General features: G+C 43.7%; 1 long non-coding RNA gene across 1 annotated transcript; it reads right to left on the bottom strand.

The window, feature by feature from the left end:
- Positions 1–37,731: 37,731 nt before the first annotated feature.
- On the bottom strand, positions 37,732–57,561 carry LOC140492553 (uncharacterized). Its single transcript, XR_011963580.1, has 3 exons — positions 57,478–57,561; positions 54,551–54,637; positions 37,732–50,079 (listed from the first exon to the last, which is right to left on the bottom strand). It is a non-coding gene; the product is annotated as an uncharacterized lncRNA (long non-coding RNA).
- Between the last annotated feature and the right edge of the window lie 14,528 nt (positions 57,562–72,089).

Here is a 72,089-nt window from a genome sequence, read left to right as displayed (position 1 = left end):
GTTTCCTGAAAGTGGCAATGTAAGCAGATAAAGTGATCAAGAAGAGTGTGTCTATGTCTGTGTGAGGGAGAGAGGCAGTGTGTGATATGAAGGAGTGACCCAGTGGGACATTTCTCTGAAAAATAAATACTGGTTTCATTCATTTGGACAGTGGTTGCTGATTTCTCTTACTGGACACCAGAGGGAGGCACACTGCCTTGTCTGAAGGCCCTGGTCCAATTCATCTCTTGCCTCCTCCCACTTCTTCCTTGTCAGTCCTTCTCCATAGGGGCAGCCATCTTGCGGTGACATCACCATGCAGCCCCTTGAAATAACAGGAAGAACAGAGACAGGAGCAAATTGTCTCAGAATCAAAAAACTGCTGCTTATGCAGTGGCACAGGAAGGCCAGCAGAGGGTGGCATTGTATCACTTTAAACACAAGAGGGACAGAGTCAGAGACATTGATTCCTTGCTTTTTAATTAATTAATTAATGCAGACTTCACTCCAGGACAAACTGTGTCTCATTGCAGGCAGAGGTGGGCGGGCACGTGCACACACACACACAGACATACATCAATATGAGTAACAGCACTGTATTACTTTGAACACAAGAATAAACAGAGAGTCAGACAGTGGATCGGGGGGTCGGGGCTAACCCTGTTTAAATGGATACAGTCCCCAAATCAACAGAGACCCCGATGCACAGAGACTCTGACACAAAGAGACACACAAACATAGAGGCACACACTAATACATACAGAGCCACACTAACACACTCACACACCTATATACACAGATAGACAGAGATAGACAACACAGAGACACATATGTTGACACACAGACACATGAATGCACACACCACCACAACACCCCCGCCACCTCTCTCTAACCAAGGGCTCACTGGGCAATGATCAGAATCAGTCCAAAGATGTGCAGATTGGGTGGATTGGCTGTGCTAAATTGCCCATAGTAGGTGGAATAGCCATGGAAATGGGGGGTTATGGGCATTGGGTGAAGGTCCAATTCTAGGAGGGTTGTTGCACACTCGATGGGCCAAATTACATCTTTTGGATTTCTTTTGAGAAATGTGGGTGACTCCTTTGCTTTTGATATTGATGGCATTTTTCAACATCCCTTCATTGTGTCAATCTCCGGAAGGAATGAGGCATGACCAGAACCTACTAAAAATGGAATTGGGGACGAATCTGTCTCTGTGACTCTGTTCACCTTTCTGAAGTCTGTACAGAACCTAATGCATCTGCTGAGGAACTAACAGTGCTGGTGAACGCTAGGTTTGACTAGTTTCAACTAAGTGATGTTCCTGCATGTATTAAATCTGTTTCCTCTTGAGATTGACCTTTTGGGCTCAGTTGATAAGGATACCGTTTTACGAATGTTGACTCTCCCAAGTCCACATCACGTCATGTCTGCCTGACATAGTAGACCCAGGTCTATCTCTCCAGATTATCTGGTACTTCTACATTGTCTTACACAAACATCCAGTGACCTCTGCCAATTAAGAGAAAGCTAATGTTTAACTGCCTTACTATTTGTGTTGGCTATTTGAATTGCACTTAGACACCGTCTATCCCTCTTCAATTGAACTCTTATTGCCTTATCATTCCTGACCTCACTTCCCTCGCCAATTCCATTCTTCTTTTGTCTGTGATGATACCAATTTGGTAACATTTATATGACATTACCCATTCTCCTTCCTGTGATTGGGAGAATCTATCAGGCAAGTCAATTTACACACTAATCTGGTACTGAATCTTGTTTTCCAAGGTTCCACTTGCAAACTGAAAAACAACACGATTTCATTTCCCACGTGAAATATTCTCCTGATGGATAATATAGAATATGTAGATGTGCACTGCTTCAATTTCACTTGCAAATCCTTTAAATACTCTCCTGCTACCTTACACACTGTCACAAATCTTTCTACAATCATGAGCCTGTAATTCACCACTCTCCAGAATAGACCTCTGATCTCATGGCCATGAATCAATTCACATCGTCATAGACACAGTACAGGCACGATTCGCCAAGGATCAGCTGGTGCAGTTACTGACAAAGGGCAGCACATCCCCATGGACAAAGCGCAGGCGCAGTACATCACCACTCAACCAGTGCGGTGAACCGACACAGCAGACAACACGCGCAGACGCAGTTAAACATGGATCAGTAAGGTCATAGTTAAAAATCACACAACACCAGGTTATAGTCCAACAGGTTTATTTGGAAGCACTAGCTTTCGGAGCGACACTCCTTCATCAGGTGATCACCCAGCTATCACCTGATGAAGGAGTGTCGCTCTGAAAGCGAGTCAATTGAAGACGGATGATACATTCATATATTCTTACAATGCAGAAAAGGTCCTTCAGCCCATAAAATCTATACTGAAATAACGACAGCCAAAACTGCGTGAATCCTAATTTCCTGCACTTGTCCCATATCCTTGGATGTTGCGACATTTGAAGTTCTCATCCAAATAATTTTTAAAGGGTGCAAGGTTCTATACCCTGGAACATATAGTTGCCCGATCATCATGCCCTTCCTTCAACCAAGTCTCTGCGATTGCAATAACATCATACTCCCAGGCACCAATCCAAGATCTAAGTTCATCTGCCTTACATACTCCTTGCACCTGCTCTCCGCCTACTTTTCCCTTTACTAATGTTATCTTCATAATTCTTATAGTCTCCAGTCTCCAGTTTCCACCTCGCTACCTTCTTGTTTTCTCTTCAGGTTCCCAGCCCCCTGACACATTAGTTTAAAACCTTCCCAACAGCGGTAGCAAAAACTCCCTCAAGGACATTGGTTCTGGCCTGGTTCAGATGTGGATAGTCCATTTTGTAATAGTCCTACCTTCCCAAGAACCGGTCCCAATGTCCAACAAATCTGAACCGCTCCCTCCTACACCGTCTCTCAAGCCACATGTTCATCCTGCCTATTTTTTCATTTGTTACACCGGCTAGCACGTGGCACTGCTAGTAAACCCAGGATCACTACCTTTGAGGTCCTCCTCTTTAACCTCTCTCCTAGCTCCCTGAATTCTTCTTTCAGGACCTCATCTCGTTTTCTACTTATATCGTTGGTGCCTATATGCACCAAGACAACTGGCGGTTCACCCTCCCCTTTTAGAATGCTTTGCAGCCGATTGGTGACATCCCTGACCCAAGCACCTGGGAGGCATCCGGGAGTCCCATTTTCGGCCACAGAACCACCGATCTACTCCCCTCACAATAGAATCCCTGATGACTGTGGTCCTACGATGCTTTTTCCCACCCTTCAGAACAGCAGTGCCAGCCACAGTGTCATCACCCTGGCAACTGCTGCCCTCCCCCTGGTGAGCGATCTCCCCCAACAGTATCCAAAACGATATACCTGTTTTGGAGGGAGATGACCACAGGGGACACCTGCACTGCCTTCCTACTCTTTTTCTGTCTTATGGTCACCCATTCACCGTTGCCCTTAGCAACTCTAACCTGCAGTGTGACCAGTTCGCTAAACATGCCATCCATGACCTCCTCAGCGTTGCGTCTGCTCCACAGTGAGTCCATCCCCAGCTCCAGAGCCGTCATGCCGTCAAACAAGAACTGCAGCCGAACTGATGATCTGAAGATTTATTCTGAGGATATTTAGAGTTTACTTAAACTGCAAAAATGTCCAGAATTGATTCTTTGTGTGGATCAGAAACATTAATCCCAATTGTCGCTCTTCTCCTCTGAGCTAGTCAGTCTCAACAAATAGAACATTACAGAGCAGTAGAGACCCTTCGGCCCTCAATGTTGTGCCAACCTGTGGAACCAATCTGAAGCCCATCTAACCTACACTATTCCATACTCATCCATATGCCTTTCAATGACCATTTAAATGCCCTTAAAGTTGGCAAGTCTACTCCTGTTTACTCAAAGAACCTACCAGAATCTGTCCTATATCTATCACCCCTCAATTTAAAGCAATTTAAAGCCTCGTGCTAGTCATTGCCACCAAGGAAAAATGCTCTCACTATCCAACCGATCTAACCCTCTGATTATCTTATATGTTTCAATTAAGTCGCCTCTCAACCTTCTTCTTTCCTTGTAAGACCCTCCCTCCATACCAGGCAACCTTCAAGTAAATCTTCTTTGAACCCTTTCCAAAGTGTCCACATCCTACCTATAATGCGGTGACCAGAGCTGTTCGCAATACCCTAAGTGTGACTGCAGCAGAGTTTTGTACAGCTGCAGCATGACCTCATGGTTCTGAAACGCAATCCCTGTACCAATAAAAACGAACACACCGTATGCCTTCTTAACAACCCTTTCAAGAATCAATACTGGACACCGAGATCTCTCTGCTCATCTACACTACCGAGAATCTTAACATTAGCCCAGTACTCTGCATTCCTGTTACTCCTTCCAAAGATATGGAGTGGCGCAGGGGTGGGATGAGTTTGCAGAGGATTGGAGGGCCTGGAAGGGACTGGAGGATGTTACAGAGACAGGAAGTGATGTAGATGGCAGAGTTGGTCCCATATGTAGGACCGACATAGGTGCTGGAGGCTGATGCAGAGATAGTGAGGGATGTCAGGGCAGAACACTTTACACAGACAGGGAGAGATGTCGTTGCTGGATGAGATTTTGAGTGTGGGTGATCAAGGAGGTTACAGAGATAAGGTGGGTTTATATCTTTGAAGGGGATAACAAAAGTAGAGTGGTGAGTTGGGGCTGAATTAAATTACAGACATATGGAGTGATGCAATTTTTACAGAGTTAGAGAGGTCTGTAGTTGCTGGAGCAGGTTACAGAGATAAGAGGGAGTGTATGTGCTGGAGGGATTTACAGACATAGTGCATTTTATAGGTGATGAGGAATTTTACAGACAAATGGAGGGGTGTTGGGAGGTTTCAGAAATAGATATGTATGTTGAACTGGAAGTTGTTACAGATATATGGAGGGGTGTAGGTGCTGGAGAAGATTACATGGATAGAGAGGCATGTCGATCCCAGAGGTTGATACAGAGATCGAGGCACTTGCAGGGACTGGGGGAGATCACAGTGACAGGGAGGGATGGAGCAGCTGGAGAACATTACAGAGACAGGGAGGGGTGCAATGGCTGAAAAAGTTTACAGAGATAGGGAGGGATGTAGACGGTGCAGAAGCGTCCAACAGCAGGGAGGTGTGTAGGGGCTGGAGAGGGTTACAGAGACAGAGGGTTACAGTGGCTGGAGGAAATTAAATAAGAAGGGGTGTAGCTGCTGTCAGAGGTTATAGAGTGGATGGGTCAGAGGGGGTGGGGGCCTCTAGGAGTTGGAGATAATTACAGATTCACCCAGAAACTCAACTAATGCTCACATTCTAATCCCACCACAGCAGATTACAGAATCTGAATTCATTAATAAATGCTTGGTATTAAAAATCCACTGATGACCATTGTTGATTGTTGGAAAAATCCACTTGGCTAACTGATAGCCTTCATGGAAGGAAATCTACCATTCTTGCCTGGCCTGACCCACATATGGATCAGACCCACAGCAATGTGGTTGACTTGCCCTCTGAAATCTCAAGCCACTCAGTTGTATTAATAGCTGCAAAATCTCAACAAAGAAATGTTAGCCCACATGACAGACTGGTTAACAAGGTGAGATCACAGGGAGAATTAGCCACTTGGATACAAGACTGGCTCAAAAGTAAGAGACAGAGATTGGTGGTGGAGGGTTGCTTTTGCCCAGGGAGAGGGTTTTTTAAAATTTTCCCTTTGTTCTGAATTTGGACACCTTGGTGGATCAAGGGACTTTTATTTTAGTTCCATACTGTCCCTGTCCCAGATGGGGATCAGTATGAGGGGCATTTTATCTTTAGTTGAAATGAGCAGGCAACTTCCCCTGGATTCTAAACCATTGTTGTCCATGTCTGGCAGTGTTGTTCGGCCAGAGCTGATGGGATTAATTTATTTGCTTTATTTGATTTTTGTTGAGTTTATTTTACTTTGCCTCCCTGTGGTCCCAGCCCAAAAGAGGTTGATGGGGCTGAAATCAAGGAAAGCTATTTTTATTTCTTTATTTGTTTATGTTTTTCCCACCAAGTAATAGGGTCCTTATTTTTGTTCAACAAAGTCACAGCAGTCTGTTTTGAAAGTGCAGAATGGACTTTGCTCTATGTTTCATTTGGTTCTGTCCCTGTCCTGGGAGTGTTTAATCGGAACAGATCCGTGAGGTCTTGGTTTTCTCAGTTTATTAACTTTTGTTTAAAAGAGTGGAGGATTGCTTCTCAGACTGGAGGCCTGAGACCAATGGTGTGCCACAAGGATCGGTGTTGGGTCCACTCCTTTCGACATTTGTATAAATGATTTGGATATGAATATACAAGGGATGGTTGGTAAGTTTGCAGATGAGACCAATATTACTGGTGCAGTGGACAGTGAAGAAAGTTACCTCAGAGTATAACGGTACCATGATTGATGGGAAGAGGAGTGGCAGGTGGAGTTTAATTTAGAAAAAATATGAAGTGTTGCATTTTAGTTGGCAAATCAGTGCAGGATGTGTACCCTCAATGGTAAGATCCTGAGGAAGGTTCCCAAGCAAAAAGACCTTGGGGTACAGAATCATAGTTCCTTGAAAGTAGAGTTGCAGGTAGACAGGGCGGTGAAGAAGTGTTTGTTACGCTTTCTTTTATTGGTCAGCGCATCGAATATAGGAGTTGGGATGGCGTGTTGTGGTTGTACAGGACGTTGGTTCTGATTAAGCAAGGTCTTTTTCCCCAGGATAGGCAAGTCCAAACATACAGGGCACAGGTTTAAGGTGGGAGAAGAAAAATTTACAAGGGGACCGAATGGGCAGCATTTTCATACAGAGGGAGGTTCGTGTCAGAGGAGGTTGAGGCAGTGGGTGAAATTACAACATTTATAAAGCTTCTGGATGGGCATATGAATAGGAAGGGTTTAGAGGCCAAATGTTGGCAAAGGGAATCAGATTAATTTAGGATATGGACGAGTTAGACTGAAGGGTTTGTTTCCATGCTGTAGAACTCTATGACTCTGTGATCCTTTAATCATTCTTAAAAACACCTTTATCATGATAAATTAAATGGAGTCAGTTTGAGCTACTGAAGATGATATTAGGTCAGGTGACAATAACTTATTCAAAGTGGTAGATTTTAAGGAGCATCTTAAATAGGAGAATGAGCTGGTTGATCAGAAGGACCTTGAGAGGATGTCCAGACATTCAGACAGCTCAGTGATACAGGATCGTTCCCAATTGTCAGACTTACTGTTGTCTCCTCCCTACTATTTCATTTGATGCAATTCTATGAAATCTGTAATTTTTTTTTACCATCACACCAGCTCGCCAACATTTACATCACAGCAGAACATCAAACACTTTCATGGAGATTTTACAAAAGAAGATTTCCACCAGTCCAAGAAAGCAAAGAAATCAATGAACAACTTAGGTATGTTTTGACAGATGAGTGGGAACTTAAACTTTAGAATTTGGAGGACAACTTGTCTGAGTAGGTCACTGCGGTCAGTGGATGATCAGGAAACGGGGTTTGTTGGGAAATTAAACCAGGAGGCCAACAGAAATTAAAACAAAGTAAATGTATGGAGTTTATAATCTGGTGTCAGATCATATGGAATACAAGGGTCTAGAAGTAACAACAGAATGAATGACTGTTTCTTGGAGATCATGAGGACTGCAGGTACAGGAGAGTCAGAGTCGGTAATGTATGGCGTTGGAAAAGCACAGCAGGTGAGACAGCATCTCAGGAGTAGACAATCGATGTTTTGGGCAGGAGTCATCATCAGGACTGATGAAGAGTCCTGCCAAAAAGTTGACTTTCTTGCTCCTTGGATGCTGCTTGACCTGCTGTGCTTTTCCAGCAATACAATTTATCGACAATGAATGATTGTTTCCCCAATTGTGAGCTGAGGAAGGAATGGGTTTAGGAGCTGTTTTACAGGTAGAAACAATAATTATAGAGTCAGAGAGATGTACAGCGTGGAATTGTACCATTCATCACTTCTTTTGGCACCTCATTCCATACACGCACCACCATCTGCAGGAAAAAGTTGTCCCTTAAGTATCTTTTAAATCTTTCCCCTCTCACTGTAAATGTCTTGGTGTTGGTATGAATATCTTTTTGAATTGATCTCAAACTCCATTCTAAAGCCAGAAGCAAACAGGGTTCATCCAGCGTCAGTTCCCGCTGAGCTCCATGGAGTCAGCGAGAGCCATGAAACCTTTTCATGGAATGCTGGTTCATCTGCCACATCCGACCCTATTCCCAGGCTTTGGACCCCGTCTGTCACCAAGCCCTCTCGTTGGGTCTTGGATTCCTCATCAACACAGCAGCTGATTGGTGGAAAGAAATGAATAAAGAACAGGAGTGATGTCAGCATCAAGGCTCGGGGGAACTGAATGGGGAGAATACAGTATCGCTGAAAATATATTTGTAATCAAAAGACACATTTTTCAGTCTATTTTTAATCTTTATGAGAAGAAACTTCTCACGTTTTTATATTTTGTGTGGATCAGAGAATTCAGTGGGGAAGCGTGGTCAGGACCCTGACATTACTGTTCCCACTCTGACCTGCAGTGAGCAATGATACTTCCACCAGGTCATTGCTTGTGCATTGGTTTCACTCACTGACAACTGATTGCTTGGGATAATGGAATTGGGTACAAATTTGTTTGGGATAAATATGTCTTTGGTCCATGACTAATTTCTCTTTTGTCTTTGCTTTTATTGTTCATTTTTCTACTAACTGTTGCTCATTACTGACAGCGCTTTACACTGACTTTGCTCCCGCAGTTTCTTTCATTTTCTCCTCAGATGGAGGAGAAAATTGTCCATTTGAAAAGGAGTATTATCACGTTGTTACTGCTCCTTCTCCTCTCGGCCTATTCCTCACATGGACCCCTCATTCCATTATCTGCTGCATCTAATTTTAGCTCTCAGTTACTTGATTCATTCATCAATTAAATTATTTTTATAATGAGATATTTCACAGCATACTTTAACTGGTCTCTGAAAATGTTCGGCATCACCACATTAAAAGTGCATTTGTGCAGTGTGCATGCAAATAGATAATAAACAGCAGAATGCAAGGAATGACCAGTACTGAAGAAATGTAAAATATACCCCAACCAGAGAAACATGAAACTGACAGCTATGGCAAAGAATAAAACCATAGATTTCTTTCTGATCTCTATCTCTGGTTAATTCTCCATGTTTCTCTGACATCTCAGTCCCTTACGCACCTTAACAGCCTCAAAGATATACCTCACAGTCAGAATGTTGATAAAGAGAATAAAGAATGGATGATAAAAATGGTGTTAAAGTTTTTTTGAAATGTAGAAAACCTGGCCACCGTCAGTAATATTTATAACTTACTGGTAACACAATCGTTGGAGCATTATTGATGATATTCCAAGCTTGAAATTGAAAGTAGGTGGGAATGTTTTTGAAAGAAAAGTAAGTGCAGTGTTGCTAGAGCCCTGTTTTCTCTGTGCAATACTGAGATTTTATTTGATGAAAACAAATGTGGCAAATCGATCAAAAGAAAAAGCGACAGTGAACCAGACAGAGGAATCAATGTTCAGGCAGGAAAAGGCATTGATAATATTACAAACAGGAGTGATGTCCAGGAAACACAGTGGATAACAATAATACATAAATCGATCCAAGTACGACTTCAAACACACTGAACAGTAGATCTGACATTGCCATGGCCACCAGATAGCGAGTACTATATGCAGACCTAACATAATTTCCCAAGCTGACTATCACCACTGGGCTAACTGTAAGCGAGAGAAAGGGAAGAAGAGACTTCAAGTTACTGACCAAACATTCTCTGTGCCTGAGCCCAGACTGTACATAATGACACAAAGATAATTGTTGCTCCGTGTCATATGAAGTTTAAGGGATCTGAACCACAGCAGCAACCTCTCTCTAAACAAATCATTTGCACTTTTAAAAGACAGAGGGAAGAACATGAGCAGCAGATTGCTCACAGAAACATGGTCATGTCCTCAATGTTTTTTTGGAGGGTTGGCAGTGGTGGATTTCACCTGCTTTCTAGGTTACTCTGACTGACTGGAGTTTCTCCTAACACCACAGCATTCACACAATGACATCTAGGATCAGTAAAACAAAGAATGGGAGACACCTAACACAGACATTGATCGCAAACTTCCTGCATTCGGTTTTGGAGTCTCCACAGCTCAGATTGCATCCAGAACTGTATACCCGCACTGTATGAACAACAGTACAGGGCACTGAATTACTTCAAAATGTCTAATAATGAATACCCTCCAAAATATGGATGAAGAAATGATCAGCTATTGAGTCCCTTACTTCTGCACAGCAATGAACATCCTGACAATCTGAACTATGAAAGTATTCAGCAGTGAATCCAACCATTCTGCCCCAGGGTGGTTGGATTCAGAAGAGCAATCAGAAAAGCTCCAAGATTTGGTATGACTCCCCAGTCATGTTCATGACCCCGACCCAAATAAATCCTTTATCTACGCAGTATTTATCATTGCAATGTTCTCGTTTATTCATCAGACACATCATCTGGAATGAAGCAAAGCTTCCTGTCTGATGTCCAGGCTCATGTACCTAGCTCTTCTCCTTCTGAACACAGAGCCCCCTCTGCCAGATTTGGAACACACACCAGACCGGGAAATTCCCATAGTTGACCGAGCACTCCCCATAGATATCACCAGAATTGTACCACAGCTTCTTCTGATTGTGATGTGGAGGTGCTGGAGTTGGACTGTACTTCCAAATAAAACTGTTGGACTATAAGTGGTGTTGTGTGCTTTTTAACTTTGTTCGAGGAGACCCAAGCATTTTCTATTGATAGAATCAGAGACACTGCATAGATGCAGGCCAATGCTGAAAATTAGGGGAGATAGCCTCATGGTCTAATCACCATACCATTGAAATTTATAGGAAGCAAGAGGCCCCCGGTATTTGAGGTTTATAGGGAGCAAGAGGCCCCCAGTATTTGAGGTTTATAGGGAGCAAGAGGCCCCCAGTATTTGAGGTTTATAGGGAGCAAGAGGCCACTGGTATTTGAAATTATAGGGAGCAAGAGGCCCCCAGTATTTGATGTTATAGGGAGCAAGAGGCCCCCAGTATTTGAGGTTTATAGGGAGCAAGAGACCCCGGTATTTGAAGTTTATAGGGAGCAAGAGGCCCCAGTATTTGAAGTTATAGGGAGCAAGAGGGCCACGTTATTTAAAGTTATAGGGAGCAAGAGTCCCCCGGTATTTGAAGTTATAGGGAGCAAGAGGCCCCTGTTATTTGAAGTTATAGGGAGCAAGAGGCCCATGGTATTTGAAGTCTATGGGGAGCAAGAGGCCCCAAGTATTTGAAATTATAGGGAGCAAGAGGCCCACGGTACGTGAAGTTTATAGGGAGCAAGTGGCCCCAGGTATTTGAAGTGATAGGGAGCAAGAGGCCCGCGGTATTTGAAGTTATAGGGAGCAAAAGGACCCCCGGTATTTCAAGTTATAGGGAGCAAGACGTCCCCGGTATTTGTAGTTATAGGGAGTAGGAGGCCCCGGTATTTGAAATTATCAGGAGGAAGAGGCTCCCGGTATTTGAAGTTATAGGGAGCAAGAGGCTCCTGTTATTTGAAGTTATAGGGAGCAAGAGGCCCCTGGTATTTGAAGTCGATGGGGAGCAAGAGGCCCCAAGTATTTGAAATTATAGGGAGCAAGAGGCCCCTGGTATTTGAAGTCGATGGGGAGCAAGAGGCCCCAAGTATTTGAAGTTATAGGGAGCAAGAGGCCCCTGGTATTTCAAGTTATAGGAAGCAAGAGACCCCTGGTATTTGAAGTCTATGGGGAGCAAGAAATCCCTGGTATTTGAAGTCATAGGGAGCAAAGGGCCCCCGGTATTTGAAGTTATAGGGTGCAAGAGGCCCCTGTTATTTGAAGTCTATGGGGAGCAAGAGGCCCCCGGTATTTGAAGTTTATAGGGAGCAAGAGACCACTGGTATTTGAAGTTTATGGGGAGCAAGAGGCGCCTGGTATTTGAAGTTATAGGGAGCGAGAGGATCCCGGTATTTGAAGTTATAGAGAGCAAGAGCCCCCTGGTATTTGAAGTTTATAGGGAGCAAGAGATCACTGGTACTTGAAGTTATAGGGAGCAACGGGCCCCCGGTATTTGAAGTTAAAGGGTGCAAAAGGTCACCGGTATTTGAAGTTATACGGAGCAAGAGGGCCCCCTTATTTGAAGTCTATGGGGAGCAAGAGGCCCCTGGTATTTGAAGTCTATGGGGAGCAAGAGGTCCCTGATATTTGAAGGCATTGGGAGCAAGAGGCCCCCTTTATTTGAAGTTATAGGGAGCAAGAGGCCCCCGGTACTTGAAGTTATATGGAGCAAGAGGTCCCTGGTATTTGAAGATATAGGTAGCAAGAGGCCCCCGGTATTTCAAGTTATAGGGAGCAAGAAGCCCCCGGTATTTGAAGTTACGGGCAGCAAGAGGCCTTCGGTATTTGAAGTCTATGGGGAGCAAGAGGTCCCCGGTATTTGAAGTTATAGGGAGCAAGAGGCCACTGGAATTTGAAGGTATAGGGAACAAAAGGCCCCTGGTATTTGTAGTCTATGGGGTGCAAGAGGCTCCCAGTATTTGAAATTATAGAGAGCAAGAGGCCACCGGTATTTGAAGTTATACGGAGCAAGAGGCTCCTGTTATTTGAAGTTATAGGGAGCAAGAGGCCCCAAGTATTTGAAATTATAGGGAGCAAGAGGCCCCCGGTATTTGAAGTTATAGGGAGCAAGAGGCCCCTGGTATTTGAAGTCGACAGGGAGCAAGAAATCCCTGGTATTTTAAGTTATAGGGAGCAAGAGGCCCCCGCTATTTCATGTTATAGGGAGCAAGAGGCTCCTGGTATTTGACGTTATAGGGAGCAAGATTCCCCTGGTGTTTGAAGTTATAGGGAGCAAGAGGCCCCCGTTATTTGAAGTCTAGAGGGAGCAAGAGGCTTTGGTATTTGAAGTGTATTGGGTGCAAGAGGCCCCCAGTATTTGAAATCATAGATAGAAAGAGGCCCCCGGTAGTTGAAGTTATAGGGAGCAAGTGACCCCTGGTATTTGAAGTTACATGGTGCAAGAGGCCCCTGAGTTAAAGGGAGCAAGAGGCCCCCAGTATTTGAAGTCAAATGGAGCAAGAGGCTACTGGTATTTGAAGTTATAGGGACCAAGAGGCTGCTGCCATCTGAAGTTATAGGGAGCAAGAAGCCCCCGGTTATTGAAGTTACAGGCAGCCAGAGGCCCCTAGTATTTGAAATTATAGGAAGTAAGAGGCCCCTGGTATTTGAAATTATTGGGAACATGAGGCCACTAGTATTTGAAGTTATAGGGAGCAAGTGTCCCCTGGTATTTGAAGTCCATGGGAAGCAAGAGGCCCCAAGTATTTGAAATTATAGGGAGCAAGAGGCCCCCGGTATTTGAAGTTGTAGGGAGCAAGAGGCCCCTGGTATTTGAAGTCTATGGGGAGCAAGAGGCCCCAAGTATTGAAGTAAGAGGGAGCAAGAGGCCCCCGGTATTTGAAGTTATAGGGTGCAAGAGGCCCCCGGTATTTGAAATTATAGGGAGCAAGAGGCCCCTGTTATTTGAAGTTATAGGGAGCAAGAGGCCCCTGGTATTTGAAGTCTATGGGGAGCAAGAGGCCCCCGGTATTTGAAGTTTATAGGGAGCAAGAGACCACTGGTATTTGAAGTCTATGGGGAGCAAGAGGCCCCAAGTATTGAAGTAAGAGGGAGCAAGAGGCCCCCGGTATTTGAAGTTATAGGGTGCAAGAGGCCCCCAGTATTTGAAATTATAGGGTGCAAGAGGCTCCTGTTATTTGAAGTTATAGGGAGCAAGAGGCCCCTGGTATTTGAAGTCTATGGGGTGCAAGAGGCGCCTGGTATTTGAAGTTATAGGGAGCGAGAGGATCCCGGTATTTGAAGTTATAGAGAGCAAGAGCCCCCTGGTATTTGAAGTTTATAGGGAGCAAGAGATCACTGGTACTTGAAGTTATAGGGAGCAACGGGCCCCCGGTATTTGAAGTTAAAGGGTGCAAAAGGTCACCGGTATTTGAAGTTATACGGAGCAAGAGGGCCCCCTTATTTGAACTCTATGTGGAGCAAGAGGCCCCTGGTATTTGAAGTCTATGGGGAGCAAGAGGTCCCTGATATTTGAAGGCATTGGGAGCAAGAGGCCCCCTTTATTTGAAGTTATAGGGAGCAAGAGGCCCCTGGTACTTGAAGTTATATGGAGCAAGAGGTCCCTGGTATTTGAAGATATAGGTAGCAAGAGGCCCCCGGTATTTCAAGTTATAGGGAGCAAGAAGCCCCCGGTATTTGAAGTTACAGGCAGCAAGAGGCCTTCAGTATTTGAAGTCTATGGGGAGCAAGAGGTCCCCGGTATTTGAAGTTATAGGGAGCAAGAGGCCACTGGAATTTGAAGGTATAGGGAACAAGAGGCCCCTGGTATTTGTAGTCTATGGGGTGCAAGAGGCTCCCAGTATTTGAAATTATAGAGAGCAAGAGGCCACCAGTATTTGAAGTTATACGGAGCAAGAGGCTCCTGTTATTTGAAGTTATAGGGAGCAAGAGGCCCCAAGTATTTGAAATTATAGGGAGCAAGAGGCCCCCGGTATTTGAAGTTATAGGGAGCAAGAGGCCCCCGGTATTTGAAGTTAAAGGGAGCAAGAGGCCCCTGGTATGTGAACGTATAGGGAGCAAGAGGCCCCAAGTATTTGAAATTATAGGGAGCAAGAGGCCCCCGGTATTTGAAGTTATAGGGAGCAAGAGGCCCCTGGTATGTGAACTTATAGGGAGCAAGAGGCCCCTGGTATTTGAAGTTTACGGGGAGCAAGAAATCCCTGGTATTTTAAGTTATAGGGAGAAAGAGGCCCCCGCTATTTGAAGTTATCGGGAGCAAGAGGCCCCCGGTTTTTGAAGTTATAGGGAGAAAAGGGCCCCCGGTTTTTGAAGTTATAGGGAGCAAAAGGCCCCCGCTATTTCATGTTATAGGGAGCAAGAGGCCCCCGGTATTTGAAGTTATAGGGAGCAAGAGGCCCCTGGTATTTGAAGTTATAGGGAGCAAGAGGCCCCCGTTATTTGAAGTCTATGGGGAGCACGAGGCTTTGGTATTTGAAGTGTATAGGGTGCAAGAGGCCCCCAGTATTTGAAATTATAGGGAGCAAGAGGACCCTGGTATTTGAAGTAATAGGGAGCAAGAGACCCCCGGTATTTGAAGTTATAAAGAGGATGAGGACCCCGGTATTTGAAATTATAGGGAGCAAGAGGCCCCCGGTATTTGAAGTTATATGGAGCAAGAGGGCCCTGTTACTTGAAGTCATAGGGAGCAAAGTGCCCCCAGGATTTGAAATCATCGGGAGAAAGAGGCCCCCGGTAGTTGAAGTTATAGGGAGCAAGTGACCCCTGGTATTTGAAGTTACATGGTGCAAGAGGCCCCTGAGTTAAAGGGAGCAAGAGACCCCCGGTCTTTGAAGTTATAGGAAGGAAGAGCCCCCTGGTATCTGAAGTTATAGGGACCAAGAGGCTGCTGCCATCTGAAGTTATAGGGAGCAAGAAGCCCCCGGTTATTGAAGTTACAGGCAGCCAGAGGCCCCTAGTATTTGAAATTATAGGAAGTAAGAGGCCCCCGGTATTTGAAATTATTGGGAACATGAGGCCACTAGTATTTGAAGTTATAGGGAGCAAGTGTCCCCTGGTATTTGAAGTCCATGGGGAGCAAGAGGCCCCCAGTATTTGAAGTAAAAGGCAGCAAAAGGCCCCTGATATTTGCAGTTATAGGGAGCAAGAGGCCCCTGGCATTTGAAATTATAGGCAGCAAGATCCCCCTGGTATTTGAAGTCATAGGGAGCAAGAGGTCCTTGGAATTTGAAGTTATAGGGGGCAAAGGGCCCCCAGGATTTGAAATCATAGGCAGCAACAGGCCCCCAGGATTTGATGTTATAGGGAGCAAGAGGCTCCCGCAATTTGAAACTATAAGGAGCAAGAGGCCCCCGGTAGTTGAAGTTTTAGGGAGCAAGTGATCCTGGTATTTGAAGTTATAGTGAGCCAGAGATCCCCAGTATTTGAAATTACAGGGTGCAAGAGGCCCCTGGTATTTGCAATTATAGGGAGCAAGAGGCCCCCGGTATTTCAGGTTAAAGGGAGAAAGAGGCCTCCGATATTTGCAGTAAAAGGGAGCAAGAGGCCCCCGGCAATTGAAATTATAGAGAGCAAGAGCCCCCTGGTATATGAAGTTATAGGGAGCAAGAGGCCCCCAGTATTTGAAGTTATCGGGAGCAAGAGGCCCCTGGTATTTGAAGTTACAGGAAGCTAGAAGCCTCCGGTATTTGACGTTATAGAGAGCAAGAGGCCACCGGTATTTGAAGTTATACGGAGCAAGAGGCTCCTGTTATTTGAAGTTATAGGGAGCAAGAGGCCCCAAGTATTTGAAATTATAGGGAGCAAGAGGCCCCCGGTATTTGAAGTAATAGGGAGCAAGAGGCCCCCGGTATTTGAAGTTGTAGGGAGCAAGAGGCCCCCGGTATTTGAAGTTATAGGGAGCAAGAGGCTCCTGGTATTTGAAGTCTATGGGGAGCAAGAGGCCCCAAGTATTTGAAACTATAGGGAGCAAGAGACCCCCGGTATTTGAAGTTATAGGGAGCAAGAGGTCCCTGGTATTTGAAGTCGACGGGGAGCAAGAAATCCCTGGTATTTTAAGTTATAGGGAGCAAGTGGCCCCCGCTATTTCATGTTATAGGGAGCAAGAGGCCCCCGGTTTTTGAAGTTGTAGGGAGCATAGGGCGCCCGGTTTTTGAAGCTATAGGGAGCAAAAGGCCCCCGGTATTTGAAGTTACAGGAAGCAAGAAGCCTCCGGTATTTGACGTTATAGAGAGTAAGAGGCCACCGGTATTTCAAGTTATAGGGAGCAAGAGGCCCCCGGTTTTTGAAGTTGTAGGGAGCAGGGGGCCCCCGGTTTTTGAAGCTATAGGGAGCAAAAGGCCCCCGGTATTTGAAGTTACAGGAAGCAAGAAGCCTCCGGTATTTGACGTTATAGAGAGTAAGAGGCCACCGGTATATCAAGTTATAGGGAGCAAGAGGCCACCGGTATTTGAAGTCATAGGGAGCAAGAGGCCACAGGTATTTGAAGGTATAGCGTGCGAGAGACCCCTGGTATTTGAAGTTATAGGGAGCATGAGGCCCCCAGTATTTGATGTTATAGGGAGCAAGACGCTCCTGCAATTTGAAACTATAGGGAGAAAGAGGCTCCCGGTAGTTGAATTTCTCGGGAGCAAGAAGCCCACGATATTTGAAGATATAGTGAACAAGAGGCCACTGGTATTTTAAGTTATAGGGAGCAAGAAGCCCACGATATTTGAAGATATAGGGAACAAGGGGCCACTGGTATTTGAAATTATAGGGAGCAAGTGGCCCCTGGTATTTGAAGTCTATGGGGAGCAATATGCCCCCAGTATTTGAAATCATTGGGAGCAAGAGGCCCCTGGTATTTGAAGTTCTGGGGATCAAAAGGCCCCTGATATTTGAAGTCTGTGGGGAGCAAGAACCCCCTGGTATTTGAAGCTATAGGGAGCCAAAGACCCCCTGTATTGGAAGTTATATGGAGCAAGAGGCCCCCGGTATTTAAAGTTTTAGGGCGCAAGAGGCCCCAGTATTCGAAGTTATAGGGAGCAACAGGCCCCCGCTATTGAAATTATAGGGAGCAAGAGGCCCCCGGTATTTGAAGTTATAGGGAGCAAGAGGTCCCTGGTATTTGAAGTTATAGGGAGCAAGAGGCCCCCAGTATTTGATGTTATAGGGAGCAAGAGGCTCCCGCAATTTGAAACTATAGGGAGAAAGAAGCCCCCGGTAGTTGAAGTTATAGGAAGCAAGTGACCCCTGGTATTTGAAGTTATAGGGAGCAACAGGCTACTGCTATTTGAAATGATAGGGAGCAAGATGCCCCCGGTATTTGAAGTTATAGGGAGCAACAGGCTACTGCTATTTGAAATGATAGGGAGCAAGATGCCCCCGGTATTTGAAGTTATAGTGAGCAAGAGACCCCCAGTATTTGAAATTACAGGGTGCAAGATGCCCCCGGTGTTTGAAGAATAAGGGAGCAAGAGGCCCCCGATATTTGCACTTAGAGAGAGCAAGAGGCCTCCGGTATTTGAAGTTATAGGGAGCAAAAGGCACCCGGTATTTGAAGTTAAAGGGAGAAAGAGGCCCACGGTATTTAAAGTTATAGGGAGCAAGAGGTCCCCGGTATTTGAAGTTATAGGGAGCAATAGGCCCCTGGTATTTGAAGTCTATGGAGAGCAAGAGGCCTGCAGTATTTGAAATCATAAGGAGCAAGAGAACCCAGTATTCGAAATTTATAGGGAGCGAGAGGCCCCCGGTATTTGCAGTTATAGGGAGCAAGAGGTCCTTGGAATTTGAAGTTATAGGGGGCAAAGGGCCCCCAGGATTTGAAATCATAGGCAGCAACAGGCCCCCAGGATTTGATGTTATAGGGAGCAAGAGGCTCCCGCAATTTGAAACTATAAGGAGCAAGAGGCCCCCGGTATTTGAAGTTTTAGGGAGCAAGTGATCCTGGTATTTGGAGTTATAGTGAGCCAGAGATCCCCAGTATTTGAAATTACAGGGTGCAAGAGGCCCCTGGTATTTGCAATTATAGGGAGCAAGAGGCCCCCGGTATTTCAGGTTAAAAGGAGAAAGAGGCCTCCGATATTTGCAGTAAAAGGGAGCAAGAGGCCCCCGGCAATTGAAATTATAGAGAGCAAGAGCCCCCTGGTATATGAAGTTATAGGGAGCAAGAAGCCTCCGGTATTTGACGTTATAGAGAGCAAGAGGCCACCGGTATTTGAAGTTATACGGAGCAAGAGGCTCCTGTTATTTGAAGTTATAGGGAGCAAGAGGCCCCAAGTATTTGAAATTATAGGGAGCAAGAGGCCCCCGGTATTTGAAGTAATAGGGAGCAAGAGGCCCCCGGTATTTGAAGTTGTAGGGAGCAAGAGGCCCCCGGTATTTGAAGTTATAGGGAGCAAGAGGCTCCTGGTATTTGAAGTCTATGGGGAGCAAGAGGCCCCAAGTATTTGAAACTATAGGGAGCAAGAGACCCCCGGTATTTGAAGTTATAGGGAGCAAGAGGTCCCTGGTATTTGAAGTCGACGGGGAGCAAGAAATCCCTGGTATTTTAAGTTATAGGGAGCAAGAGGCCCCCGCTATTTCATGTTATAGGGAGCAAGAGGCCCCCGGTTTTTGAAGTTGTAGGGAGCATAGGGCCCCCGGTGTTTGAAGCTATAGGGAGCAAAAGGCCCCCGGTATTTGAAGTTACAGGAAGCAAGAAGCCTCCGGTATTTGACGTTATAGAGAGTAAGAGGCCACCGGTATTTCAAGTTATAGGGAGTAAGAGGCCACCGGTATTTGAAGTCATAGGGAGCAAGAGGCCCCCAGTATTTGATGTTACAGGGAGCAAGACGCTCCTGCAATTTGAAACTCTAGGGAGAAAGAGGCCCCCGGTAGTTGAATTTCTCGGGAGCAAGAAGCCCACGATATTTGAAGATATAGGGAACAAGAGGCCACTGGTATTTTAAGTTATAGGGAGCAAGAAGCCCACGATATTTGAAGATATAGGGAACAAGGGGCCACTGGTATTTGAAATTATAGGGAGCAAGTGGCCCCTGGTATTTAAAGTCTATGGGGAGCAAGAGCCCCCTAGTATTTGAAGTTATAGGGAGCAAAAGGCCCCGATATTTGCAGTTATAGGGAGAAAGAGGCCCCCGGCATTTGAAATTATTGGGAGCAAGATCCACCAGGTATTTGAAGTCATAGGGAGCAAGAGGCCGCCGGTATTTGCAGTTATAGGGAGCGAGAAGCCCCGCTATTGAAATTATTGGGAGCAAGAGGCCCTTGGTATTTGAAGTTATAGTGAGCAAGAGGCCCCCCGTATTTGATGTTATAGGGAGCAAGAGGTCCCTGGTATTTGAAGTTATAGGCAGCAAGAGGCTCCCAGTATTTGATGTTATAGGGAGCAAGAGGCTCCCGCAATTTGAAACTATAGGGAGAAAGAAGCCCCCGGTAGTTGAAGTTATAGGAAGCAAGTGACCCCTGGTATTTGAAGTCATAGGGAGCAACAGGCTACTGGTATTTGAAATTATAGGGAGCAAGATGCCCCCGGTATTTGAAGTTATAGTGAGCAAGACACCCCCAGTATTTGAAATTACAGGGTGCAAGAGGCCCCTGGTATTTGCAATTATAGGAAGCAAGAGGCCCCCGGTATTTGAAATTATAGGGAGCAATAGGCCCCTGGTATTTGAAGTCTATGGAGAGCAAGAGGCCTGCAGTATTTGAAATCATAAGGAGCAAGAGAACCCAGTATTTGAAATTTATAGCGAGCGAGAGGCCCCCGGTATTTGCAGTTATAGGGAGCAAGAGGTCCCTGGAATATGAAGTTATAGGGAGCAAGAGGCCCCCAGGATTTGAAATCATAGGAAGCAACAGGCCCCCAGTATTTGATGTTATAGGAATCAAGAGGCTCCCACAATTTGAAACTATAGGGAACAAGAGGCCCCCGGTATTTGAAGTTATAGGGAGCAAGAGGTCCCCGGAATTTGAAGTTATAGGGAGCAATAGGCCACTGGTATTTGAAGTCTATGGAGAGCAAGAGTCCTGCAGGATTTGAAATCATAAGGAGCAAGAGAACCCAGTATTTGAAATTTATAGGGAGCAAGAGGCTCCTGGTATTTGCAATTATACGGAGCAAGAGGCCCCCGCTATTGAAATTATAGGGAGCAAAGGGCTCCTGGTATTTGAAGTTATAGGGAGCAAGAGGCCCCCAGTATTTGATGTTATAGGGAGCAAAAGGCTCCTGCAATTTGAAACTATAGGGAGAAAGAAGCCCCCGGTAGTTGAAGTTATAGGAAGCAAGTGACCCACGGTATTTGAAGTTATAAGGAGCAACAGGCTACAGCTATTTGAAATGATAGGGAGCAAGATGCCCCCGGTATTTGAAGTTATAGTGAGCAAGAGACCCCCAGTATTTGAAATTACAGGGTGCAAGAGGCCCCTGGTATTTGCAATTATAGGGAGCAAGAGGCCCCCAGTGTTTGAAGTTAAAGGGAGCAAGAGGCCTCCGGTATTTGAAGTCATCGGGAGAAACAGGCCACCGGTTTTGAAGGTATAGGGAGCAAGAGACACCGGGTATTTGAAGTTACAGGAAGCAAGAGGCCTCCGGTATTTCAAGTTATAGGAAGCAAGAGCCCCCTGTTATTTGAACTTATAGGGAGCAAGAGGCCCCCAGTATTTGAAGTTATAGGAGGCAAAAGGCCCCCGGTATTTGAAGTTACAGGGAGCAAGAGTCTCCTGTTATTTAAAGTCCATGGGGAGCAATAGCCCCGTGGTATTTGAAGTTATAGGGAGTAAGAGGCCCCCGCTATTGAAATTATAGGGAGCAAGAGGCCCCCGGTATTTGAAGGTATATGAAGCAAGAGCCCCCTGGTATTTGAACTTATAGGGAGCAAGAGGCCCCCGGTATTTGAACTTATAGGAAGCAAGAGGCCCCCGGTATTTGAAGTTATAGGGAGCAAGAGTCTCCTGTTATTTAAAGTCTATTGGGAGCAATAGCCCCCCGGTATTTGAAGTTATAGGGAGCAAGAGGTACCTGGTATTTGAAGTTATAGGGAGCAAGTGGCTCCCAGTATTTGATGTTAATAGGGAGCAAGATTCTCCTGTTATTTAAAGTCTATGGGGAGCAATAGCCCCCTGGTATTTGAAGTTATAGGGAGCAAGAGGCCCCTGCTATTGAAATTATAGGGAGCAAGAGGCCCCCAGTATTTGAAGTTATAGGGAGCAAGAGGTCCCTGGTATTTGAAGTAATAGGGAGCAAGTGACCCTGGTATTTGAAGTTATAGGGAGCAAGAGGCTCCTGCAACTTGAAACTATAGGGAGAAAGAGGCCTCCGGTAGTTGAAGTTTTTGGGAGCAAGTGACCCCGGTATTTGAAGTTATAGTGAGCAAGAGACCCCCAGTATTTGAAATAACAGGGTGCAAGGAGCCCCTGGTATTTGCAAATATAGGGAGCAAGAGGCCCCCGGTATTTGAAGTAAAAGAGAGCAAGAGGTCCCCGATATTTGCATTTATATGGAGCAAGAGGCCCCGGGTATTTGAAGTCTATGGGGAGCAATATGCCCCCAGTATTTGAAATCATAGGGAGCAAGAGGCCCCTGGTATTTGAAGTTGTGGGGATCAAGAGGCCCCTGGTATTTGAAGTCTATGGGGAGCAAGAACCCCCTGGTATTTGAAGCTATGGGGAGCCAAAGGCCCCCTGTATTGGAAGTTATATGGAGCTAGAGGCCCCTGGTATTTGCAATTATAGGGAGCAAGAGGCCCCCGGTGTTTGAAGTTAAAGGCAGCAAGACGCCCCCGATATTTGCACTTATAGAGAGCAAGAGGCCCCCGGTATTTGAAATTATAGGGAGCAAGAGCCCCCTGGTATTTGAAGTCATAGGAAGAAAGAGGTCCCCGGTATTTGAAGTTATAGGGAGCAATAGGCCACTGGTATTTGAAGTCTATGGAGAGCAAGAGGCCTGCAGTATTTGAAATCATAAGGAGCAAGAGAATCCAGTATTTGAAATTTATAGGGAGCGAGAGGCCCCCGGTATTTGCAGTTATAGGGAGCAAGAGGTCCTTGGAATTTGAAGTTATATGGGGCAAAGCGCCCCCAGGATTTGAAATCATAGGCAGCAACAGGCCCCCAGGATTTGATGTTAAAGGGAGCAAGAGGCTCCCGCAATTGGAAGCTATAGGGAGCAAGAGGCCCCCGGTAGTTGAAGTTAGAGGGAGCAAGTGATCCTGGTCTTTGAAGTTATAGTGAGCAAGAGACCCCCAGTATTTGAAATTACAGGGTGCAAGAGGCCCCCGGTATTTCAAGTTAAAGGGAGAAAGAGGCCTCCGATATTTGCAGTTAGAGGGAACAAGAGGCCCCCGGCAATTGAAATTATAGAGAGCAAGAGCCCCCTGGTATATGAAGTTATAGGGAGCAAGAGGCCACCAGTATTTGAAGTTATAGGGAGCAAGAGACCCCTGGTATTTGAAGTTACAGGAAGCAAGAGGCCTGCGGTATTTGAAGTTATAGGGAGCAAGAGGCCACTGGTATTTGAAATTATAGGGAGCCAGAGGCCCCTAGTATTTGAAATTATAGGGAGCAAAAGGCCCCCGATATTTGCAGTTATAGGGAGCAAGAGGCCCCTGGCATTTGAAATTATAGGCAGCAAGATCCCCCTGGTATTTGAAGTCATAGGGAGCAAGAGACCCCCGGTATTTGAAGTTATAGGGAGCAAGAGGTCCCTGGTATTTGAAGTTATAGGGAGCAAGAGGCCCCCAGTATTTGATGTTATAGGGAGCAAGAGGCTCCCGTTATTTGAAACTATAGGGAGAAAGAGGCCCCCGGTAGTTGAAGTTATAGGGAGCAAGAAGCCCACGATATTTGAAGATATAGTGAACAAGAGGCCACTGGTATTTTAAGTTATAGGGAGCAAGAAGCCCACGATATTTGAAGATATAGGGAACAAGGGGCCACTGGTATTTGAAATTAGAGGGAGCAAGTGGCCCCTGGTATTTGAAGTCTATGGGGAGCAATTTGCCCCAGTATTTGAAGTCATAGAGAGCAAGAGGCCCCTGGTATTTGAAGTTATGGGGATCAAGAGGCCCCTGGTATTTGAAGTCTATGGGGAGCAAGAACCTCCTGGTATTAGAAGCTATAGGGAGCCAAAGGCCCCCTGTATGGGAGGTTATATGGATAAGTGGCTCCCGGTATTTGAAGTTTTAGGGAGCAAGAGGCCCCCAGTATTCGAAGTTATAGGGAGCAAGAGGCCTCCGCTATTGAAATTATAGGGAGCAAGAGGCCCCCGGTATTTGAAGTTATAGGGAGCAAGAGGTCCCTGGTATTTGAAGTTATAGGGAACAAGAGGCCCCCAGTATTTGATGTTATAGGGAGCAAGAGGCACCCGCAATTTGAAACTATAGGGAGAAAGAAGCCCCCGGTAGTTGAAGTTATAGGAAGCAAGTGACCCCTGGTATTTGAAGTTATAGAGAGCAACAGGCTACTGCTATTTGAAATGATAGGGAGCAAGATGCCCCCGGTATTTGAAGTTATAGTGAGCAAGAGACCCCCAGTATTTGAAATTACAGGGTGCAAGAGGCCCCTGGTATTTGCAATTATAGGGTGCAAGAGGCCCCCGGTGTTTGAAGTTAAAGGGAGCAAGGGGCCCCCGATATTTGCACTTATACAGAGCAAGAGGCCCCCGGTATTTGAAATTATAGGGAGCAAGAGACCCCTGGTATTTGAAGATACAGGAAGCAAGAGGCCTCCGGTATTTGAAGTTATAGGGAGCAAAAGGCACCTGGTATTTGAAGTTAAAGGGAGAAAGAGGCCCACGGTATTTAAAGTTATAGGGAGCAAGAGGCGCCCGGTATTTGAAGTTATAGGGAGCAATTGGCCCCTGGTATTTGAAGTCTATGGAGAGCAAGAGGCCTGCAGTATTTGAAATCATAAGGAGCAAGAGAACCCAGTATTCGAAATTTATAGGGAGCGAGAGGCCCCCGGTATTTGCAGTTATAGGGAGCAAGAGGTCCTTGGAATTTGAAGTTATAGGGGGCAAAGGGCCCCCAGGATTTGAAATCATAGGCAGCAACAGGCCCCCAGGATTTGATGTGATAGGGAGCAAGAGGCGCGCGCAATTTGAAACTATAGGGAGCAAGAGGCCCCCGGTAGTTGAAGTTAGAGGGAGCAAGTGATCCTGGTATTTGAAGTTATAGTGAGCCAGAGACCCCCAGTATTTGAAATTACAGGGTGCAAGAGGCCCCTGGTATTTGCAATTATAGGGAGCAAGAGGCCCCCGGTATTTCAGGTTAAAGGGAGAAAGAGGCCTCCGATATTTGCAGTTATAGGGAGCAAGAGGCCCCCGGCAATTGAAATTATAGAGAGCAAGAGCCCCCTGGTATATGAAGTTATAGGGAGCAAGAGGCCCCCAGAATTTGAAGTTATCGGGAGCAAGAGCCCCCGGTATTTGAAGTTATAGGGAGCAAGAGGCCCCTGGTATTTAAAGACTATGGGGAGCAAGAGCCCCCTGGTATTTGAAGTTATAGGGAGCAAAAGGGCCCCGATATCTGCAGTTATAGGGAGCAAGAGGCCCCAAGTATTTGAAATTATAGGGAGCAAGTTCCCCCTGGTATTTGAAGTCATAGGGAGCAAGAGGCCACCGGTATTTGAAGGTACAGGGTGCGAGAGACCCCTGGTATTTGAAGTTACAGGAAGCAAGAAGCCTCCGGTATTTGAAGTTATAGGGAGCAAGAGGCCCCCGCTATTGAAATTATAGGGAGCAAGAGGCCCCTGGCATTTGAAGTTATCGGGAGCAAGAGGCCCCTGGTATTTGAAGTTATAGGGAGCAAGAGGTCCCTGGTATTTGAAGTTATAGGGAGCAAGAGGACCCCAGTATTTGATGTTATAGGGAGCAAGAGGCTCCTGCAATTGAAACTATAGGGAGAAAGAGGCTCCCGGTAGTTGAAGTTCTCGGGAGCAAGAAGCCCACGATATTTGAAGATATAGGGAGCAAGAGGCCACTGGTATTTTAAGTTATAGGGAGCAAGAAGCCCACGATATTTGAAGATATAGGGAACAAGGGGCCACTGGTATTTGAAATTATAGGGAGCAAGTGGCCCCTGGTATTTGAAGTCTATGGGGAGCAATATGCCCCCAGTATTTGAAATCATAGGGAGCAAGAGGCCCCCGGTATTTGAAGTTATAGGGAGCAAGAGGTCCCTGGTATTTGAAGTTATAGGGAGCAAGAGGACCCCAGTATTTGATGTTATAGGGAGCAAGAGGCTCCTGCAATTGAAACTATAGGGAGAAAGAGGCTCCCGGTAGTTGAAGTTCTCGGGAGCAAGAAGCCCACGATATTTGAAGATATAGGGAGCAAGAGGCCACTGGTATTTTAAGTTATAGGGAGCAAGAAGCCCACGATATTTGAATATATAGGGAACAAGGGGCCACTGGTATTTGAAATTATAGGGAGCAAGTGGCCCCTGGTATTTGAAGTCTATGGGGAGCAATATGCCCCCAGTATTTGAAATCATAGGGAGCAAGAGGCCCCTGGTATTTGAAGTTATGGGGATCAAGAGGCCCCTGGTATTTGAAGTCTATGGGGAGCAAGAACCCCCTGGTATTTGAAGCTATAGGGAGCCAAAGGCCCCCTGTATTGGAAGTTATATGGAGCAAGAGGCCCCCGGTATTTGAAGTTATCAGGAGCAAGAGGCCCCCAGTATTCGAATTTATAGGGAGCAAGAGGCCCCTGGTATTTAAAGTCTATGGGGAGCAAGAGCCCCCTGGTATTTGAAGTTATAGGGAGCAAAAGGGCCCCGATATCTGCAGTTATAGGGAGCAAGAGGCCCCCGGTATTTGAAATTATAGGGAGCAAGTTCCCCCTGGTATTTGAAGTCATAGGGAGCAAGAGGCCACCGGTATTTGAAGGTACAGGGTGCGAGAGACCCCTGGTATTTGAAGTTACAGGAAGCAAGAAGCCGCCGGTATTTGAAGTTATAGGGAGCAAGAGGCCCCCGCTATTGAAATTATAGGGAGCAAGAGGCCCCTGGCATTTGAAGTTATCGGGAGCAAGAGGCCCCCGGTATTTGAAGTTATAGGGAGCAAGAGGTCCCTGGTATTTGAAGTTATAGGGAGCAAGAGGACCCCAGTATTTGATGTTATAGGGAGCAAGAGGCTCCTGCAATTGAAACTATAGGGAGAAAGAGGCTCCCGGTAGTTGAAGTTCTCGGGAGCAAGAAGCCCACGATATTTGAAGATATAGGGAGCAAGAGGCCACTGGTATTTTAAGTTATAGGGAGCAAGAAGCCCACGATATTTGAAGATATAGGGAACAAGGGGCCACTGGTATTTGAAATTATAGGGAGCAAGTGGCCTCTGGTATTTGAAGTCTATGGGGAGCAATATGCCCCCAGTATTTGAAATCATAGGGAGCAAGAGGCCCCCGGTATTTGAAGTTATAGGGAGCAAGAGGTCCCTGGTATTTGAAGTTATAGGGAGCAAGAGGACCCCAGTATTTGATGTTATAGGGAGCAAGAGGCTCCTGCAATTGAAACTATAGGGAGAAAGAGGCTCCCGGTAGTTGAAGTTCTCGGGAGCAAGAAGCCCACGATATTTGAAGATATAGGGAACAAGGGGCCACTGGTATTTGAAATTATAGGGAGCAAGTGGCCCCTGGTATTTGAAGTCTATGGGGAGCAATATGCCCCCAGTATTTGAAATCATAGGGAGCAAGAGGCCCCTGGTATTTGAAGTTATGGGGATCAAGAGGCCCCTGGTATTTGAAGTCGATGGGGAGCAAGAACCCCCTGGTATTTGAAGCTATAGGGAGCCAAAGGCCCCCTGTATTGGAAGTTATATGGAGCAAGAGGCCCCCGGTATTTGAAGTTTTAGGGAGCAAGAGGCCCCCAGTATTCGAATTTATAGGGAGCAAGAGGCCCCCGCTATTGAAATTATAGGGAGCAAGAAGCCCCCGATATTTGAAGTTATAGGGAGCAAGAGGCCCCCGGTATTTAAAGTTATAGGCAGCAAGAGGCCCCCAGTATTTGATGTTATAGGGAGCAAGAGGCTCCCGCAATTTGAAACTATAGGGAGAATAGAAGCCTCCGGTAGTTGAAGTTATATTAAGCAAGTGACCCCTGGTATTTGAAGTCATAGGGAGCAACAGGCTACTGCTATTTGAAATTATAGGGAGCAAGATGCCCCCGGTATTTGAAGTTATAGTGAGCAAGAGACCCCCAGTATTTGAAATTACAGGGTGCAAGAGGCCCCTGGTATTTGCAATTATAGGGAGCAAGAGGCCCCCAGTATTTGAAATCATAGGGAGCAAGAGCCCCCTGGTATTTGAAGTCATAGGGAGAAAGAGGCCACCGGTGTTTGAAGGTATAGGGAGCAATAGGCCACTGGTATTTGAAGTCTATGGAGAGCAAGAGGCCTGCAGTATTTGAAATCATAAGGAGCAAGAGAACCCAGTATCTGAAATTTATAGGGAGCGAGAGGCCCCCGGTATTTGCAGTTATAGGGAGCAAGAGGTCCTTGGAATTTGAAGTTATAGGGGGCAAAGGGCCCCCAGGATTTTAAATCATAGGCAGCAACAGGCCCCCAGGATTTGATGTTATAGGGAGCAAGAGGCTCCCGCAATTTGAAACTATAGGGAGCAAGAGGCCCCCGGTAGTTGAAGTTAGAGGGAGCAAGTGATCCTGGTATTTGAAGTTATAGTGAGCAAGAGACCCCCAGTATTTGAAATTACAGGGTGCAAGAGGCCCCTGGTATTTGCAATTATAGGGAGCAAGAGGCCCCCAGTATTTGAAATCATAGGGAGCAAGAGCCCCCTGGTATTTGAAGTCATAGGGAGAAAGAGGCCACCGGTGTTTGAAGGTATAGGGAGCAATAGGCCACTGGTATTTGAAGTCTATGGAGAGCAAGAGGCCTGCAGTATTTGAAATCATAAGGAGCAAGAGAACCCAGTATCTGAAATTTATAGGGAGCGAGAGGCCCCCGGTATTTGCAGTTATAGGGAGCAAGAGGTCCTTGGAATTTGAAGTTATAGGGGGCAAAGGGCCCCCAGGATTTTAAATCATAGGCAGCAACAGGCCCCCAGGATTTGATGTTATAGGGAGCAAGAGGCTCCCGCAATTTGAAACTATAGGGAGCAAGAGGCCCCCGGTAGTTGAAGTTAGAGGGAGCAAGTGATCCTGGTATTTGAAGTTATAGTGAGCCAGAGACCCCCAGTATTTGAAATTACAGGGTGCAAGAGGCCCCTGGTATTTGCAATTAAAGGGAGCATGAGGCCCCCAGTATTTCAAGTTAAAGGGAGAAAGAGGCCTCTGATATTTGCAGTTATAGGGAGCAAGAGGCCCCCAGCAATTGAAATTATAGAGAGCAAGAGCCCCCTGGTAGATGAAGTTATAGGGAGCAAGAGGCCACCAGTATTTGAAGGTATAGGGAGCAAGTGACCCCTGGTATTTGAAGTTACAGGAAGCAAGTGGTCTCCAGTATTTGAAGTTATAGGGAGCAAGAGGCCACTGGTATTTGAAATTATAGGGAGCAAGAGGATCCCGGTATTTCAAGTTATAGGGAGCAAGAGGCCCCTGGTATTTAAAGTCTATGGGGAGCAAGAGCCCCCTGGTATTTGAACTTATAGGGAGCAAAAGGCCCCGATATTTGCAGTTATAGGGAGCAAGAGGCCCCCGGCATTTGAAATTATAGGGAGCAAGAGGCCCCTGGTATTTGAAGTCATAGGGAGCAAGAGGCCGCCGGTATTTGATGTTATAGGGAGCAAGAGGTTTCCGCAATTTGAAACTATAGGGAGAAAGAGGCCCCCGGTAGTTGAAGTTCTCGGGAGCAAGAAGCCCACGATATTTGAAGATATAGTGAGCAAGAGGCCACTGGTATTTCAAGTTATAGGGAGCAAGTGGCCCCTGGTATTTGAAGTCTATGGGGAGCAATATGCCCCCAGTATTTGAAATCATAGGGAGCAAGAGGCCCCTGGTATTTGAAGTTATGTGGATCAAGAGGCCCCTGGTATTTGAAGTCTATGGGGAGCAAGAACCCCCTGGTATTTGAAGCTATAGGGAGCCAAAGGCCCCCTGTATTGGAAGTTATATGGAGCAAGAGGCCCCCGGTGTTTGAAGTTTTAGGGAGCAAGAGGCCCCCAGTATTCGAAGTTATAGGGAGCAAGAGGCCCCCGGTATTTGAAGTTTTAGGGAGCAAGAGGCCCTAGTATTTGAAGTTATAGGGAAACAGGAGGCCCCCGATATTTGAAGTTTCTAAGGAGGCAAGGGGCCCCCAGTTTTTAATTACTTGTTATTATTAATATAATAAAATATAATAGTTAATAAGGTAAAAATAATAATAAATTAATAATTAAAAAATCAATACTTCAGTTGATGTTTTTAAACAAGTAAAGAAATATTGTGATATTTTATAATAAAAGTTTTTTTTAAATAAAAATGTTTGTGAAATTGATTAGCGTTTGTGGAAGTCTGATCAGTGAGTATTATTTTTTTAAATTATATCCTATTAAACTGAAGTAATTTTAAAATGGCTAATCACATAGACAGAACATTTCCTGAAAGGTCTGAGGCCTTTAGAAAACTGTATGGAGGTCTAAACAAAACATTGGGTGATGAAGAATATCATTAGGTGTCCCTAAATCTGTTCAATTGGTTAAATCAGCTCAGTAATTGATTTGGCAACGTAACATGGCAGCAGGAATGAAAGCATTATGGTGACAGTTTTGTTATGAGAGGCACCAAAGAATCAGTTTTGCGCTCATGGCAGGATACTGCCACCAAATTGGGGATTGAATTAACTGCAAATGATGCTATGAAATCTGTTGAGGTTCTTAAAAGTAAAGTGCTCAAGCAAAACAATTACAGAAGTAAAAGGAGAAGTCACAAGTGACTGGGAAACAAACAGAACTGCACAGTTTGATGGTTGAACGTTTTTTAATGAGGAAGACAATGATAATTCGGATTTTATATTATTTTTATATTATTATATAATTTTTTTACAGCTCCCATTTCAGACTCTTCCTTACATGCTGATCAGTATTTGGAATGTAGTGCTGTTCAACTTAATTCTCAATAACTTTACTGCTGTAGTCCAGGAACAGCAGTGACAAGATAATATTCTCGCTGCTGTATCTGCTGTATTGTTGTTTGTTGTACCTGTTGTAACTGCTCAGTTTGGCTTCTCTTGATATGTTGCTTTTTTTGTTCGTTTTGGTGATTGTTCTTTGTTTATTGAATACAGAGGGCGGCCGTTGTTCTTTCTTGATGTGTTAAAAGATAAGGCTGGCCAGCGGTAACAGTTCTTCCACACTTGGTTAAGCAATGATGCCACAGCCAGGATTTATCAAACTAAACTCCCAAGCTAAAAACTGAGGTATGATGTGTGTGTGAGAGAGACAGAGAGAGAGAAAAAAAAGAGCTGTACAGTTAATAGAAAATTCAACCCTTTGTGATTCAGTTTGAATGCACATTTGTTTGTTGATGATTGAATGTTTGTGCTTTGTTCCCTGGAGCTTGAGATCCGGGACTGTTTTGAATCTGATTTCTATTATGGAAATTTAACATGATTTCTTTTAAGGTTAAGGATTTTACAGTGATTATAAAATAAAATAAAACTATGTTCTTTTTACAGGTCATGACTGCGTGACTGCCTTACTGCCTTACTGTCAGTTTCTAACTAATCTCTTTTATCCTTACATAAAAGCCAACCTTATTCTATTTCAAAACAGCTTAATATGGAGGAAAACAACACTATAACCTTTTTTTTGGTGTTTCAGGCTCAGTTGTTTCCACTTAATTTTAAGACTGATGTGTTTATTGCTGATTATGATGTGCCAGCCATCAGGAAGTCCCTCAATGATAGTTGAAGTTTCAGTTCAACATTAGATTGTAATAAGTCATCAAAACAAAATCCTGTGTCCTTGGATCGGCCATTATACATGCATTAGAAGTTTTTTTTTAACTTTGAACAGACAAATCCTTTGAAGGCAGCTCCTGTTATTTCACGACCTATAGCATTGTAATTGAACAATGACTGGTCAGGACTACTTAAGAAAACTAATTTTAGATTTAAATTAAGGGACTAAAACCAGGTAACTATAGTAGATTTCAAAGTTGGAAACTGTATGCACTTTACATTTTAAATATTAAATACTGAATAAATGAATTTCTAATTTATATATAATATATAAATATATATTTATAAATTATATAAGAAAATGAAATGTTGTATGTTACTCAGATATATATTGTAAGAAATAATGACCATTGATATATTACCACAGAGGAGATCTGATCTCAAAACAAGACAATGAGAACTAAGCTCAGTTGATCCTCCAATGTCCACAAAAATAATTGAAAACTTATTTTCCATTATCTTCTTCAGATGTATCCACACTCAGTAATGCATAAAGTATGTTTGGTACCACTCCACTCAGTGCTCTCTCCAAAATTCAAACTGAATTCTATCCATTATCATTAGGTGTCCCTAATGGATGAAAAAGGACTACTGCCTGACTTAAATAGGCACTGTTGTCACCCAGCATTCCAACCTCTGAAAAATAGGGACAGTCAAACATATCGAGGAATAGGATGGTATATCAATCACTTTCTTTTGTAGCATCACTGCCCCATTGCCATGGAGTTGGCAAGCTCCATAATGTCACAGCCATGTGATACAGTGACCAGGACAACTGAATGAGACAAATCACCTATTTAGTTCTCCTCTTGCAAATTTTGATCAGCTGGAAACTCAAATCCTAAAACTAGCTTTCAGATTATGACAATCAAGATTCCAAATTGTATAGTTAGGAAACAGGCTTTAAAGTTAGAAACATAAATTGATAAATTGGTTAAATGAGGTTAAAATGAAATTAGAGGCAAGGAGGTCAACTACAGAAGGAAAAAGAATGATGCAATAAGAAGGATAAAGCAGCAGAGTTCAGTTTTTAAAATAGTCACTTGTTGGATTTCCACCCTGAATTACAGATAATGAATATTTTATTTATTATTTTATGTATTTATTATTAATTATATATTATTATTTACACTATTAATATTTATAATAAATTAATTGTATTAGTCTGAATCAATATTAATTGACAGGATTCCTTCACACATTCTCAGTGACCTGCCATATTGATTCATGGCTAATTTAAAACATGACTGCATTAATTCATTGTTAATTAAAGCTACATTATTGACCAGTTGAAGAAATTTCCCATATGACTGGGGAATAGGGACTATATATGGCAGATGAAACTCCCAAAAGCTGGGGAGGTGACTGTGAATGGGTGTATATATGTATTAAAAAAAATTAGAAATGACATGAGAGAATAATGTAAGGTCACTAAGGTTGAGGAATATATAAACAAGGTTAAAGCAACAATACTGTGAAATAAAAAAAAACCTTAGATTCTACTCGGAATCCTGAGCCTATGTCCCTCTTTGAGAATTGGGATTTTGTTCCTGTCTACATGCTGAGCCCTGCAGCTATGTGGTTGGCACTGCTGCCTCGTGTGCCAGGATCCTGGGTTTAATGCCAGCCTTGGAACTCTGTCTGTGTGGAGTTTGCACATTCTCCCTGTGTCTCTGTGGGTTTCCTCCGAGTGCTCCAGTTTCCTCCCACAGTCCAAAGATATGCACGTAAGGTGAATTGGCCATGCTAAATTGCCCATAGTGTTAGGTGCATTAGTCCAAGGGTCTAGGTCAGGGGTGAGGAACCTGCAGCCTTAAGGCCGTATGCGGCCTTCTAGGTCATTGTGTGTAGCCTTTTAAATGAATCCAAATTTTGTAGAACAAACTTTTTTTAATTAATTTTTTTTGTCTTTTATTATTTTTATTTTAATCTTAAAATGAATGATGCTGAGAAAGATCCAATTGAAATATGGTAAAATGCAACAGAATACCCATGCCTTCGGCAACATGCACAAAAAATGCTTTCTTGCTTTTCAATCACTTATTGCTGCGAATCTACATTCTCCTACTTAACCAAAATCAAGACGCCCTAAAGGTCACAAATGACAGATACCCATCTAGAGGATCAGCTAAAACTGCAGACCTCCACGCGGCAACCAAATATTCAAATGCTTTCCTACAAAAAGCAGTCACAACAAAGTCATTAAAAGGTTAGTTAACTTTAGAATTAACATTTTTTTCTTCATTTTAGTTAATACATAGTAGTTAGATTTTTACAAAATAATGTGAATTTTGAAGAATATATAATTGAAGTTTCTTGGATTAGATTAGATTACAATTTATTAGATTACAACTAACATAATGCGGCCTTCCAACATGAAAAGGTTCCCCACCTCTGGTCGAGGTGGTTTATTCTTCATAGGATCGGTGTGGACTTGTTGAACCTGTTTCCATACTGTAGGGAATTGAATCATCTCCTGATTGTCCCCAGCCTTAATTTAAAGCATCTACTTGTTGAAACTTTTCCACCTTTTGAAAATGAAGCATTCAGTCTTTATAGTCGATGTCATGGGGATAAGCAACTTGTGCCATCCTAAACCGGGTCCCATCCCGGGGACTAGAGTAATGTTAATGAAGCATGCCTCTAACTGCAAGACCAAACTGCCAGATTTGCTCAGTATGTCCCAGTGCGATACGGATGCAAATGCAGTAATATTCTAGGAGTAGCCTGAATACGAATGGTTTGTTACAAGACTGAAAGATGTGCCTATCTGTCGGATGGTAGTGACAAACAACTGAACAATAATTAAGAAGCTCAATTACCTTTATTTAACCCTATGCTTTTGCAATATTTTCTGGCTGGAGTCACTGACATGATCCAGTCCAACAGTACAAACCAGTCCAGGAATTTCCAGTCGCAAATGAGGTGAGCGATGGTTTTCTATTGGGACGGCCAAAACCGGACTGAACCATGATGCAAGTTACAGGTAAAACAAATTATATTCAGGGTCCTCGTGATCCCAAATGCTGTATGAACCAGTATACCCACTGGGGGCGGAACCTACCTCATGTACCTACCCGATGAACACTGCTGGACAACCTTTTCCTGAGGGGATCCTGAAAATGGGGACAGGTAGGCTCTGCATTTCACCTTTGAGACTGGCATCAAGACATCAAAAAACCCAGGGGCAAATGCCTGGCCCTTGCTTTAACTGTTGAAATGTGGCCAATGGGGAGTAATGTGTCTTTAATGTTACCTCGGAGCTGACGTTGGGAATCGACAGGCTTTCATCCAATCAAAAGGAAAACCTACTAATATACACAAACTTTTCATTGTGCTTTTAATATGATCCACGATTTTGGAGCCTTGTGGGAACATTGAAGATTTTTAACCCCCAAGGGAGGTGGGGGGGGGGGGGGGGGGGGGAGGGGGGCAGCGTTATATTAATGATATTTTCTCCAATCAATCTGACAGTTATCAAGATATCTGGCTCATGCTGATGAAACTGATATTGTTTCTAAAGTAATGGGCAAGTATATGCAGCTGCCAAGCAGGCAGCTATATGCCCCAAACTTCTGATCCCATTGGGTCCCCAGCAAAACCCGTTTAGACACAGTATAAGGATGGGTTTGCCAGACCTGGGTAAGGTGCAAAAGTCACGGGGGGAATGATACTGTCTGTTCAGTGCCAATTCACAATGTCAAGGTTGATTTCTCTTTGTTTACTGACTGTAATCATACGAGTTTAGTGTTTCGATTGTTTTCATATTGTTTTGAAATATGGAAGTAATTTTTAAATTTCCATTTATGAAATAATTACAGGCACTTTATACTACAATATACCACTGACTGAATTATCAAGTGATTTGATTTCATACATGGACCCTAAGCCCAAATATATTTGCTTTGTGTATGGAACTTGTCAGAATACACACTGGTTGATTTGATTTATTTTTGGGTTGGGCTGTTAGATCTAAGAAGGAATGTCTGGCTGAGCTATTACCTTCACCTAGATATTTAATATTGAACACTGATGGTTTATAATTTTAAGATTGTACATATCTAAATTCTAGGGTTAGCTCAATATTAGAAAAATTTCAGTGTGGTTTGAAAGCTTTGTGTTATGTTACCATAATTTGGGGACAGCACTGCCCTCCAGCTAATATTTATTACCAACTTTCCTGCTCAAAATCATCATCAGATTTCTACATTTAATTCTAATTACTGTCAACTGCATTTAATTGGGCACAATGTTAATGTTCTTTTTATAAAGAGAATACAATATATTGCAGAACTGATCTAAATTTTAGATAATATAGATTTTTTTTAGTAGTAAAACTTCAAACAGTATTACATCCCAGCAAAGCTGGATTAATAAAAATAGGTTTGCTTAATTCACCCATGCCTGGGCTTTTCCATATTAAATAAGAAAATAATGGGTAGGAAGGGAATCTCCAGTGCATTATTTAAAATGAACCAGCGTTTTGCCAGTATTGACAATATATTTACTTCAGTGGGCTATTTGAGTTTAATTAATTTGAGAATTATTTATTTCAAAATTGCTCTGAGGGCTTCTAGCTTGCTGAAGAGCAAATATTATGGCCTCAAATAAGGTACTCCCGCAATACTCAAACCAGAATATGGGTGACCTCTATCAGATTAGTTTGTGTTACTTCTCTGCTGCTGCCTATTTTAATTGAATATATGTGTATATACAAGGAGGAAATGGTTTATACTTTATTACAATGGACACTCCGCGGTCTCCAACCTTGCAAGGGGGAGATAATAAAGATCGAACTTGACGTGTGTGGACTTGCCATTGTCAGCATTGGTGTACAAGAGAGGTCAGTTTACCTGTGCGATCCTGAGCAAACAGAGACTGTGTACCAACTCTGACAGGAAGATGGCCTTGTGTGTCGAGAGACTGAATGTTATCAAGAATGACTATTGCATTGGTCATCTGCATCAAAAATTAACCGTTCATTTACAGAACAAGTCTAAATAGTCTTTACCATGTAAAGGTGCTGTGTGTCAGTTTGATTACATTTGTACTCTGGGCATCCTTGATAAGCCTTATCCCCTTTCAGATAGATCATGTAGTAAAAGAGACAAAGGGGGGATGTTTCTAGAAACCTGTAATAAAATCTTTGGAGAGGATGAAGTAATTTGTTACGCCCTTACATTCAGTAAGAGACTCCTTGACCCTTTTATTCTTCCAAATCCTAAATGGGGGTATGGAATAGTACTAAAGTATTTACAGGACGTAATATCTTTTTAGTTATTACCTATCCCCACCTAGACTTGTTTATGTACTTCCTCCAATAAATCTGCAATATCCTATTCAAATTCTTACAATGGTAAGGAATGGGGGTGCCCTTATGTAAGAGTGCATAAATTTTTTTCCTGCGCTATGATTAAATTAAAAGCCATTGCTTTTCGGAAGGACCTTGCATCTTATTTGTATGTCTTAATGAAAAATATCACTAGAATTCAAACTCTATGTGGAGAGAGTAACAATGAAGTTGACATCTGATGACAAATTGAGAGCACAATTCTTCATTTATATCACCAATAAAATGAGGACCATTATCTGAAGACAGGCAAAGAGGAATACCAAAACGGGGAATAACTTCCTTATGTAGGATACTTCCAACAGTTTTCACAGTAGCATTTGAAGTAGGATAAGCCTCAATCCATTTAGAGAAATACTTACAATTTTGACATTTTTCTAATTCAATAAAATCTAATTGAAGAGTCTGAAAAGGTCCCTCAGGGAGGGGTGCCTGACCCGCAGGGCAAGGAATACATTTTCCAGGATTGTATTCCTGACATGTCAGGCATCCATCACTTGTTAAGTCATCTGCTGAAGGCGAGGATGCCACCAGGTATTCAAAAGCAAATCAGACGTTGAATGAGCACCACAGTGAGTAGCATTATGAATACAATCCATAAAACAAGTTCATTTGACATACAAATCTGTCCAGCTGGAGTGGTCCATAGTTTAGTAACAGGATTACAATAACAGCCGGCTTTAGACCACAACTGCCTTTCAGATTCAGAGGCGTCCCTCTGCAAGGTAACTACACCTTGAATGGTTGGCATTAGTTTATCCAAGTCACAGCACCAAAATGAAGATCTATGACCCCTCAAGAGGGGTCTCTTGGTTCGAGATCGGTCAAAAGAATCTGTCGATTCAATGCAATCTATTCAAAAAGCAAGTTTATTTAATTAAGGTATCTTGATGCAATTCTTACCCAGCAACACAGAGATTGAAGCTTCTGTGTTCCATGGTGAAGTTGTGCAATTACATTTCAAAATTACACATTATTTATATTTGTTTTAGTAATAGTACAACCTTAATCACAAAAAAGACCAATCATATATAATAAGGTGACATGATTTACAACAAGTTAATCCAATGATATTTCCTAGGAAAGGGCTCTTAATTACAAAAAAGTCCAATCAACTGTAATACAGTGATGTTATTGAAGACAGGCTAATCCAATGGTATTTTCTTTAAGAAGGATATCTTATTTACATAAATTGTCATGTCATGTATCAGTTCAAGGTTAGTTCAAATGGTCTATTAATGTGTCAGTATTCATCTTATGAAAATTCGATTGTCCTCTTATCTTTCAACTGCAACGTCATTCTGCAAATCAGCAGTATGGTTCACAAGCCGTTTTATTGTATTCTTTTAAATCGAGAAACCATTTCGTTATAATAAAAATCTATATATTTTTGTTGCCTAAATTCAAATTTTAGATCCTCACTGCCGACCTTTGGAAATTCCAGATTTAGATTTTGGAGAGTGAGATGGAAGAGCTCAGCATTTTTGTGGTAGGTGATGCAATTGAACATATTTTAGCATAATTGTGGAAGAAATAAATGGTAAAATAAAAGTAAATGTTCTATAAGGGGAGTTCAAATGTGCTTGGCTGAGAAGAGAATGGGCTGGACATAGTGACGATAATGGAAATCTGTGACAGTCCAAAAGGACACTGGCAGAAAGCTGAGTAAGAAAATTTAGGTTGCACATGATCTGATCAATCAAAGGCGTCGACCTATAAACTCTGCATCTGAGCAGCTGCATTAAGGATGCAATTTCAAAAAAGCAAGAAAAATAATATCCAGCAAAGTGAGCAAAATACTGCAGAAAATCAAAAACAGTACAATAAACATCAAGGTGAATTACAAAAAGAAGTTCAGGAAAGAAAAACAAAGAGAGATTGGAAAACGTATGGAGAGGATACACCAAAAACAAACATTCTTTTGTGTTATAAGTCTGCAAAGTGCAAGGATAAATGGAGAAACAAGTCAGCCATATTATGATCAAAGTGGCAAACTATCTGTGGAGGCAGAGAATATGAGTAAGGGACATCTTGAAGTCTTTGAGCTTGTCTTCGCCAAAGATCAGGTCAATTATCGCATGATAGTTAAAATGAGAAAGAGACATATCATGGGAAAAGCATGTTAAGAGAGGAACTCTTAATATGTTTTACTTATTTAAAAACATATACATCCCCATTTCTGAATGAATTGAAAGTCTGGTTGTTAAAAATTGCTAAAAGACTTAGGTAAAGACCTAGAAGAACCTGTACACAGTATTCGCTTCCGGTGCTGACTGAAAGTTTATTCACTGCGCATCTGATATGTTCTACCTAGACAGGAACCTGTACACCACTTGGGTGGAACTGGAACCACTGCATGGTGAGTAATTACTATAGAATACACAACATTACAGCGCAGTATAAGCCTTTTGACCCTCGATGTTGCGCTGACCTCTGAAACCAATCTGAAGCCTATAGTATTCAAATATCATCCATATATTTATCCAATGACCATTTAAATGCCCTTAAAATTGGCGAGTCTACTACTGTTGCAGGCAACACATTCCACACCCTTACTATTCTCTGAGCAAAGAACCTACCTCTGACATTTGTCCTAAAGATATCACCCCTTAATTTGAAACTATGTCCCCTTGTGCTAGCCATCACCATCTGAGGAAAAAGGCTCTCACTGTCTACCCTATCTAATCCTGTGATCATTTTGTATACATCTATTATGTCACCTCTTAACCTTCTTCTCTCTAATGAAAACAGCCTCAAGTCCCTCAGCCTTTCCTCATAAGACCTTCCCTCCATACCAGGCAACATCCTGGTAAATCTCCTCTGCATCCTTTCCAATGTTTCCACATCCTTCCTATGATGCAGCAACCAGAACTATATGTAATATTCCAAATGTGGCTGCACTGAGTTTTGTACAGCTGCAATGTGATCTCATGGCTCCGAAGCTCAATCCCCCTAACATTCACGCATCCATGTCAGGAACATTGTTGTCTTGTGGTAGCTGCCATATGAAGTTAATATAGTGTAGATTTGGTGTAGTCATTAACCATGGCCATGTCCACTGCTCATTACCAATGTTCTCATCCATAGGATGACAGCACATTGCTGTTTTATTGGAACAGATGGATGCGAGCATCCAAATGTCTTGCCATTTTCCAAAAATAATGTGCAAGCATTCCAGTTTGATGCCTGTATTTTCCCAACGCTATGTTTACACAGGCTTGCTCTTTGAAACTGAAAAAAGACCTGTAAATAATGAAAGTAGAACCCTTTGAAATGAAGAATGTTAATGCATATTGGAACAATAATCCACATTTAGCTTCTCGTGTCCATATTGTGCATATCAATGTGAAATATGGAAGAGGATTTGATCAGATAGAGACCCAAAATATTTCTACTCTGAAGGATAAACACCGGCTGATTTGAACCAATATGTGTGAAAGTTTCCAGTATGTCCATTTCCCCAACCCTAATCTTATAAATATGTAATTTATATTGTTTCATTGTCCACTCCACATCCTCCGGGTATAAGACTTATTAAATTGTTGTTTTCCATGCCCACTTTAAACAAATTTACACTCTCAAAAGTAGATTTCAAGGTTGCAAACAATGTTCAGAAGAATAGTCTTAACAGACTGAAACATTGACTCCTGTTTCTCTCTCTACGGTTGCTGTCGGAGCTACTGAGTTTCTCATTGCTGCCATGATCACCTTACCTCGGATCAAGGCAAGTTCAGGCCACCAATATAGAATAAATAAACAGGCTGCAGTAAAATTACTATTTTATCTGAAGGTATTGAAAGAAGACATCTGAGTCGGCACCAATAGAGGCGCAAGGCCTTGCTAATTCTGTAGATAAGTTTTAAATATTGGAGAAAAGCTGCCTGCAACTTTTCAGATTAGAAAGACAAAGGAACTAAATTTAGCAGTACTCAATGAGTGGTTTTAAGTTAATATTTTGAGCAGCAAAAGAACAGCAAAGAACATGGATTCATAACAAGGGATACTGTTACTCTCTGCCTGTATATGGTGAAAGACGGAGCCAAGTGGAAACCCAGCTTGGAAAACTAACCATTCAGCAAGAACTCAAAGAGATCCACCACTGTGAACCAGAATGGGATCAAACTCAAAGGTGGGTTTGTTCGTACTGTTGGGAGAAGCTCAGCAGATGGAGAGGACACAGAGCATTAGTACAATATGGACACAGCACAATATGAAAAAGGAACCAAGGCAGAGAGAGTACAGAGATGTTGACATTCAAAGGAGAAGGGTGTGGCTGGAAAGCCTCGACTTTACTGCTGGGCATATCAGAGGTGAGACAGATGAGTTAAGATGATTGATAGATGGAGCTGCAATATTATTGCCATCACAGACACTGGATAGAGAGTGAGGCAGGACTAGCATCATTCTGGGTATGGGATATTCATACAGAACAGGGGATGTAAAAGAGATGATGTTGCATTATTAATTAAGTCAGTTGCAACATTGAGGAGGTGCTTATCCTGGAAAAGCCATGAAATAAGTCTTTATGACTTTACTGGATAGGCCAACATTTATTGCTCATCCATAGTTTCCCCTTGAGAAAGTGATGGTGAGCTGTGTCGAACTTCTGCAATCTACATTCTGTAAGTAAACCCACATTGGGAGGGAGTTGCAGGATTTCCATCCAGTGATACATTTCCAAGTCAAGATAGTGAGTGGCTTGGAGGGGAACTCGAGGATGTTGATGTTCTGTTTTATCTGTTGTCCATGTCTTTATAGATGGTCATGTTCATTTTTCACTAAGGTGCTGTCAAAGGTGCCTTGGTAAATTTCTGCAGTGCATCTTGTAGATAGTTCACACAGCTGCTACTGAGCTTCGGTGCTGGGAGGGAGAGGATGCTTCTGGATGTGGTGCCAATCAAGCAGGGGCTGCTTTATCCTGGATGGTGTCAAGCTTCTTGAGTGCTGTTGGAGCTGCAGCCATCCAGGCAAGTAGGGGGAATTCCAACACACTCCTGATCAGTTTGTCTAATACTACTTCTGTACAGATGGTGTTGGGTAGTTAATTTCTCTACCCCACGCCATATCCTTAGTATCAATGTGATACTTCAAGGTAGTACAAGGTATTTTGTGGAATGGAAAACCAAAATTCATTTGTTGCTGTGTGCTCTTACCAGGCCTTTAGATGAAATATTGTAGGTTTTCACCTTCAATGGCACTGGAATGCGCTCTGTGCTGAGAGGATGGCATTCTTCAAGGTAAGTTCCAGTTAAAATGTTGTGGGATGTAGAATGCAATGAATCTCCAAGACAGTTGTCAGTCTATTAGAATTCCTTCATTCATTACTCAGGACTTTCAGAAAGGAGCAATTATCAGAATGTGATGAGCTACCATATGTTTCACAGATGCAGCTGTTAGCAATAAGGAGGAGCAATGTAGAGTAGATAAAGGGATGGATGACTGGAGACAAAGTGAAACTAATTCACAAGGTACAGTCGTTTTAGAAAAGGGTAACTGCCCGAAATTCATAAATAAGCTAACAAGAACCCAATGGATCGGGAGAAATGAAAGAGAACATGTGTACTAGAATCAGGTTTTCTTTCATTTAATGGATTAGTCAAAAATATTATTTGTGCTAAATGATTGTAACTAATATGAGTGATGATTTGTCATAATTGACTCTCTGAAGGTCTGATCCATGTTTCAATGCTTGGTTCACTGTTTCCTTCACATTTGTCAGGTTTGTGGTGATCTGCTGTCAGAAGTTTAAAGCAAAGTATTGCACCAAAACAACTGAAGCCACAGTAGTAATGATCTTCTCCGTCCTGATTTTCTTAAAGAATATCTCAGTTTTGTTTGCAAATAAACCTGAGCAAATCATTAATAAAATCCACTGGGGCTGCCAATTAAGTGTCATTTTATTTGCTTCATCTGCAGAGACAGCATTTGTCTGGTTTTACAGTGCCTGGATTGCTTGGCTTCCCTTTCTCCTAATTTCCTTGTTTAGTTGTTTAACTATCCACTGTATTTTATGGCATATAGAACCCGCATTGGACTTCAGGGTCACAGACGTGAGAAACACAGCAATTCAGAGATGGAGAACTGGAGGAAATCTATCATTTTACTACTCTCTATATCAGCCAATTTCATCCTTTGGTTGACACATTCTGAGAGTTTGGTCATGACCAGACTGTCATAGCCTAATTATTATCGAGGTTACCTCACAGAGACTAAATATATCACAACTGAAACAGGAAAAATGATCAAGTTGTTGAGTTGTTTTATAAACCCATGTATTTATGCAGCAACTCAGAACAAATTCAGAGAAGACTGGAGAATGTGATGAAATCTCTATGGAAACACATCTTCAGATTATTTGCAAAAAAAGGCAAATCTATTCTAATACAACATTCTTGTACCCAAGTCATATTTTCACTTCCTTTCCTACAGTAGGATTCCATTGGGCGGCATGTTGGATCAGTGGTTAGCATTACTATCGCACAGCACGAGGTTTCTCATCTCGGGCAACCATCTGTGTGGAATTTGCACGTTCTCCCCGTGTTTGCGTGCGTTTCCACCAGGTGCTCCGGGCATCCCCCCACAATCCAAAGATGTGCAGGTCAGGTGAATTGGCCATGTTAAATTGCCCATAAGTCAGGGTAAATATTGGTAAGGAAATGGGTGTGGGTGGGTTACTCTTCAGAGAATCGGTGTGAACTTGTTGGGCTGAAGGGCCTGTTTCCATACTGTAGGGAATCTAATCTACATTAGTGTCTGAGGCAATAAAGAAAATGGTTTTGCACATCCATTCCTTATATTTTCTGTCAGATATTTGATTTGGTATTTTTTGTTCTTTACGATTTATTATTGCCATCACATAGATAGGCCATTCCTTCAAAGCCGCACTTGTGGATCAAAGTCCAAAGCAATAGACTACAGCACTGACGTCTGATTTATAAACAGATACTGGGAACCAATGTGTCAGTTTGAATACAATCAAAGATCTTACTGTCTTGAAAAATCTCCCAGACATTTTGTTTGCGACTATTGGAAGCAAGTGGCCTTCACGACTGGTCACAACTCCTCTTTGAGAAGTGGGACTGTGATTGTCCAATGTGATGGACAGATTTTTAGTCAGTGCTATTGGGATGGGGAGGCAGGAAAGTGGGGTTGAGAATAATCAGATCAGCCATGATCTCATTAAGTGGTGGAGCAGACTTGGGGGACTGAATCACGTACCTTATGCTGTTCCATCTTATAGTGTTACAGTCTTCTGGTGATAATAGAGGCCAAAGGGCTGAATCTTTAATGTTTAACAACACCTGCAGTAGGGAATGCTTTACAGCATCATTTTATCTTTTTTAGAACTTGAAGATAATTTTGTCTACACAATGCCAGCAGATATAAAATCAGAATGATAAGGAACAACTTAGGCTAAACTTATGGGCGGCACAGTGGTTAGCACTGCTGCCTCACAGCGCCAGAGACCCGGACTCAATTCCCACCTCAGGCGACTGACTGTGTGGAGTTTGCACATTCTCCCCGTGTCTGCGTGGGTTTCCTCCGGGTGGCCTGGTTTCCTCCCACAGTCCAAAAACATGCAGGTTAGGTGAATTGGCCATGCTAAATTGCCCAGAGTATTAGGTGAAGGGGTAAATGTAGGGGAATGGGTCTGGGTGGGTGTGCTTCGGCGGGTCGATGTGGACTTGTTGGGCCGAAGGGTCCTGTTTCCACACTGTAAGTAATCTAAATCTAAAATCGTCTGGTGATCCCTGTTCCAATGGAGAAAACCTTCCATCTTTAATTTTCTTCTGTCTATGGATTTACAAATCACACCTCCATGCTGCCTTAGCTGAGTGACATGTGCAATCAAAGCTCTGCCAATGTTGCCATCAAAATGATTGTTTGAAAGGTGAGGTTATACACTGAGCCAACATATTTGTGTGCTTTAAAATTTAAAAAAAAATTGTGCTGATCTCTGGAGCTTTGTTGGCAATATGAGAAGACAGACAGGTGCTGCAGGTTGGAGTCAGTGAGTCAGTTCTTAATCTCTCCAGACAATCAGACAGCCATCTTATCCTGAGAGACATGCACCCATATCTCTTGGAGGAGCTGACGCACGGATTACACAGTCATTGTTGGACAACACATGTCGTCTAGTGACCCAGAACAAGTTCAGAGAAGAGCTGTAAAATGTAGTGAAATCTCTGGAGGCCTGTCCAGAGGTTAGTTGAAAAAAAAATGTGGAACAGAAAATTCTGTTTCAGCAAAAATTCCTTGATGTTGAGTTTATCTGCTGCCAAATATACCCTATTGCCGGTGTGATGTCATCATGCAAATTCCTAGATGGCCAATGGAGTGCAGCAGTGTACCTATGCGCGATCTGCCATTAGGAACTGCGCCTGCACGGGTGTCAGCAGTAGCAACCCATGAGCCAGTTGATTGGTGTTGAATTGCGCCAAGGCACGTTGTCTGTAAGATCAGTCCATGACACCGACTGAGCAGTGACATGTTGCACTTACACAGTTTTTGCTATGCTGAGCTGTGCCTGCACCCAGAGTTGGCATAATTGGGACACTGCACTGGTCCAACTGTGTTTAACTGCACTGGCATAGTGTCTGCAGTGTAGAACTGGGTCTGTGTATGGTATCCCTGTGATGTAAATTGACTGACAGTCATGAAACAAGAAGAAAATAGAGGCAGTGGTGGGCTGTTTGGCTCGCTCCGCTATTCAATAACATCATGGCTGATCTATTTGTGGTCTCAGCAGCACTAACTTACCCACTCACCTTTAATTCCTTTCCTGTTCAAAAATCCTTTTCTAAAAAAAATCATTAAGGTAGCCTCTACTGCTTTCACCAGGAAGGGAATTCTACTGATTCACGACCTCTTTTCGATAAAAAAAGTTCCTTGTCCTAATTCTGCTTCCCCTTATTTTGAGGCTAATCACTTAGTTCTAGTTTCATCCACCAGTGGAAACAACCTCCCTGCTTGTAACTTATCTATTCCTTTCATAATTTTATATGTGTCTGTAAGATCCCCACTCATCTAAATTCCAATGAGTACAGTCTTGGTCGACTCAATCTCTTCTCATGATGTTTCCACTGGTGGGTGAAACTAGAACATGGACACATAAATAGGGAGATCAGATTTAGGACTGAATTGAGGAGGAACTTCTTCACCCAAAGAGTTATGAATCTGTGGAATATCCTGCCCCGTGAAGAAATTGAGACTTCCTCATTGAATGTTTTTAAAGCTAAGATAGATATTTTTTTTGAAAAGTAAAGGAATTCAGGGTTATGGTTCGAGGGTGGGTAAGTGGAGCTGAGGCCAGAAGAAGATTATTGAATGGCAGAGTGAGCTCAAAGGGCCAGATGACCTACTTCTGCTCCTGGTTTTTATGTTCTTATGAGTTGACCCTCTCAATCCTGGAATCAACTCAGTAAATATCCTTTGCATTGCTTCCAGTGCCAGTACATCCTTTCTCAAGTAAAGAGACAAAAACTGTACACAGTAATTATACAATGAATGGAAGAACCTTGGGAAAAGTTGATGGGCAAAGAGATCTGGGAGTGCAGGCCCATTGTACCCTGAAGGTTGTTGCACAGGTGGATAGAATGGTCAAGAAGGCATATAGAATGCTTGCCTTCATTGGATGGGATATTGAGTATAAGGGCTGGCAAGTCATGTTAACATTGTACAAGAAATTGGTTCGGCCGCATTTAGAATACGGTGTACAGTTCTGGGCGCCACATTACCAAAAGGATGTGGACGCTTTGGAGAGGGTGCAGAGAAGATTTACGAGGATGTTGCCTGGTGTGGAAGGTGCTAGTTATGAAGAAAGGTTGAGTAGGTTAGGTTTATTTTCATTAGAAAACAGGAGATTGAGGGGGGACCTGATTGAGGTTTACAAAATCATGAAGGGTATAGACAGGGTGGATAGAGACAAGCTTTTTCCTAGGGTGAAAGATTCAATAACGAGAGGTCACGTTTTCAAGGTGAGAGGTGGAAAGTTTAAGGGGGATACACACAGCAAATACTTCACACAGGATAGTGGGTGTTTGGAACACGTTGCCAGCAGAGGTGGTTGAGGCAGGCACGGTAGATTCATTTAAGACGCGTCTGGATAAATGCATGAGTAGGCGGGGAGTAGAGGGTACAGATGCTTAGGAATTGACCAACAGGTTTAGACAGTACATTTGGATCACCTCAGGCTTGGAGGGCCGAAGTCCTGTTCCTGGGCTGTAATTTTCTTTGTTCTTTTTTTTTACTTCAGGTGTGGCCTGCAAACCAAATTTTTGTGATTCATGCACAAGAACACCCAGGTTCCTTTGCAAAGCAGCATGCTGCAATTTTTCACCACCTAAATAATAGTCTAATTTGCTGTTATTCCTACCAAGGTGAATGACCTCACATTTGATTAAGGTCAGTTTGATTAAGAATACTGCCTCAGGCAAATGCCTTTCAAGTTTTAAAAAAAAGCACTTGTACAATGAAAGGTGAGTCCCAGCTCAGCTTCTCTCTGGTTTGGGTTGGTTTTTAGCCGTATTGTTGAAAGCTACTGGACCCAAAGAAGCAGGTCCAGGCTGATCCTCCTCTCTCATTGACTTCTCTCCTGTAAGACCCAGTGTTTGATTTTACTTTTTGTGCCAAGGGGTATTTATAGGGATTGTTGCAAGTACTTAAAACAGCATTATTAAATGGGGATGATCTGTTAAGTTCTGGATAAGCTATTCTTTTGTTTGTGTTTCCTTCGGTAATCTTACAAGTAAACTCTGTTTTATTTAAAACTCCATGGTTTGAACAACTGCATTCCTCCTGGAATATCCACATCATACCTGCTTAAAACAAGGACCAAAGCTAGGGTCTGGGCCGATTTCTTGAAACGTTTTGAGGGAGTCTGGCCTGGTCCATAACAGACTGGCAGCTCTGCAGAATCTGTTCTGAAGTTCCGATTTGGGATGAGGGTTGTTGGACTCAATGACAGCAAGTGGTAGGTGTTAGTGTCGTTTGTTCTTGGTATTGAACTCAGTTGTTTAAACAGTGCTTGGGACAGCAATGGCTCTTTCAGTTCCCAAGTGTTTTCTAGGGGTGGAAGACGTGAGCTTATGGGGTTTTACAGAAAATGATTAAAGGCCAAGCTGGTGGAATGAGCAGACCGGCTGGGGTCGGAGCTGCTTTCTTCCATGAGGAAAGGAGAGATAATTACAGCAATAGCTCAGCATTTACATTTGCTGGAGACAATACCAAATTGTACGAGATGGCTAAAATTCAATTGAAAATGAAGCAGGTTGAGTTAGAGGGCAAATACAAGGAATTACAATTAAAAGCAGGAGAGAGAGAAAAGGAGACACAGGAATGGAAGAAAGAGAGGGAAGATCATAAGGAGAACTTACCACTGAATAAAAAGGAAATCTATGAAGGGGCAGAGAAGTTAAAAAGCTCTGGTGTTTTCACTGCAATAAAGTAAGCCACATGAAATCACAGCGTTGGTGGGTTAGGGACAGCACTGGGAAACCAGATGTAGGAAAACAGGATAAGCCAATGAATTTTGTTGGAGTGGTAATGGAAAGCACAGTGGAGGCTGGGAAACTGCACCAGAATGTACAAGCTAGTCTGAGGTTGGTTGAGGAGGAAATGCCAGATCTTAGAACATAGAAAAATACAGCGCAGTACAGGCCCTTTGGCCCTCGATGTTGCGCCGACCGAAGCCCACCTAACCTACACTAGCCCACTATCCTCCATATGCCTATCCAATGCCCGCTTAAATGCCCATAAAGAGGGAGAGTCCACCACTGCTACTGGCAGGGCATTCCATGAACTCAACCCGCTGAGTAAAGAACCTACCCCTAACATCTGTCCTATACCTACCACCCCTTAATTTAAAGCTATGCCCCCTCATAATAGCTGACTCCATACGTGGAAAAAGGTTCTCATGGTCAACCTTATCTAAACCCCTAATCATCTTGTACACCTTCTTTTCTCCAGTGAAAACAGCCCCATGTGCCTCAGCCTTTCCTTATGCGATCTTCCTACCAGACCAGGCAACATCCTGGTAAACCTCTTCTGTATCCATTCCAGTGCCTCCACATCCTTCCTATAGCATGGCGACCAAAACTGCACACAATACTCCAGATGCGGCCGCACCAGAGTCTTATACAACTGCAACATGACCTCAGGATTCCAGAACTCAATTCCTCTACCAATAAAAGCCAGTACGCCATATGCCTTCTTCACTGCACTATTTACCTGGGTGGCAACTTTCAGAGATCTGTGTACATGGACACCAAGATCCCTCTGCTCATCCACACTACCAAGTATCCGACCATTAGCCCAGTACCCCACCTTTCTGTTACTCATACCAAAGTGAATCACCTCACACTTACCCACATTGAACTCCATTTGCCGCCTTTCTGCCCAGCTTATCTATATCCCACTGTAACCTGACATCCTTCCTCACTGGGCCAGGTGCTGGCATTTGGGACTAGATTGGGTTGGGATATCTGGTCGGCATGCACAGGTTGGACTGAAGGGTCTGTTTCCATGCTGTACATCTCTATGACTCTATGGACTTATCTCAATGTCTTTTAAATGTTGTAACTGTGTATCAAGTAGGAGATAAGATTCAGCCCTGAAGCCTTTAGAAAGTCTGGCAGCAATTTAACCTGGACTTTTCAAATCACGCATCAGAAAAGTTAGATTAAAACATTCACAAAAAGACCAATTTGGGGGAAGAAATTGGTAATAAACCAATATGGGAAGATCTGTTCTGTTTTCTGTTGTGAAATATTGAAGATTAAAGCCATCTATGCAACTGATTTAGGAGACAAGTGGCTTCTTATCTGTGGTTCTGAAAGCTCTGAACTCCTGGTGTTTATCTTATTTCATATCTGGGTTTGTTGTGGATGAAAGGATTGTGATTCATGAATAATGCCAATGTTTTAGCGGCAGGAGGCTATCAGGATATTGGAACACAACACTTCAGTCTTTTTCTTCTTCCAGCATTTCGTTTGCTGTTATTCTATAAAGGTTATGATTTATATATACGGAACCTTTTGTGTGTCCCTCCCACTTACTGAATGTTCTTTTCCACTGAAAATCCTCTCATTTGTGAACAATGAGCCGACTCCATCCACCCCTTCTTCCATCGCCTGTTCAAGTCAGTCCCACTAGATTTTTGTCGACTGGAACAGCTGGATGTTCCTGCACTTTGTTAAGAATTCAGTGATTGTGGAGTCTGGATCGGAGAAAACAAATAAATATAACACACATTATTAACTTTCTAACAGTGGCTATATTTCTTTATACTGAGTTACTAAATATACGTGTGAACCGCATTAAGAAGACCAGTCTTCAAACCTGCACAATCTGCCTGTTCCTACTCTTCAAAATTGACCATATTTATCAAACATGACTTATCTTCATCTTGTCTTGTACAGCCTCCTCTGATCACCTCATTCATTGCTAAATTTCACCTTGAAATATGAATTCTAAATGCAACCTCTTTGACCAGTAATTCCTGAACAGCCGTCAAAACCCATCAAGAAACATATTTTCTCCTTTCTTAGCCACACAATTGTTTTTTAAAATCTCTACTTGCCTTTCATTTAAGAAGGACTGACTTTGATCAGCCTTTAAAATGTCTGCCTAGGTCACGTGATTCACAACTTGGTCACAAATTCTAAAAATGGACTGCAGAGAGACATAACCAGACAGGCTACCCTTGTGGAATTTCTCTCCTGTCACCGTGTGAAGACAGTGACAGCGTCGAAGCAAAGATGTATTATTCCTACAGAGATGCTGAAAACAACGCCATCTCCAAGCATATGGTCAATGGATTTGGCCTGACAACAAGAACAGCTTATCAAAGAGCACCCTCCCCACCATGATCCTTTGATGGCTAGCGCCAGGGGAATTCACTACCGCTTGTTCGAAATTCAATCACTGGTTACAGATAGAAGAGGAAGAAAATAAAGGGATTCAATTGGTCTCTCGCTCTTTCTCCCCCTTGTTCATCACACCTGCCCATTCTTTAACTGTATACATGATTTGTATTTAAATATAGCCCCTGGGAACAATTTTGTGCTCCTGAACTCTCACTTTGTTTTTAAACACTGGCATTCTCTCATTTCTTTTCACTCAACTGAAGTAGCAATCAGGGTCTGTTTCCAAGGAATCTCATGGAGATCTAAACACTTTCTTCCAGCTAATACATCATGCCCTCCAGTAGACCAAATGCAATAGGTACATGGGAACGTCATCACCAAGAGATTCCCCTCCAAGTCACACACCTTCCAACTTCGACACATATTAGCCTTCCTTCATCGCAGGGTCAAAATCACGGTCAACATCCAACCGACAGTTTCGTTGTCTGTCATGAACTGCCTGATCTATACTAAGATCTGGATATTTCAAAACCTCCAATCACATAGTATCAATGAGCAGAGTGTCAGCCAAAGTCATTGCTGATGGTGGCTTGGTCCAGTCAATGGAGTAATGCTAATATCACTGGGCCCAAGCTAATACACTGGGACACAGCAGCTGGGGAAATTTAAGATCAGTTCATTAGTCAGAGCTGAATTGAAACCTAGACCAGAAACAATCACTCACTGTTGTAAAGTCCCATCTCATTCACTAATGTTGTTTAAGGACAGCCAAGACTTCTGTTATTGGTCTGGTTTGCATGTGACTCCACCCCAACAGTAATTTTTCAAATTGGAAATGCCCACTGAATTGGCTAAGCAAGCCATTCAGTTCATGGACAATTAGAGGACAGCACTGTGGCTCAGTGGTTAGCACTGCTGTCTCACAGCACCAGGGATCTGGGTTCAATTCTAGCCTTGGACAACTGTGTGGAACTTACACATTCTCACTGTGTCTGTGTGGGTTTCCTCTGGGTGCTCCGGTTTCCTCCCACAATACAAAGACGTGCAGGTTAGGTGAATTGGCCATGCTAAATTGCCCATAGTATTCAAGAATGTGTAGGTTAGGTGCATTAGTCAGGTTTAAGTGTAAAAATGATACATTTTAGCTTGCTTGAAACTAATATGTTAAACAAAATGGTGTCGGGAAAGGGCGCGGTTAGCTCAGACATGGCCGAATGTAAATTAAGAAAACAAAGAAACTGCTGTGAACAGCAAGCTAACGAGTGTACGTGGCAAAAGGCCGGTCCCAACATGTCCCAGCAGTAACTGAATTAAGGGCAGTTGTGCGCAAAACTGCAAGAAACGCCTCTTTTTTAAAAGAAAAGGTATAAAAAGCCTTGGCTTATGTAATCACGCAGGAGAGTGCTTGCAGCACACACGCGGGATTTCTGGGCTCCCCCACCACGTGGTGAGAAGCAATCAATAAAGGATCTTTAATACTTGAATATATTTTTCTTGTTCTCTCGTTATTATTAATTAAAGCTCACTTGGCGTTCCTAAGTGCAGAGTAATAAGGTAGGGGAATGGCTCTGGGACGGTTAGTCTTCGGAGGGTCAGTGTGGACTTGTTGGGCCAAATGGGCGGGCCATTCCATACTATCAGGATTCTAGAGATGGGCAATGATGCCCACATCCCATGAAAGAGTTTTCAAACTCATAGCAGTCTTGTCCCTTCTCTCTCAACTCGCATCAAGTATCCAAAAACATGAACACTTCCCTCCTACTCAAGGCCTTAATCTGCCTCATTTTCCTCTCCTCAACAGGCAAACAGTGCAAAATGATCCAGAAATCATCAACCCTCAAGCCCTGTCTGTTCCTTCTTGTGCTAAACACAATGTTCTTCCCTTTGGTACGAGGGAGGTAACTTAACCTTCATGACCTGGTCATAGCTCACGTCTTTCTAAAAGTCCTTCTAATCTCCTGACTGCAGAATCACCAATTATCTTTTTTACTTTTCCTTTGCCCCAATTGCCTCTCACCGATGCCCCACTTGGGATGCCCTCCTTGATATCTCACTGTTGTTCAGGAAGACCCTGCTCTGAATCTCTACCTTCAACCACCTTCCAGTCACCATCTGGACCATTGCAGTATTCAGGAGCTCCCCTCCACCTGTGACTGTAATAGCTTTCAATATAGAATCATACAGCGGACAAAAGGCCCTGGGCCCATTGTGTCTGCACCGACATAACTACCACTAAAAAGTGCACTAATCCCAATTTCCTGCACTTGTCCCATATCATTGAAGTGCTCGTCCAAATATTTTTTAAATGTTATAAGTCTTCTGGCCTCTATTACCTGCCCAGACAGTACATTCCACTTTCCAACCATCCTCTGAGAAAAAAGACTTTTTGCTTCAAATTCCGTCTGACTCTTCTGCCCCTTACCCAAAACTATGATCTCCTTGTGACTGAACCTTCAACCCAGGGAAGCAGCTGCTCTATATTCACCCTGGCTACATTCATAATCTCAGTCTTCGCTGCTCTAAATAAAACAACTCAAACCTGTATAGACTGTCCTTACACCATAGTTGCTCCATCCCAGGCAATATCCTGGTGAATCTTCTCTGAATCCCCTCTACAGCGATCACATCTTTCCTGTACTCCAGCTGTGGCCTAACCAACACCCTGTATAACCCCCACCATTATCTCCTTGTCTTAACTATTGAAAGCTAGTACCTGGCATCTTAACCGTCCTAATCACGTGCTCTGCCGACTTCAGGGATCTCTGGACAAATACCCCATGGTTGCTCTAAGCTACCTAGTGTCCTGCCATTCGTTAAACACTCCCTTATCTTGTTGTTTCTTCCAAAGTGCATTGCTTCGCTCTCAGCAGGGTTAGATGTCATCTGCCACTGATCCGCCCATCTGACAAATCCATCTATATCTTTCTGCAACTGTGACCATCTCCTTCACTATTAAACACCCCACAAATCTTGGTCTTGTCTGCAAACTTGTTTAACATTTCCCCAGATATTCATCTAAACCATTTATGTATATAACGATCTATAAAGGGTCCCAGTACTGATCATTGCGACACACTGCTGGACACCATCCTCCAGCCTTCTACCACAATTGTCTTTTGTGTCCTATTACTAAGCCAGTTTCTGATCCATCTCGCCACATTTCATGACTTCCGCATGATTTAACCATTTTCAAAATCCCTGTTTAAAACTTTGGGGAAATCCATATAAATTAGATCAACTGTACTTCTCTCATACACACACTTGATCATGTTTTTCAAACATTGTAACAAACTTGTTAGGCCTGACCTCCCTCTGATAAAGCCAGGCTGACTATCCTAAGTTAAAATATGCCTTTGCAAGTGGATATTCATTCTCTCCTTTTTTCAAATACCTTGCTACCAGTGATGCGAAACTCAATGGTCTATAATCTCCTGGTTCTTCTTTATCACTTCTTGAAAAGTGGACCATATTAGCTATCCTCCACCCCTCTGACACTGCTCCCGTGGCCGGACAGGAATTAAAATTTTGTGTCAGAGGCCATGCAATATCCTGCCTCGCTTTCCACAGCAACAGATTTGTCTGTTTCTAAGCCTGACAGAGCCTCCAATACCTCCCAGTTCCTATGTAAAACTGCGCAAATTCCTCAGAGTCACTTTACCTGAATTCCATACCTCTGCCCTTCTTTTCCAGAGTTACTCACTTCCCCCTTTCTACACAGCTCATCTTGCTCCCTCTTCCTGCCTGTGCTGCAAGTTCTTGTGCAGGTTCAGGGCCCTTTTTAAAAAGGTAAAAATGACATGTTAAAGCAGCTTATGGGCTTACCTGCGTACATTCGAACACTTTGTGAGGTGTTGGATCTTCTTCCCTGTTTAAACCTTCAGCAATGCTGGTGACAAGTGTTCCCAGATTCTGTAATAAAAATATATCAATAGGAGGGGTAGACAGAGAATAATGCAGTGAGAACATTGCCGTGTTAAACAATAAAACATTCCTTCCTTTCCTCTCAGTAAATCAGTTAAACTTATGATGAACACTTTTGATCAGATTTTGTTTTGCATTCATTCACAGGGTGTGGGCATCGTTGGCTAGATCAGCATTTACTGCCCGTCCATAACTACCCAGACGGCAGTTAAGAGTCACCCGACATTGTTGTGGGTCTGGTGTCATGTATAGGTCAGACTGGATAGGATGGCAGCTCCCTTCCCTAAAGAAGATCACTGATCCAGATGGTTCTGACAAACAATAATGTTTCATGGTCACTAATAAGACTCTGAATTTCAGATTTTTATTGAATTCAAATACCACAAACTGCAATTGCAGGATTCAATTCAGAGACCCAAGACATTATCTGGGGTCTCTGGATTAATAGTCTAGCGATAATGCCACTTCCTTTTCTGTGACAGCGACAGTTTCGTTATGAAATCCTGTCAGTCCTACCGATCTCCACAACCCAGTTCCAGATGGGCTCCCACCAGCCCCGTCTCAACACCAGCAACTTTCATTGGCACGCAGTGCAAGGTAAAACCAGACTTATTGCTGGCACAGAGTATTCTGCAGGCAATTCCAGAGCCACTGCTACGTGGAGAATTGTTAACTGGCTCTGAAGTGGCTGAACACACTACTTCAGTTCCATGAAACAATGATGATCGATTAATGAAAAACAAAAGTTGGATGAATCACGTGACATTGACTGAGACAATGGAAATGAGAGTCAGCTGTCGAGCCAAACCTGCACAGTCCTCTTCAATTCAAATTAGGAACTGACAAGTGGAGACAAAATCCTGACTTCACTTTGGGGGCACCCTCCATTGTGCTGTGTGGCACTATCACTGTAGTAAGTAGGTTGGACTCAAAACAAATCCAAGAAATGAAACCTGAAAACCTAGAAGGCTTGTTATAGGTCACAGCATAGAAGAACTGCATTCAACTGTAATCTATAATGTCATGAACTGACAGATCTCTCACCATTCAGCTGTGGGACTAACACAAATGGAATGGAATGGAAACTCTACAACAAATCCACACCGACCCTCTGAATAGTAACTCACCCAGACTCATTCTCCTTTCCTATTATCCTATAATTTACCCCTGACTAATGCACCTAACCTGCACATCCTTGAACACTTTGGGTAATTTAGCATGGCCAATTCATCTAACCTGGATTGTGGGAGACACCGGAGCACCTGAAGGAAAGCCATGCAGACATGAGGAGAATGTGCAAACTCCACACAGACAGACAGTCACCAGAGGCTGGAATTGAACTTGGGTCCCTGGCGCTGTGAAGCAGCTGTGCTAACCACTGAGCCACCGCGATGCCAGGAGACCAGATCAGGAGACAAGAAACAGTAGTGAGAACTGAGATGCAAATCTGTTGAATATGAACCACACAACTCTATATCAAACAACAGCGCAGACTCCAAAACTCACATGTGTTGGATGAGCTCCGCCTCAGTCACATTGGTATCACCATCCTGCCAGGTCACACGCTGTCTGATCTCACTGGGATCTCCACCCTCCCCGGGTCACACTGTCTGATCTCACTGGAATCTCCACCCTCCCCGGGTCACACTGTCTGATCTCACTGGGATCTCCACCCTCCCCGGATCACACAGTCTGATCTCACTGGGATCTCCACCCTCCCCGGATCACACTGTCTGATCTCACTGGGATCTCCACCCTCCCCGGATCACACTGTCTGATCTCACTGGGATCTCCACCCTCCCCGGGTCACACTGTCTGATCTCACTGGGATCTCCACCCTCCCCGGGTCACACTGTCTGATCTCACTGGGATCTCCACCCTCCCCGGGTCACACTGTCTGATCTCACTGGGATCTCCACCCTCCCCGGGTCACACTGTCTGATCTCACTGGGATCTCCACCCTCCCCGGGTCACACTGTCTGATCTCACTGGGATCTCCACCCTCCCCGGGTCACACTGTCTGATCTCACTGGGATCTCCACCCTCCCCGGGTCACACTGTCTGATCTCACTGGGATCTCCACCCTCCCCGGGTCACACTGTCTGATCTCACTGGGATCTCCACCCTCCCCGGGTCACACTGTCTGATCTCACTGGGATCTCCATCCTCCCTGGGTCACACTGTCTGATCTCACTGGGATCTCCATCCTCCCTGGGTCACACTGTCTGATCTCACTGGGATCTCCACCCTCCCTGGGTCATACACTGTCTGATCTCACTGGGATCTCCATCCTCCCAGGATCACACTGTCTGATCTGACTGGGACCTCCATCCTTCCTGGGATCTCATCCTCCCCAGTGACACACACTTTCTGTTCTCATTGGTCACAAATCACACCACACCAGGTTACAGTGCAACAGATTAATCTGTAAATACCAGCTTTCGGAGCTAGCCAGCCACCTGATGAAGGAGCAGCATTCCAAAAGCGTGTACTTGCAAATAAACCCTGTTGGTGTTATGTGATTTTTAACTTTGTCCACTCCAACACCATCTCCGCAATAAATGCTAAAGATGCCCACACCCCTGAAAAGGGACGGTCGGTACTTTTTTCTCTCCAGAGTTGAGAGTGTGGTGCTGGAAAAGCACAGCAGGTCAGACATCATCCGAGAAACAGGAAAATCAACGTTTCGGGCCCTTCATCAGGAAGGACTTTTCCCTCCAAGCTGCAGTCGGACTTCCCGGACCAGTCTGTGTTTATGATACCATTATAGTATGACCACGTAGTCTCACTATAATCCTCTCAGAAAGAACATGAATCCCATTTCTCACCGTCTTCACGATCCACCCAAAAAACTCTAACCCACAGCAGCTCACACCAGCTCCCGGGTCTATGCACCAGCCCACGGTGCATGGGCAGGGCTTAGGTCAAGACCTTTTCTGTTTGGTCCATTATGCTGCCAATTACTATTATCTAACCAATTAAGAGTTAGAGGTGGGCCTTTCCCGTGCTCGACCTTGTGTTCTAATGATCTAATTGGTCATTGTTTGAAGGAGCGGGTCGGGGATTGGTTAACAATGTGGCCCCAAAACTTTCCTTTGTTATTCTCCGCAGATGGTGCCGCACCTGCTCAGTTTTTCCAGCCATTTCTGATTTTGTTTCTTACTTCCAGCGTCTGCAGGTCTGAAGTTGTTTTTATTGTGGGTTCAGTGGAGGTCGAGAAAGGGATTGGCTTTGAAATTAGAAAATGGGAGATGGAATCATAGAGTTTTATTTTCAGCCCATCACATCTGTGCCAATCATTAAATATCCTATAGTTTTCTTATGCTGTGATGCTGTAGGATCAACTAAATGATTTTGAAGTGGTTGTGATGGTTCACACCTGTACCATCCTTCAAGGTAGTGCATTCCAGATACTCACCACCCTTCAGGGGAAAGACTACTCCTTTAAATCTCCTGCCCCTTATTACTGATTCCATTGACCCACAATGGAAAAGTTTCTTCCTTTCAACCCAATCTATACCCCTCACGTTTTTGCAGACCACAATCTGGTTCTCTCACTGCCTTCTCTGTTCAAGGAAAACAACACCAGACTATCTGTTCAAAGCTGCAACACTTCAGCCTCATCAACATTCCGGTGAATCTTCTTTTGTACCTTCCAGTGCAATCCCATCCTTCCTATTGTGTGGTGACCAATACTTGCACACAGTGCCCCAGCTGTGGCCTAGCCATTATCTTATACAATTCCCTAACATCGTTGCAATTGTATTCAGTGCCTAGTCTCATAAAGGTAAGTATCCCATGTAGCTTTTTCACCACCTTCTAGATTAGAGTGGTGCTAGAAAAGCACAGCAGGTCAGGCAGCATCTGAGGAACAGGAAAATCGATGTTTCGGGCAAAACATGCTTTTCCAGCACCATTCTAATTTAGACTCTGATTTACAGCATCTGCAGTCCTCACTTTTGCCTTCTTAACCACCTTGCCTACCTGCCCTGCTGACTTCCTGAGGTCTTGCCATTTATTGTACACTTCCTTCCTTTGTTAGTCCTCACAAAATGCATTCCCCCACTTGTTTCAGGGTGAAATTCCATTTGCACAGCTCTGTAGTCTCGGGCTTTTGTCCCTGTTAATTACTACACTAATTTTCATGTCACCAGCAAGTTTGTATCAAAATCATTAATGCATATTTAAAAAAATTATGACTGTGGGAGCACAAGCAACCAGAATTAGAGGAACACAGAAATCTTGGAACACAAAAAATTGAAACCACTGGAAAATCTCAGCAGGTCTGGCGTCATCTGTTGTGAGAAATCAGAAACATTTCAGGTCCACTGTCACTAGATTTTTAAAACAAATATCCATACTTCACAGGAATCAGTCAAATGATGTTTTCTGAACTATTTCCAATGCAGGGAACTGGCCACTTCAATCAAGCTGTGGAAGGTGTTGTCCAAGTACCACCAGAACATTATCTGCCTCACCAGGTGCCCGAATGTTTTAGACCACTGCTACACCACTGTGAAAGATGCCTACCGCTCCATCCCCCGTCCTCATTTCAGGAACTCTGACCACAATGCCATGTTTCTTCTCCCGGCTTACAGGCAAAAGCTCAAACAGGATCCAAGTTCAGTGCTGGTTGGAGGAGGCAGAGGATCAATTCCGGTGCTGTCTGGAATCGGCTGATTGGGCTGTGTTCAAACAGTCCACAGATACCTTGGACGAGTACACCACCACCGTCACAGACTTTATCAGCAAGTGTGTGGCAGACTGCATACCGAGGAAGTCAATCCGGGTGTTCCCCAACAGGAAACCTGGATGAATCAGAACATACAGAACCTGCTAAAAATCAGGTGTGAGGCCTTCAGGTCAGGAGACCCACTCAAGTTTAAGGAATCCAAGTCTGACCTTCGCAGAGCCATTAAGACAGCCAAGGACCAATACCGATCTGAACTAGAGACCCAGACAGACACCTGGCAACTATGGCAAGGACTGAATGACATCACACGTTCGAAAAAGAGACAGTGCAAGATAGCAGGCGATGGCCCATCCCTCCCAGATCGTCTCAATGCCTTCTATGCTTGTTTTGAGCAGAATTTCAGCGGAGAGGCAACACCTATTCCAACAAGTCCTGACAAACCATCCCAACAGTCACAGCATCAGAGATTAGAGCAGTTTTCCTTCATGTGAATCCAAGGAAAGGGATGGGACCAGACTGAGAACCAGGCCGTGCACTCAGAGCAGGCGCAGTTCAACTGGCAGAGTTCTTCTTGGATACCTTCAACATGTCCCTGCAGCAGGCCATGTCCCCGCCTGTTCCAAGAGGGCCAACATCATCCCTGTACCTAAGAAGGCTCATGCAGCATGTCTCGATGACTACCGTCCAGTGGCCCTAACTTCGATGGGTCATGAAGTGCTTTGAAAGGCTGGTCATGGCATTAATCAACTCCAGCCTCCCCACTACTCTTGACCCACTCCAATTTGCCTACCTGACCAACAGATCCATGTCAAATGCCATATCACTTGCCCTTCACTCCTCTCCTAGAATATCTTGACACCAAGAACAGCTACGTAAGAATCCTACTCATTGACTACAGTTCAGCCTTCAACACTATTATCCCCTCAAGGCTGATTACTAAACTTAATGATCTCGGAGTAAGCCCCACTCTCTGCAACTGGATCATCAGTTTCCTGACCCACAGGCCACAATCAGTGAAGTTTGGGGACAATATTTCATTGTCACTAACACTCAACACTGGAGCCCCCCCCCCTCCCGGGGTGCATACTCAGCTCCCTACCGTAACGCCATTTACAAGTTCGCTGATGACACCACCATAGTCGGTCAAATCTCAGATGGTGATGAAACAGACCACAGACGAGAGGTGGAAGACCTGAAAAAATGGTACACTGAGAACAACCTAGCTCTCAATGCTGGAAAAACTAAGGAACTTATTATTGACTTTCGGCAGGCTGTTCCTCATGCCCCCCCCCTGCACATTAACAGCCCCGACGTGGAATGAATAGAGAGTGTTAAGCTCCTGGGAGTGGTCCTCAGCAACAAGCTTTCTTGGACTCTTCATGTGGATGCACTGGTTACAAAGGCCCAACAACGTTTCTTCTTCCTCAGGCAGCTGAGGAAATTTGGCATGACGGCGAATATCCTTAGCAACTTTGATAGGTGCGCCATCGAGAGCATTCTGTCTGCATGTATGGCAACTGTACCATTCAAGATCGGCGATGGTTACAGAGAGTGGTGAACTCAGCCCAGACAATCACAAAGGCCAACCTCCCATCTATAGAATCCATCTACCAGGCCCGCTGTCAAGGAAAGGCCTCCAGCATTCTCAAAGATCCATCCCACCCTGGCAATGTTATTCTACAACCTCTACCATCGGGCAGAAGGTACAGAAGCCTGAACACACACACCACCCGGTTTTGAAACAGTTTCTACCCTACTGTTGTTAGAATACTGAATGGACTCACAAACTCTTAGCATTCGCATTTGTTTTTGTTTTTGCAGCTGTTTACCTATTATTTACTTTTCTATGCCACTTAACTCTGTGACCTGTCTGTATTGCTTGCAAGACAAAGCTTTTCACTGTGCCTCGGTACATGTGACAATAAGTTCAAATTCAAATTCAGACACTCATCACCCTCTGTTTGAAAAAATTGCCTCTCTGGACACTTTTGTATCTCTCCCATCTCACCTTAAACCTGTGCCCTCTAGTTTCAGGCTCCCCTACCTGGGGAAAATGCCCTTATCTATGTCTGTCATGATTTTATAAATCTAGATAAGGTGAGCCCTGAGCCCCCTACGCTCCAGGGAAAAAAGTCCCAGCCAATCCAGCATCTCCTTCTAACTCAAACCTTCAGTCCAGATAGCATCCTAGTAAATCTTTTCTGCACTCTTTCTAGTTTAATATTATCCTTTCTATTATAGGGCATTCAGAATTGCATGCAATACTCCAAATGTGGCCTCACCAACGTCTTGTACAGCTGCAACAAGACATCCCAATTCCTCTACTCACTGCTCTGACTGATGAAAGCAAGCATACCAAATGTTTTCTTCACCGCTTGGTCTACCTATGACCCCACTTTCAAGGACCTATGATCATGTACTCCTTGGTCTCTTTGTTCTATAACATGACCTGTGACCCCACTTTCAAGGTGCTATGATCCTGTACCGCTCAGTCTCTTTGTTCTATAACACTCCCAAGGCCCTATCATTGACTGATTAAGTCCTGCCCTGCTCTGCCTTACCAAAATGCAACACCTCACATTTATCTGAATTAAACTCCATCTGCCACTCTGCAGTCCATTGGTCCAGTTGATGAAAATCTCGCAGCATTCCCAGATAACCTTCACTGTTCACAATGTTGGTGTCATCCACAAACTTACTTACCAGACCCTCCTAAATTCTCATCCGAGTCATTTTATGTAAATGACAAGTAACAGTGGACCCAGCACCAATCCCTGTGGCACAGGGCTCCAGTGTGAAAAACAACCCTCTACCACTATCCTCTATTTTCTACCATCAAGCCAATTTTGTATCCAATTGGCTGGTTCTCCATGGATCCTGTGAGATTTAACTTTACTCAGCAACCAACCCTATCAAAGATCTTGCTAAAGTCCATGTAGAGAACATCTACCACAATGCCCTCATCTACTTTCTTGGTCACCCTTCCATAAAATGTAAATTCATGAGACATGATTTCCCACGCAGAAAGCCAAGCTGACTATCCCAACTGAGTCCTTGTCTCTCCAAATTCATGCAAATGCTGTCTCTCAGAATCCCCTTGAATAACTTACCCATCACAGACTTGAGGCTCACCAATCTGTAGTTCCCAGGCATTTCCCTGCAGCCTTTCAGAAATAATGGCACAACATTAGTCACCCTCCAATCTTCGGGCACTTCACCTATGGGTCTCGATGTTACAAATATCTCCGTTAGGGGCCCAGTAATTTCCTCCCTAGCCTTCTACAATGTCCTGGGTCACACTTCATCAGGTCTCGGGATTTAACTACCTTAATGCATTTTAAGACTTCCAGCACCTCCTCTTCTGGAATGCACTCTCCTTAAGACTTCGCTATTTATTTTCCCAAATTCCCGAGCATTCATAACTTCTTCAATGGTAAATACTGATGCTAAATATTCATTTAGGATCTCACTCAGCTCTTGTGGCTCTGCACATACACAGCCTTGTTGATCTTTAAGAGACCCTATTCTCTCCCCAGTTACTCTTTTGCTTTTCATGTATTTGTAAAATCTCTTTGGATTCCCCTTTGCCTAGTGTCCTCTTTATAACCTCCTGATTTCTCTCTGAAGTGTTCTCAGACACCCTGTATACTCCTCAAGGTACTCACTCAATCCCAGCTGTCTACACATGTCATATGCCTCCATGTTTTTCAAGACCAGGGCCTCGATAACTCTAGTCATCCAGGGTTTCCTATTGCTGCCATCCTTATGCTTCACTCGAATGCTGCCCCTGAACACTCATTAACTCACTTTTCAAAGCCTCCCACTTACCCAACATACTTGAGAGACAGCCTCTCCCAATCAACCTATCCGAGTTCCTGAGTAAGATCATTAAAATTGGCCCTGCCCCAATTTAGAACTTTAATTTGTGCACCAGATCTAACCTTTTGCCGTAGCTATTTTAAAACTAATAGAATTATGGTCACTGGTCCCGCAGTGGTCCACAGCTAACATTTCCATCACTTACATTGATGTAGAGCCATCCAAATATTGCACGAGAACTTCTTCCAGAACACACTTAACAAGTTTCTCTCCAACCAGGCTCTGAACACTATGGCAGTCCCTGTTGATGTTAGGAAAGTTAAAATCTCCTCCTATTGCAACCTTTTATTCTTGCGGCTATCTGTGATCTCCTTATATAATTGCTCCTCAATCTCCTGCTGACTATTAGGGGGCCTGCAGTACAATGCTATCAAAGCAATCTCCCCCTTTTTTATTTCTCAATTCTACCCTCATACAATCAGTGAATGAACCCTCAAGAATATCTCCTCTCAGTCTTGCTGTGATATTCTCCGTAATCAAGTTTTACCCTCTCTGATGTTTGTAATATGTCCTGCCCAAAATGTTGATACAGAGCTAAAATCCCAGATAATGTTGGTGTTTATATCATCGTGATTTATAAAGGTAATGTGATTTGTCTATTTGATGATAATGGTGTATGTACCATGGAATTATTGGGGTTTATGTATGTTAGAAGTGAGAGCTTTAGTCTGGATCACAATGCAAATGCATCAATATGCTCTGGTTACATTTTCCATGTGGTTGAGCTGATCCTGGTGTTAATCTTCAATAATTAGTGTTGCATTCTAAATATGATTGTGTTGGGATTATATCTGGTACATTCTCAGGGTACTGGGAATGAAGGCGTCAGTCCATCAATTGTGCAGCATTCCTGTTCGGATGGGTCTCCTGAGAATCAGCGTTTGGGATATGTCGTTTCCATTTTCAGCACCAGGACTGATCCCAGCACTGACAGCCAAGGTCTATGATGTAGAGAAGACAAATGCAATTGATTGCTTGTAGATACATGAGAAGCAGATCTGAGTGTCACTCTCAACAGTCAGGAGATGCAGTCACACACCTAATCAGTCAGGGTTAATGCCCTGGTCATGTCCTGGGGATCTGGGTTTGAAACCTGCCATGGCAAATTAATTTGTAAAAAATAAAACTCTAGAATTCAAAGTCTGATGATGATCATGAATCCATTGCCTATTGTCAGGAAAGTTGGTCCAGTTCACTACTATCCTTAAAGAAGAATACCTGTCCTTACCTGGTCTGGCCTATATGTGACTCCAGGCTCACAGGAACATGGTGGACTCTTGACTGCTTTCAGGGCAATTAGGGATGGGCAACAAATACTGCTTCATCCAGCAACACCCACATCCCATCACAAGTTTTGTAAAAATCCATGTTCACGAACAATTTGGATGTTCACGGCCAAGGAATCAGGAGCGGGATTTGCTGAGCAAACCATTCACATGTTCAGTCAAACGATCCTCATCCCCACTTACAGGTAGCTCTCCTATAATGTGGTGGTTGTGTTCCTGTAGAAATGGAAATAGAATAGAAATAACGGGGCCTATGGGAAAAACAGGGTTGGGGCAAACCACCAGAAATATCAGTAAGAATCGAAACAAAATCAGTTAGCTCAGTCTAAGTTAATCTATAAATCTATATTAATAAAACAAAACAGTAAATGTCACACTTTAACACTAAAATCGCTGACTACAGCACTGTAGCTTTCACGAAGCTCTTCACCAGAAAGTGTGGGAGCCGATGGACTATGTGATCTCAACATTGAATTCCAGTCCTCCTCAAAGTCTTCCCGGTTTGAAATAAAGTTCCTTCTAAACATACATAACAATTCCCAGTTGCAAGCTAAGTTTCAAGGTTTGCAGAGCTCATTGCATGCCTGTTTTAGCTGAACACTGAATTTGCATTTTGCAGACAGAGGATCCTGAGGCTGGATTTTGCTGTTTAGGTAAATGCTGGGGATGGGAATCGTGTAGCAGCGAATGGGAGCTCGCTTTATTAGAAAAAAAGCCCAGAGTTCACAAATCGCACTAAAACTAACTCGTGTTTAATAAACACGCGTTATAGGAGAACTACCTATATTGCAATTACAATCCCCTCCTATTCAAACAACCTGGAGTCAAAATAACCAAAAGAGAAAATGCTGGAAAATCTCAGCAGGTCTGGCAGCATCTGTAAGGAGAGAAAAGAGCTGACGTTTCGAGTCTAACTGACCCTTTGTCAAAGCTAAAAAAAAAAGGAGAAATAGGGAGGTATTTATACTAGGCTGAGAGAAGGTGAGTCATGGCTCCAGAAGCAAAGGTAGCAATAAAGCGGTGATAATGATAGTGCATTGAGAGATTATAGGGAGATTAGGAGCTGTGAATGACCAAGGCTGAAGCCTATGTGACAAAATATATGGGGGATTGGGGGGGGAATAGGTGAAGCAGAGGCAAAATGGAAAACAGGGGAGAAGGGTAGCAAAAGGGGAAGAGGAGAGGAAAAAGATGGTGAGAGAGTGGGGAGCGAGAGAAAGAGAGACAATCAAGAAATAAGAGGTTATTATGGAGTCAAAATAATATGTACCACCATTAAGTAGTGAAGGGGAACAGCAAGAGATAAGAAAGTGAGAGTCAAAATAGAAAGTATAGGAGGAGAGGCAGTGGGAGAAAGAGAAACAAGGAAATGGGCTTCAGAAATGGAGAGCAGGAGTAAATGAACACGAGTCATAATAGACTCAAAATGTTCACTCTCTTTCTCTCTCCACAGAAGCTGCTGAGTTTTTACAGCAGTCTCAGTGTCTCTTTCAGATTTCCAACATCCAAAGTATTTAGAGTCATAAAGTCGTAGGGATGTAAAAAGCGAAAGAACTGTGGATGCTATAAACCAGAAACAAAACAAGTTGCTGGGAAAGCTCAGCAGGCCTGGCAGCAACTGTGCAGAGAAATCAGAGTTAATGTTTCAGGTCTGATGACCCTCCCTCAGGTCCCAAATATTCCGCTTTTCTTATAGCAGGAGTGAAGGTACTACAAGGGAGGGAAACTAAGATGGAGAGAGATTCCAGAGGGAAATTGGGATAAATAGAGACTGAAAGAGAAAAGAGACAGAGGGAGAGAGAGAAAAAAGCAATGGCGAGCTGTGAAATGTTTTCAGCAAGCAAACGGATATGTTCGAAAGCAATATTTTCAAGAGCAATACAATGAGGAGGGGGATAAGACGCGAGATTAATCGAATGGCTTCAGACATGTACAGCATGTCAGTATTGCAAATGCCAGTTCCATGTCATCAGAAAAGGGAGAGAGTGCAGGTGAATGGAGAAATGGAGAGATGATTCACAAAGAGAGCAGGAGTGTGACCCAGAGATGGACTGCCACAGACCATTGGGAGGTTAAGGAGAGCGGTGACTGAGAACAGATGAGAGAAAGGCTGGAGGAGAGATTGAGAGAGTGAGTTATAGAGGGAGGGAGACAGAAAAGCAGCAAACAGGGAGAGAGGGATGGAGAAGTGAATTAAAATGTACAGAGAGAGAAATTGAAACAGGAACAGAGACAGAGGTTTTATTAAAAGCAAAGTGACGCTGGCTTGAAATATGACACAATTTCTCTCCATTTCTTTTCCCCGGAATGTTCTGCTTTTTAATTCCAACAGAGTCTTTAAAGAGATTCATCAACGGAAAAGCACTCCTTGAAAGTTTTGCAGAAAATGAAAGATTCTTTATTTATGCATGACTCGATTCAGAGAGACACCTGCTTTAAGCAAAATTCAATCAGAAACAAATCCTTTCGTCTTCTTAAAAACTGTGTACTTTATCTTTCCAACTTAATTTTCCAGACAGTAAGCTGCCCGTGTCACTGAAATAATTGACAGTAATTTGAAATACTTACTACATCAGCACTGAATTTAATGAAGAACACAGATTTATGGCCAAACGTCCTTCCACTCTGCTTTGAATTCCTGACCTTATCAAAATTCCCAACAGTCAGTGACAGTACACTTTGCCTCAGGACTAACCTATGAGTGAACAGAGTCAACATTCTTCACTTTACTGAGTTTACAAACAGCAAACTCGGCAGCTTGCTCATAGGTCCATTAGCACTGACTCATGAGGGCAGTACATTTCAAAATGATGGCGCCATCACGGTCGGTCATGTTCGGGCTTCTGAACCATTCTGGTCCAGGGCAGCAGAATTCTTCTCTCTCTCTCCTCATCTTTTCTCTGTTTCTTTTCTTTCTTCATCCTTGAGGCCAGAGCAGTGTTGGCAGAGTGATGGCTGCAGCGTCAAAGATGTGGATCAGGACACCTGGCGGCAGCTGCAGTGCCCAGAGCAGTAGGCCGAGCCTGGACACATGGCGATGCCAGGAATGGGGATGCCTGACTGTGGTAGGCCTGAAGCAGAGACTATTGGAGGTGGCAGAGCCCAGAGCAGGGATTCCTAATTGTGGTAGGCCCAGAGCCTTGGCTGCTAGGTGATGTCTGGAGTGGGGACTCCTGGCTGCAGTAGGCCCAGAGTGTGGATTCTTGGTGGTGATGGTGCCCAGAATGAGGGCTCCTGACTGCAGTAGGCCCAGAGCTTTGCCTTTTGGTGGTGACAGTACCTGGAGTGGGGACTCCTGGCTGTGGTAGGCCCGGAGCCTGGACTCTTGGCAGTGTCAGCTAGGCAGTGTCAGCAGCGAGGCCAGGGTCTCCTGAGGCACCAGCGTCATCATTACTGTACCTGAATCAGGGACTCCTTGAGGTGAGGAACACCTTGCAGCGACCTTGCAGAATTCCTGGAGTTGTGTTCAAGACCCAGTGTGAACAGAAGATGAACTCTATTTAAAAAACTGTTTTCAATTCTTTTTGTACCTCAAAATAACAATGGATTATAGCAACAAAATGCTTTTCACTGTAGTTTCCGAGATACATGTGACAATAAATCATTCGGATTCAGACAGATGATTACTTTAACACCCACCTGTTCCCTGGCCAGCATCTCTGTTTCAGGTTTGTTGCAGTGTTTCAGTGAAGCTCAGCATCACATGGAAGAACTACAACCTTATTTTCTGCATGGGGACCCTGCAGCCCTCCAGACTCAATGTCAGGTTCAAAAACCTTACCTGAAAGATAATAGTGTAACAAGCTATACTGCACTTGCTTGAACGAATACAGCTCTAATAACTTTGTCATGACCTGCAAAACTCCAAACATGATCAGTAATTCTTCTACAACCGTGAAAACATCAGATTAAGCTCAATTATCAACACTAGGCCCAAAGCCTTGAATGTTATGACACTTCAAGTGTTCATCCACAAGCTTTTTCAAGGTTGTGTAGTTTTCCTCCTCCACCACCCTCCCATTTTACACACTTCAGTTTTGAGGGAAAATGTTTCCCTCAAATTACTTCTAAATCTCCCACTCTTGACCTTAAAATGATGCCCCTTGTTACTGATCCTTCGACTGTGAGCTGCTGCCCATGTCCCTCATGATGTTATACACCTCTTTCAGATCCCCACTCAACTGTCTGTGTTCCAAGGAAAACAACCTGAGGTTATCCAACCTCTCTTCATCTCTGAATTGCTGTATCTCAGGCACCATCCTGGTGAATCTCCTTTGCAGCCCCTCCAGTACAATCCCATCCTTCCTCTAGCATGGGAACCAGAACTGTACACTGTACTCCAGCTGTGGGACTCACCAAAGCTCCAACAGCAGGTTGTACCAGACCTTGGAGAGACCTCTTCTGGGATACTGTGTCCAGTTCCGGTCACCCGGTTATCGGAAGGGTATTTTAAGTTGGAAAGGGTTCTGCAGAGATTTATAAGGATGTGTCGGGTATGGAAGGTTTGAGATATAAAGAAAGGCTGGGATGTTTTTCACTGGGTTGTTGAGGGTTAAGCCATAGAAGGTTATAAAATAATCAAGGGTAGAGATTGGGTGAATTGGAAGGGTCTTTTCCATAGGATGTGTGTGAGTTGTCAAGATGAGGGGGTGCATTTTTAAGGTGAGAGGAGAGTGATTTGAAAAAGACACAATTAAATTCTTTACACAGAAGGTAGTTCCTGAGGAAGGGGTGGATGTGGACACAGTTACAATGTTTAAAGGACATTTGGATAGGGACATGATTCAGAAAGGTTTGGAGGGATATGGGTCAGAAGCAGGCAGGTGGGACTAGTTAGGTTGGAATTATGTTCAGCATGGACTGGTTGGACCGAAAGATCTGTTTCTGTGCTGGATGACTTGAAGACCTTCCTGGAGTTTGCTATAGAGTATTAACGTGGACCGAGGGTGGCTTAACAGAAGGAGAGCAGAGATTAGGAATAAACAGGATATTTTTGGATTGCTCAGTTGTAGCTAGTGGGACTCGAAGGTTTAGGACCTATGTCACAAGCTATTTATGCTCCATATTAATGACTGATCTTTGGGGACTGAGCTGTGGTTGTTTAATCATTGATTAGATTCAAGGCAGAGAATTATGGAACATTCGGACAATTCCTGAGGAAAGCAGGAAAGTTGGGATGGCGGGTTATCCCTGATATTGATGGACCAAACAGCAAATGGGTGACTGGAACTCTATCCCCTTTGTTCCCCTTTCTCCACACAAGTCCCATGATGTTCCTGCACAGTGCCGAAAGATGAGAGCTCATTCTTTGGAAAGCAGAAACATCTGACAGTATCTGACAGAGAAAACACTGTCTTCCCAGCTGGAGATTCCAACTCCATGGAATTAGGCCTGAGATTTGTGCAGAATTCAATACAGCAACAACTCCTAAAAGGAGCAGCCCTCATAGAGATAGTAAAAAGGTTAAAGGGTAAGTCTGCCGGTGTTTTAGTGCCCTCTGGATTGTTGCTCCTGGGTGTGTAAAAGTGATTCCTTCTTCTCATCCACATTCCCTTCAAATGAACACTATGAAATCAGGATGTGAGAGGGAGCTTGCTCCTCTCAAACTCTCAGTTGACTTCGATTGCATCTGTTTGAACGTTTCCCTTGTGATACCTGCATCCACAGGAGCAAAGGAATTCCTGCCGATCTTAACAGAGTCAACACAATGCCACAAACTACAGTCACGGAGTCACAGAGGGTGTCCACAAAAAGACCCTGCAGCTCATCATGTCCGTGCCTTCTCAGAAACAGCTACCTAACTATTGTGATCCTGTTCCCCAGCACTTGGCTCACAGCCTTGTAATTTCTACACACTATACATCGACAACATCTTCAATGTTCTAAGGGTTTCTGCCTTTCCCTCCCAACAGGCTGTGAGTTCCATGTTCCCAACACCCTCTGGTTCCTCACAACCTCTTTTGCCCTTTACCTTAAACAGTTGTCTGTCTATGTCTTTGATAGAAACATAGAGACATTGGGGATAGATTAGATTAGATTCCCTACAGCGTGGAAACAGGCCCTTTAGCCCAACCAGTCCACACCAGCCCTCTGAAGAGTAACCCAACCAGATCCATTTTCCTGTGACTGATGCACCTAACACTATGGGCAACTTAACATGGTCAATTCACCCTAACCTGGACATCTTTGGACTGTGGGACGAAACCCACGCAGATACGGGGAGAATGTGCAAACTTCACACAGACAGTTGCCCGAGACTGGAATCGAACCTGGGACCATGGTGCTGTGAGGCAGCAGTGCTAACCATTGAGTTACCATGCTGCCCCATTAAACACAGAACGGTGCAGCAGAGAAAGCTGTTGGAGTAAGACCAACGATCACTTCGTCCCTGGGTGGTCTCAAACCACCAACCTTTCAGTTAGCAGCTGAACACACTGACCAATTGCACCACAGAGACTGGATTGGAATAGCCATTTGATGCTTCCAACCTGCCCCACTGTTCATTTTGATCTTGGCTGATCATCCAACCAAACAGTCTGTTCCCATTTTCTCTCTTGATCCCTTTAGATCGTGTATCCGACTCTTTACCCACCAACACTTTCTATGTCTGCAACCTCCACCAGCACTCTCTCCCCCTGACCTTCTCATACCTTTATCATGTCTGAAAAGTATTCAACTAGAAAGTTGTGAAGCAGATTACTCAAACGTTCAGGAATTGGAGTGTTATCTTTATATATCAGGTATCATGAGTTCCAATCTCACTTGCAAACGTTTCTATTGTTTTCATAGTCTACCTTTTTTGATAAGTGGTACTTGCTGACGTGTGAATAGTGTTTTACAACTGATAAACATTATCTGAACAGCACAGAAAGCACGCATATTCCACCATGAATATTTTCCCTCTCACTGCCTTTCTCCCTCTGCATGTCTGACATGCTCTCTCTCACACACACACACACACACACACACCGGAAACAGTCCTTCAGGCCATGATGACCATTTTCCCAAACTAAATTAGTTCCAACTGACTGTGCATGGCCCATATCCCTCCAAACATTTCTTACACATGTACCTATCCAACTATCGTTTAAACGTTGTAACAGTACCCACATCTACCACTTCCTCAGGAAGTTCATTTCACACATGAATCATTCTGTGTAAGAATGTTGCCTCTCATGTATTTTACTAAAGTCTTTCTCTACTCACTTTAAAAATATCCCCCCCTTGTCTTTAAATCCCCAATTTAGGGAAAAGGCATTTACCATTCATCTTATCTATACTCGTCATTATTTTATAAATCCCTAAAAGGTCACCACTCAACCTCCTATGCTCCAGTGAAAAAATGTCCTTGTCCATCCAGCGTCTCCTTATAATTCAAACATTCCATTGCTGGTAACATCTTGCTGAATCCTTTCAGAACCCTCTCCAGCTTACTAAAATCTTTGCCACCTTGCCCCACCCTCCTCTCTGACCTATCACCTCCATCCCCACCCCCATTCACCTATTATGCTCTTTGTTACCTTCTCCCCAGTGTGCCCCGCCCCCCCCGGCCACCTATTTATCTCTCCACCCTGATAAAGGG

The sequence above is a fragment of the Chiloscyllium punctatum genome, chromosome 21 (assembly GCF_047496795.1).
Source record: "Chiloscyllium punctatum isolate Juve2018m chromosome 21, sChiPun1.3, whole genome shotgun sequence".
In the NCBI taxonomy this organism is placed as follows: Eukaryota; Metazoa; Chordata; class Chondrichthyes; order Orectolobiformes; family Hemiscylliidae; genus Chiloscyllium; species Chiloscyllium punctatum.
This window is presented reverse-complemented; position numbering and strand designations above follow the sequence as displayed.